Genomic DNA, 72089 nt, shown 5'->3' on the forward strand with positions numbered 1-72089 from the left:
CTTCGGAAAGAACCGGTTAAAACAGGCTTCCCTCAATAGGCAAAAACGAGCTCCGACCATGTCGGCTCCAAATCGCAAGTGCGTTGATCTACTCGACCTACGAGCTATGAACCTTACGAGGTTCTCGAAACATCGCCGACAATGACTTGAAATTGAGGTTCTTCTGAAACCGACGACGGGTCAGGCAAAAATATTCCAAAAGACCTTAATGAGCGGAAAACAAAGCCTACAAAAAATCCACAGGCAAAAACAGCGTAAGAGACATTGTCGCTAGCTAAGCAAACCTACGGGCCTCATATTGAAAGGTCTCTACAACCAAACAACGTAAGAGCCATTGTCGCCAGCTAAAAAAATTGACAACTTGAGGATTAAAATGAGCTCAAATCGTAACCCGATTCGGAGACCAGATCCAAAATAGTTAACTATGCAAGCCTCCAGGCCACATATTGAAAGGTCTCAATTACCGAAACAGCGTAAAAGGTACTATCGCCAGTCTGGAAACCAAAGGTGCTTAAGGGTCAATTAAAGCTCAAGTCGTAATGCGACTCGTAGACTGGGCCCGAAATAGCTAAACCACAGTATGCCTAAGGGCACGACATAAGATGCCACCATCGCCAATCGAGCGAGTATCCGGGACACGCGCCTGTAAGGTCATTTCGACCCAAAGCACAAAAGGCCATCATCATCCGCCCACGTAGGCAAGAAAGAACCTGAGGGTCGATTATAGCTCGAATCGCGACGCGACTTGGAGACTGGACCCAAAATAGTCAAACTGTAATATGCATAAGGGCACGGCTCAAATGATACCGTCGCCAGCCGAGTAAACCTCTGGGCCACGCACCCATAAGGTCACTATGACCCAAAGAACAAAGGGCCATCATTATCCGTCCATGCAGGCACGAAAGAGCATGAGGGTCAAATGAAGCTCGAGTCACAATGCAGCTCGGAGACTTGACCCAAAACAGTTGAAACGGAAAATGCCCAAGGGCAAGAGATAAGAACAAATGCTACCTGCCGGCATGGGCACAAAATATTCAAGGGCAAGAAGGCTCGATTCGAAGCCCGACTCGAAGACTAAACCTAAACAGCCGGGACAAGCACGGAGGCCCCAGTACCTGCTCATGCCAACGATCACGCTTAAGAGCCCCCAGATTAGTCCGATCAGTTCCGTACCTTTGGAGATCCCGCCGAACACCGAAACCAGCCTGCCCGACCGAAAGCAATGACAGAAAAAAAGGTACAAAGGAAGTAAAACTTCAAGTTTCTTCTTATATATTACATACGCGAAAAAAGCGCATTCTCCGTCTACAGGCATGCTCTACATATATCAGAAACAAAGCGACAAAGTGGCAAAATATACACTCCGCACTAAAGGACTACAGCTTGTCAAATTCGCCCTCCGCAACATCAGCGAGAAGTGACCGAGCGTCACGCTCGCCTACCCTTGCTCGTGCCAATTCCTCCAAGAGAATGAAGCCCCTTGCACCAACCTCCTCGAGTACCCCTCTTCGGGATCTGCAACGAACATATTCCTCGATCCTCTTCTCCTGATCAAGGGCTCGCTTTAGCTCAGCTTGGGCATCAGCATCATCCTTCATGCCAATCGCCATCTCCTGATCGGCCTTGGTTCGGCTTAGTGCCGCTTCAGTCCGAGCATCAATTATCTCAGCTCTGACCTTCGAAAGATCAGATTCAATTTTCCCGATCATATCCGCTAAAACTTTGGCGTTGTCACGAGTCAAGCGGAGTTGGACCTCGAAGGCAGGGACCTTGGCCGAGGCACTCATCTTCTCCAAAGCTCGAGCCTGCATTTAATCCCTTAGCTGCCCACAAGCAACTCTGACGCAATTGACGTCACCTTTGATGTACTCCAAGGCCTCCGCCTTTTTCTGCAACTGATATAACAAAAGGGGTTAGCCTTAAGGTCAAAAAGGAGCAAAGTGCGTACTACAGGAAGTTACCTGCTCCATCAAATAGCCCTCATAGTTTGAGCTCCAGTACGCCTCATATCGCCAATGCTGCAGCTCATTTTCCTTCTCTTCGCTAAGGAGCCTAAGGGACTCGCCCTCGTACAAAATTTTCTGAAGCATGGCCCATTGACGGAGCAGCTCAGATCTAAGCCTATCACAGGCCTACACAAGGAAGGTTCAATAGAGGGAGGAGGACACGGGATACGGGGAAACGATGCATAAACACAACGCAAAGTGAAGCCGATGGACTTCCTCGAAGTCGGAACACACTCCTATTGATCCTGCCTCTGCGGCCCTAGGAGAACCGACCTCGGGCATAGCATATTCACTCAGAGGAACCGTCGGCCGAAAATCAGGTACTCCGGGAGTAGCAGACTCGGGCAACATCCCATCCTCAGAAACGTGAGCCTAATCAGTGCCGCTAAAAGCTTTATGACGCCACGGGTGTTGATTCCTCCTACTGCCATCGTCCTTCGGCACGGAGGCCAACGACTCCTTTCCCTCTTCGAAAGAGCATTGCCTCATCCCACGGAACTGCCCGATATCTGCAAATGATGAATCCAGCACAAATAGAAGGGAAAATTGTTACCTCAAATATACGAAGGCAAGGCAAAGGCAGTGTACGCACGTACCTTGGTATTGCGCTCCCCATCCGGTACGAAATACAGCTCGCCACCTGCACTCGTCCTAGGACGAATGGGTCACAGCCTCCGGACCCAGCCGGGCAGGTCAAGGACTTCACCCAGTGCCCACGAAGTTGCTGCAACAAGGAAGACAACATTATTACTCAACTGATTTTCGCTATAGGTAAAATTTGAAAAAGCGCCAAACGCCTCACTCACATGCATGGTTCCACCTTTCGGGAAATGGAAAAAACTCCACAGGGATAATATCGTCCGTCCGAATTCGGATAAACCAACTGGCCCACTCTCGATCCCCGCCTTCCTTGTCATCAACGACAAAAGGTGTGGACAAACGGCACCTCAGAGTTAGCAGGCCTCGATGATGAAAGGGCCAGTATAGCCTGACGAGGTGATCGATCGTGAATTCAAGCCCAGTCTTCTCCGCAAAGAACCTCGTCATCAACAACAGATGAATCTGCACCAGGGTAACCCGATACATCAAGCAAAAATCAAGCACAACCCTATCAGACGGGCCAAATGTGAAAGGGTATAGGTATACATTCAAGAATCCATCAGTGGAGTCTGTAATACCCTCATCTGGAGAAAGCACATGTAGTGCTATCCCCTCGCTCCACCCGCAGTGCCTCCTCATCATCTCCAGGTGCTCCTCTCTTATCAAGGACGTCGTCTTCAGAGTGAACTCCCTCGGTTCATGAGCGCCAGGAGCAACACCCCCTATTCCCTGCTGGACCGGCCCCGAAGTGGTTTCCATGACTATGGTAAAAATAACAGGTCAAAGCAAGGGCGTGCACTAACACTTTTTGCGCCGAAAGGGATGAGGTACCCTGTGCCAAAGCAGAAAAGCGGCTATCAAAAAATAGTGAGGTCTTGCAAAGTAGCCGAAGCCGCCCCACATATATGCGAGAAGTAGCGACGACTCGCCTACCCGAGGCGAATCCCGGGAAGCCGACAGCTTCGATACAGATCGACGGATCGGTACCCTATCCAGATAGCATCTTTCAATGAAAAGCAAAGACTCGAGGGGTCGTTCATATTATCTCCAAACTCAAGATAGCACTCTACTTCGAGGATCCCCGACCCAAATAAGTCGGACTTCGGAAGCTTTCAACGCCAGCACTCAATGCAAGGCAAGTAACTGGTCTCATGATTCACTCTTTCTAAAAAGAGGAATAAACGCAGGAAGCTCCGATTGCGAAAGCTCCATGAAGGTCCGAGGCAGCGCCCGAGTACAGGCAAACTACTCAGCAGAAGTCTATCCTATACATTTCAAAAGGGCTATCTACATCGAGATCAATACGGACCCCCGGGTACCCAAAGCTGACCTTCATCCAGGATAACATTCCCTATGGCCCCAGAATTCGACGCATGATCTCCATACAGCTTAGAGGGCCTCGATAGCCTGGGCCTATCAGATCAATCCAAGATTGGTCCGAAGTATGACGATGTATTCGAAAGAGAGCCATGTCGATCAGCGAAGGATCGGAAAGAACGCTCGCACCCAAGTCAGATATCAGTAGTCAACAAATGAAAGAAGGCATTAAAAGGGCCTCGAAGGGTATGAGAGCACACAAACGCGAGGAAAGCAGAAGTCAGTAAAGTGCATTCTCATTCATAAAAATTTGTGTACAAGCAGCCCTCGAGGGGTCATTACATATAATTACAATAGCCGACGGAGGATCTCTACGCCTAAAGTAAGAGACAAAGGGATGCACACGCAAAATAAAAGCCCGAAGATCGGTACACCTTCGAAAGTCCACAACAGGTGCCTCCAAACGCGCATCCTTAGAAGTTTCATCCCAACCTTCCACACTGATATCCCCAAGGGACAAAGTGAGTGGCCGGGAGGGATGAAAAAATGCCATATCTCTCCAAAGCTCGAGGACCCTCTTTAGCCAAGGAAACCTCGGAGAGACAGCGGACTGAACAATCCTTGGTCCCGCTTGCATGGCTACTTTGAATCCACTTCTTGGAATGTCTAGCCGTGCAAGCCCCCAACTCAGAGCAGAGCACCACGTCGAGCTGGGGTATGAAGGTGAGCGTCGATATATAATCCGAGCCCCCTTTTGAGTAGCAGTGCATAATCCGAACGACTATATACATAAGGGAGAAACCGACTCCCCGTCTATCATCACCTCGGGCTAGCAGCAGCAGTAAGGGCCAGCGTATCGACGACTACAACAATAGCGGGACAGCACGGTTATGCTCGACAAAGGAAAGCTCCGACAGAAGGCCGCAACACAGTCTCAGGGAACTCCTCCAAACGGCCTTAAGGTCATGAGCCCCCAACTTGATGTTCAAGGGTGAAAGAAGATAATAAGAAGAAGTAGGCAAGCAAGCCAACAGAAGCACTAGGATAAGAAAAGCAAAGCCAAGGCACCCCCATTTATAGGGGGTCATGACGCAGTCATCAAGACCTTGGAAGATTAACCGACGGGTGCAGTTAATGCGTCCTTGGAAAAACGAACCAGCGGCGGTACCTTCATCTTGGGAAGCGAGAGTCAGGAGTGCAATGAATGAAGTCGAAAAGCTCGAGCCCGTGGATGCTCGATCACCGCAAAGCTCACTCCAGAAGTCGCATCATCGATATGGCATCGCAGAAAGAAGCTCGAGGAGTAAAGTGTCAAAATCATTTCTCATCACTTCGTTATGGGAAACGCGGAGACTATTTGTACGCGGCGAAATTAGAAAACTCGATTTCTCGCTGTCAAGACATTTCGGAAGCATGCCTCGGGACCCCGAGGGCGGGAGGCCACGACTGAGTTCCCGACCTCGGGGCTCGTTGAAGCCTGACTCGGAGGAAACGGAGATCGAAGCCAGGACAGAGGGGGAAGCCCCCAAGGCACGCGGCTACGTCTGACAGGGCCGGCCTATCAAGAGCCTATGCGGAGGCATCACGTCAAGCCATCTCATCTCCGTACTTTGTAATTGATCTCCACATATTTGTAACCGAGTCTCCTCTCCTATATAAAGGGGACTCACCCTACCTTGTAAAGGACGGATGTTGCTCCATTTCCCCACAGATGCAATAATATCTCTCTCTCTCCCTTTTCTTCTAATTTGTTCGTTCTCACTGGCCCGAGGCCGCTTTAATATCTATCGTCCTCTTACTTGTTCTTCATTATATTGCTCAATATCGGTAGTAAAGAGCCTTGCTTAATCTTATACTTCATTGTTATCCCACTCCTGGTTGCCCCCGATAGCTCGAGCTCGACTCGCATCTTGACACCGAGGCCCCCATCGACCGGTTCTGCACCCGGGCAACAGGCCCCTTCGGTTTGGTTACTGCTTCGTTTTAGCTCGCGCTTCATCATTAAACTTCACGTTCTTAGCATCAACTGCTTTAACAACTAGCTCGAGAATAGATCACGGATTTTTAGAATTTCGTTTACAAATTTAATTGTTGTTACCATTTCCCCGGTAAACAAATAACTACTAATATTATTCTATATAAAGAAGGAGGAGGAGATCAGCTACAGGGACCATCTTCTTTCTCTCCTAAGCTTACAGCGCAACCTTGAATCCTAATTTCATTTTTCTAAAGCACACAACACATCTTCATCAATCTTTATCTCAAAGTCATCAAGCAAAGCTGAAAATATTGTCAAACTGGCTTGGCAGAGGCGGAAGTCATACTCAACACTTCTCCTCCTCTTAGCCATTGCCGACAGCCTTCGACCTGTCAATACCCTCTTTCATCTCCTCCGACAAGCCATCACAAAAAACCTGTCGATAAAATCACGAAAATCTGCTCGAAAACAGCTCCATCGTCTCTGTCGAAACTACCCCAAACTCCAGCTCAATATAGCCCTTAAAATGCGGCAAAACCAGTTGCATCGCACTATACCATAGCCGTTTTTCCGGCGAGTCCGGAGGTCCGTTGAGTTCCGGCGAAGTTCTCCCTGCCTTGTCCGGCTTGTTCGAGTTTTTCTTGTCGAGTTTACATTTTTGTATTCAACAAATCTTCATGTATATAAAAGATACTTGTGTCCGGAGCCATATCCAGAAGCAAACATGGAGTTTTCAAAGGAAAATGATATTCGCTTGTTTCAGTTCGATATTAAGAACTGCAAAGTACGCTTTCTCATTTTATCTCATATTTTTTGCTAATGATCAATGTTGCTTTTTTCGCTTAAAATCTTAAGTGAATACTCAAATTTGAATTGATTCCGCTGATATCTGAAGTTTAATATGCGTAAACGAGGGAATTAGCTTTGCAGAAGAGGAGAAATATCAATTTCTAGTAGATAGGAACCAAAGTTTATAGGATTAAAGTTAAATGTCAATTAAAAAGAAAACCGAGGAACAGTTCTTCGTACATAAATCTTCATGTATATAAAAAAGGTTAGTTCTTTCTGTTCCTTTATTACTTTGTTCTAGTTTACACTGTGTTATCAATTCTCTATTGCTTTACCATATTTATTGTTTGAGTTAGTGTATAATCTATTCTCCAGTTTTGCATATTTGTTCCATCTTCTTCACTGATATTGCATTTCCATGCCTATATATATTGTTTAGAGGTACACGTTCGCGTGATATAATTATGATTCCTAAAATTGAGACCAAAGTACGTGTTCGCGTGACATAATTATGATTCCTAAAATTAAGATCAAAGTATGTGTTTGCGCGACTTTGGCCAAACAATCTTAATAATAAAAAATGTTATTAATTGTGTATACATTCCCGTGACACGACTACGATTTAAAAAATGAATATTCGTAGAAAATGCTTTAGGCGCGACTTAATATATCATCGTGATTGTGTACACGTTCGCTTGACATAATTACGATTTTTAAAATAAATCAAGGTACGCGTTCCCGTGACTTTGGCCAAGCTTTCTTAAATAATTAAGTGTTGTGAATTTTGTACACGTACGCGTGACATGATTCTTGACGCGCCAAACAAAATGAGTACACGTACGCGTGACTCGTTTCAAGATAATTCCTTAATCAGGAGTAATCGAGTAATTAAAAGTGGTAAAAGGTAAATTGTACATAGGTTCTAAAATACATAATTAAATTTTTTTAAATTAAGTCAGGTATGTTTAAAGCGACGGTGATAAAACCACGGAATCCGTGAGTGCCTAACACATTCTCCCGGGTTAACAGAATTTCTTACTCGGTCTTCTGATTTTGCAGACTTTAAACAGAGTCAAATTTTCTCGACTTGGGATTTAAAATAAATTGATGACTTGGGACTCCATAAATTATCCCAAGTAGCCACTCTAAATAAATAAATAATCTCATATCGAATAATGGCACTTTAATTGGAAAAACTCCCCTATCTCATCCCGTGGGAAAAAGGAGGTGTGACAGCTCTGGCGACTCTACTGGGGACAAGAACCCAGAACTTCTGGTTCAGGGTTCGGAATTCGAGCTTGTAATGTGATTTATACTTGGCTTTATTGATTTGAAGTTATTATATTTTTTGGGCCTAATGTGCTAATTGCCCTTTTTTACTGCTTTGATATTATTTGAACTGTATTAAACTGTCTTCTTACGCCTCCCTTCTGAGTGTTCTGAATTTATGGTGCACACGTGCGCGTAACCCACTTTTTTGTTAGAAGTCATACCAATTAGAACGAGGCTGGGCCAATAACTAGGCCAGGTAGACTTTCGTACTCCCGGTACATTGCCCCCACCTCGGCTCGAGCTGTCCCCTTGGGTAAGCCAGGTCTAAAACATTCCCCCTACGATTTAAACTTAGAATAACATAGTCTCATGCCGGATCCCTAGTAGGAACATTTGTTTGCATCATGTGCATTTGACTTTGGGGACTTAGCACATGAGTTGGGTCCATTTAGGACAGGTGGACCCGAGAATTGCAAGACCATCCTGATGCATCTTATGTGCTACTTGTGCATTATGTTTGATTCGGCTTGTGCATCTTGGCCGGTTTCTAAAAAAAAAAAAATTAAGGGAAAACCAGAAGGGAAAAAATAGGAGAGAGTAAATTTATCCGATTTTCAAAAAAATCTCGGTATTTACCCCAAAAAAAATTATTACAAAATAAGCCAGAATTTTTCAAAAAGTGTCATCCTATAACTGAAATATCTACCGAACTACGCCGGTCTGATTCTCACTGAATGTGAGATACGTAGGCAACCTTCATCGGGTCCGGCCCCCAATTTTCAAAATTCCACAAAATTACTTTCTTTTAATTCCTTCTTTAGAAGTCTTTCTTTAAGACGTCAAATTCAAAAATCCAAAAATATTTCCCACCATTTTTATAACTCTTTCTCCCAAAAATTCAAAAAAATAAATATAAAAAAATTGAAATCCAAAAATATTTCTCTTTCGAAAGTTACCAAAATTGAAAATCCAAAAATATTTTCTTTCTTGTTTAGAAATCTTTTCTTCGAAATTTTTTTTAAAAAAAAAAAAAAAGAGATAGAGAATTGAAAGCTCAAAAATATTTTCCTTGTTAGGAGCTCTTACGATTAGATTTTTTTTTAAGTAAAAAAAAGAGTTAGTTTATTTATTTTATTCTTGATCTTCTCGAACTACGCAAGATCTGATTCATGTCTCCACATGATACGTAGGCAACCTACATCATGTTCGATCGAATCATTTTGAAAAGAAAAAATGAGAGAATAAAGTGGTAGAAAAGAAAGAAAAAAAAGAGTGTTTATTCTGACATGCTTGTTGTTTTAAAATAAAAGATAGTTAAAGGTGGTTGGTTTGTTGGTTTGCAATGGTGAGTCACGCAAACAGTCCAAGATCCCTCGGAAGTAAGAGCATCTTCTCAACAAATAGAAAAAGCACCACTGTTATTGATCCAAAGTCACTAAAAGGCAAGTAGGCAAGTTAACGGTGAAAAATAAAAAATGAAGGCAAATATGGGATTAGCTTTACCCAAATTTGAGCAATAGGACATGGTCTGCTCGGGATGATTTGATGATGGGGAATTTTATCCAGCATTGAAAGTCATAGTAACCATTGTCGTGGCAGAAGAGAAACCAAAAAACGGGCGCCAAACCAGAAACTTTCCATATCAGACGGGAGTCTCGATAGCCGATCTTGCTATCTTTTCTGCCTTTCGAGTTATTTCATTATGTCATCCAAATGTTTTTACTTTACTGTCTTACATTCTAATGTAAACCCTTCTATCTTTTTTTTTTAAATGAAATCAATATTTCATCATCCATGAATGTAACTCTTAGATTTCAAGAGTATGTAATTTTCTTTTCATTTTGATGTAATAGTAGGAACCGCGGATCGGAACCTCGACGGAACTTCACTCGACTCTCCATCTAAGCATACTTCATCACTCTTTTTCTACTTGAACTACACGTGACTTGATTCCCTTATAACTCGGGATATGTAGGATGCCAAAAAACAAGGCTCGGTCACATCCTTTTCTTTTATCTTCTTTTTCTTTTAAATAATGGTGAGGTCAAAAATCAGTCACCTTGTTCATTTTCTTTGCCTGAAAACTTTTCATGTTTCCAAGCAAAGAGCGTCATGCTATGAATACCTAATTTTTTACCACACCCAAATTCTATATTGTTTTAGTATAAATATTTCTTTTAGGTCTAATCTTAATATTTTAAACTTTTATCCTACTCTTAATAGGTTTTATTTTAAAAAAAAAGTCACATTCGTAGAGTATAAATTTTATTTCTAAAAAAAAAGCAACAAATGTATATATATATATATATATATATATATATATATATATATATATATATATATATGATTTCTTTTAATTAGAATTTTAATAAGCTAAGTTATGGTATTTTTTTAGTATAATTTAAAGCGTGTGTGTAAATATAGTTAGTTAGTATAGAGTTAGTTAATTAATATTTTTGTCTTAATATTTAATTGAATTCTATTTATAAAAGAAATTAGCAAACAAAGAAAATAAACGAACCAGCAAGTATTCACGTGAGTTTAAAAGTTTGGTAACAAATTTAATTTCAAAAGTGATTTTAACTCATCCATGACTCCTCCACTTCACGTCACTTCCTTCCCCACTCACAGCACACACTCACGTCACACACCCATGATCTTCCCCACATCCCTACTCTTCATATTCATGAACATACACATGGTTAGGCACATAGGATTTCTATATAAATACTAAGAGCAAATATTGAAAGAAAAAGGAAGAGGGAGTTTTGGAAGTCTGCCGAGAGGGGTTCTTTTAGAGTTATCGATACAAATTGTCTTGGATCTTTTTACTCAAAATCTTAAAGGTTTAGACTTTTATAAAAAAAAAATATATAAAATATTAGAGGTTCTTTTCCTTTACTTTGATCTTTCAAAAAAGACAATACATAGCAAAGAAATGGAGCTCAGTTGATGGATTCGGACACAAATCGTCACTCTTTTGCCGTTCGAAGTTCCGGTTGTGGTTCTCTGTTGAAGTTCAAGTGTTGTTTCTACTGTACCTGATTTTTGTATTTTGCTGGATTAATTTTCAAGGAAATTTTCGCCTAAAGGTTTGTTTCTTCAATTAGTTTTGGTTTTTGAAAATTTACTCTTCATTACTTTGTGTGATTGAAGGTATAGTCTTAGTTTATTTTAGTTTAACTAAGTCTCTGTCTTCTTTGTGTTAGGATTAAAGTTTGTTTTTTTTCAAGTGTTTCTCATTGATGTGTATCCTTAATTTAAAATAAAGTATCGGCAATTAAGTTTAGTCATTTCTTTAGTTTAGATCTTTAAAATTTGAGTAGTTTTATGTCTCTTTGTGAAAGTTTTGATAACATTTCTTTATATATATAACTTTAAATATCTTTTGAATTCACTGTCTTACTTAGTCTAACTATGAATATAAGTCATAAAATTAATTTATGTGCAATACCATATCCGTGATTTTTCTCTTTTATTAGTAAAATAAATCCATTAATGTATAATGGATGGATATGAAAAGAGTAGGACCATATGAGGTTTAACTTGGGTCTAAAATGAAGGTTCGTTAATTTTTTTTTTTTTAATATTGAGTAGGTTTTTGAATTTAATTATATTGTACTGTTCTAATTCCTGCTAAGGTAGTCTAGTAATAATCACAAGAGGCCATATCATGCTTTTGAGCAAATATTTCTTTCATTCTGTTTGTTTAGCTTTAAATGTATTTACTTTAAACGTAAATTTTTTTAAGCTATATTTGTATCTTATTTGCCGAATTTTCGTTAAAGTTAAGTATGAACTTGACGGGGATGTAGATACTTATTGGATTTTTCATCGTTATAAGGCCATTAATCACTTAGTTGGATTGGATAATTCCAGCTTTACAATAAATCTCAAATTAGTTTAGGAAAAATAACTCATAAATCACTAGTATATTTTAGGCGCGTATTAATTAATCAATTATCATAATTATGTACATGTTCGCGTGACATATTTATGATTTCCCAAATTAAAGGTAAAGTATGCGTTCGCGTGACTTTGACAAAATAATTTTAATAATAATAAAGTGTTATTAGTTGTGTACACGTACGCGTGACATGACTTTGCTACACCAAACAAAATGAGTAAACGTATGCGTAACTTGTTTCAAGATAATCCCATAATGTCATAATCAAATAATTTAAAAGCGGTAAAAGGTAAAACGCACATAGGTTTTAAAATGTGTAATTAATAATTAACTAAGCCAGGTATGATTAAAGCGACCGTGCTAAAATCACGAAATCTGGGAATGCTTAACACCTTCTCCCGGATTAACAGAATTCCTTACCCGGTCTTCTGGCTTTGCAGAATTTAAAACAGAGCCATATTTCCTCGATTTGAGATTTAAAATAAACCGGTGACTTGGGACACCATAAAATTATTTCAAGTGACGACTTTGAAATTGAATAAATAATCTCATTTTGATTATCGTCACTTTAATTGAAAAAATTCTCTATCCCTTCGGGAAAAAGAAGGTGTGACAGCTCTGGCGATTCCGCTAGAAAAGATAACCCAGAACTTCTATTCAGAGTTTAGAATTCGAGCTTGTAACGTGATCTATACTTGGATTTATTAATTTGATGTTATTACTGTGTTTTTGGGCCTAATGTGCTAATTGCCGCTTATTTACCGCTTTGATATTATTTGAATTGTATTAAACTGTCTTCTTACGCCTCCCTTCTGAGTCTTCTGAATTTATGGTGCACACGTGCGTGTGGCTCACTTTTCTGTTAGAAGTCATACCAATTAGAACGAGGCTGGGTCAAGTAACTAGGGCGGGTAGACTTTCGTGCTCTTAGTACGTTGCCCCCACCTCGGCTCGAGTTGTCTTCTTTGGTAAGCCAGGTCTAAAACACTCCCCCCAGGATTTAAACCTAGAATAACATAGCATCATGCCAGATCCCTAGTAGGAACGTTTGTTTGCATCATGTGCATTTGACTTTGGAGACTCAATACAGGGACTGGGTCCGTCTAGGACAGGTGTACCCGAGAATTGCAAGACTATCCTGATGCATCTTATATGCTACTTGTGCATTATGTTTTGTTCGGCTTGTGCATGTTTACCGGTTTATAAAAAAATAATAAGATAAAAATATAAAAATTGAGGGAAAACTAGAAGGGAGAAAATAGGAGAGAGAATATTTACCGGATTTTTAAAAAATCTCGGTATTTACCCAAAAAAGATTATTACAAAATAAGCCTGAATTTTTCAAAAAGTGTCATCATATTCCTGAAACATTTACAACCTACGCGGGTCTGATTCTCACCGGATATGAGATACGGAGGCAACCTTCATCGGGTCCGGCCCCCTAATTTAAAAAAAATAAAAAAAAAATATTCTCCTTTAATTCCTTCTTTATAAGTCTTTCTTTAAGACGTCAAATTCAAAAATTCAAAAAAATATTTTTCACTTTTTTTAGAAGTCTTTCTCCCAAAAATTTAAAATTCAAAATAATATTTCTCTCTTTCGAAAATTACCAAATATGAAAATCCAAAAATATTTTCTTTCTTGTAGAAGTACTTCTTTCGAAATTTTTAAATAAAAAAAAAGAGATAGAGGTTCAAAGTTCAAAAATATGTTCCTTGTTAGGAGCTTTTATGATTAGATTTTTTTTATAAGTAAAAAAAAAATAGTTAGTTTACTCATTTTATTCTTGATCTTCCCAAACTACACAAGATCTAATTCATGTCTCCACATGATTCGTAGGCAACCCACATCAGGTTCGATCGAATCATTTTGAAAAAAAAAAAGAAAGAAAGAAAAAAAAAGAAAGAGTGTTTGTTGTAACATGCTTGTTGTTTTGAAATAAAAGCTAGTTAATGGTTGTCGGTTTGTTGGTTTGCAATGGCGAGTCACGCAAACAATCCAAGATCTCTCGGAAGTAAAAGCATCTTCTCAACAAATAGAAAAAGCACCACTGTTGTTGATCCAAAGTCACTAAAAGGCAAGTAGGCAAGTTAACGGTGAAAAATAAAAAATAAAGGCAAATATGGGATTAGCTTTACCCAAATTTGAGCAATAGGATATGGTCTGCTCGGGATGATTTGATGATGGGGAATTTTATTCAGCATTGAAAGTCATAGTAACCATTGTCGTGGCAGAAGAGAAACCAAAAAACGGGCGCCAAACCAGAAACTTTCCCTATCAGACGAGAGTCTCGGTAGTCGGTCTTGCTATCTTCTATGCCTTTCGAGTTATTTCAGTGTGTCATCCAAATGTTTTTACTTTACTGTCTTACATTTTGATGTAAACTATTTTATTTTTTTTATTATAAAAAAAATCCAAATAAATGAAATCAATAGTTCATCATCCAAAATGTCTCTTTTCTTAATCTTGTCACCTTTTTTGTTCTCTTTTTAGTTCTGTATATACAAATTTTAATAACATGAATGCTTGTGGACTTCATTCCCAGATCCTAAAACGCTGTCAGATTTCGAAATAATGAACCAAGAAGCATAATGTGTTGAAGATAAGACTTGTAAGAAAATAAACAAAGAATTGAAACGAAAATGAGATTTCATCTCTTCGGATCATTGTTGAAGTCGAGATCGATGATGAAGATTGAGTCAAGACCTGATTGAAACATTGTCTTTGATTGATGGAAAGTGATTGGTCGGAGGCTACCATGGACAGTTGTACAACAATGTGACGACTCAAAGGGTCATCACCGGTTTCTAATTGAATTCTGTGTCCCCGAGGCCTTGAAAACCTCATTTAGGGTTACCTCGATTTGTGTGCTCAATCCGTGCGCGTAGCCGGAAAGCTTATATATGAAATTCTGTGGAAAAAAAAAATTCTACATTTTGATATTAAAATGAATAAATTTGACTTCGGTCATATTTTGGGTAAACGAACCCGGAACCCTTGATTTGACGGTCTCGGATGGTCCGTAGGAAAATATGGGACTTGGGCGTATGCCCGGAATCGGATTCTGAGGTCCCAAGCCCGAGAAATGAATTTTTGAGTGAAATTATTTTCTTGAAATAATTAAGGAAATTAGAAATGAAATTTGATTAGAAGACTATGGTATCAGGGCCGTATTTTGGTTCCGGCGCCCGGTACAAGTCTTATATATGTTTTGAATTACTCCTGTAAAGTTTGGTTAAAAACGGACGTCGTTTGACGTGATCCGAACCCTAATTGGGAAATTGATGTTTAAAAGAAAATCTGAGAAATTTCATCGATCTTGAGGCTTAATTTGATGCTCATGATGTTATATTGATGATTTGATCCCACGAATTTGTTCGTAGAGTATTTTTGAGGTAGTGTGCATACTTGGGTTAGAGCTTCGAGGGCTCGGGTGAGTTCCGAGTAGGTTCCGGGATACTGTAGGCTTAAAAGATCAGATGTTGCAGGTTCAGGAAAATATTGCAGGCCTCTGAACCCTTTTGCGCGGCCCGTGAGGAATCGTGTGCAGCCGCGGAGGGGCCAGTGCGGCCGCGGTCGCCTTTGCGCGGTCCACGGTGGGTGCTGTGCGGCCGCGGTCTGCTTTACGCAGTCCGCGCGGGGCAAAGATCCGCAAGTCTTCAGGAGGGGCCAGCGCGGCCATGGTCGCCTTTTCGCGATCCGCGGTGGGGGCTTCAGAGGGGTATAAATTCACGTGAATTTAAGTTATTTTTACACTTTTCAAAACCCCAAAACATAAGAGGCGATTTTCTAAACAACTTATCTTCTCCAAAACGATTGGTAAGTGATTTCTAACTCATTTTCTTCACTGCTTAACATCTTTTAACATGATTTCAACTTCAATCAATGATTTTCATGGGGGAAAATGAGTGTTTTGGGTAGAACCTAGGTCTTTCTAAAATTGTGGATTTGGACCTCAATTTGGGGTCCGATTTCAAAACAAATTATACATTTGGATTCGTGGGGGATGAGTAAACGGGTTTTGGTCTGAACCTCGGGTTTCGATCACGTGGGCTAGGGGGTGATTTTGACTTTTTGAGTAAAACTTTGGGAAAACTCATTTTTCATGCATTGGGGTTATTCATTTAGCACTTATTGATATAATTAAGTAACTTGTGACTAGATTCGAGCGGATTGGTGGTGGAATCAAGGGGTAAAGCTATAATTGAGGCTTGAGTGGTGTTCAAAGCTTCGAGGTAAGTGTTTGGTTTAACCTTAGCTTGAGGGATTAAGAGTTTAGTCTTATTTGCTACGTACTAATTGTCGAGTACGACGTATAGGCATGGTGACGAGAAACTATACATTGGTGTCTAGCATGACCGTGAGTCTTTATATTGCGGATATCCTGATTTTGTTGTATCTTTCATGCCTTAATGATGATTTCTGTATGTTATAAAGAGCATGTGAAAGAAATTGTGATCTTTGAACTTCGAGGAGCATTGGCTCGAGTTATAATATGAATTGTGAAAGTATGCGAGGTAATTGAACCCTTTGGAGCATTGGCTCAAGTGGTAAAGTGAGTTATAAAGTAAGAGGTGAAAGAAAGAGAAAGAGTTATTGAATTGTTCCCTTGCCGAGATATTTGTTGCTTTGTTGATTATCTCCCTTGATGGGATGTTGAGATATATTGATCTTGTTCCCTTGCCGGGATTTTGAGATTTATTGATGTTGTTCCCTTGCCGGGATTTAGCTGTTAAATTGTATTCCCTTGCTGGTATTTCTACCATTATTTCTCTACTCCCTTGCCTCCTTTCTTTGTGATTGTTGTTTGGGTGAGGAAGAGCGTTAAAGCACGAAGGTTGATGCCGTGCATTGTTTGCTATTGTGAGGAAAGAGTGTAAAGCACGAAGGGTGATACTGTGTCGTACGATGTACCATTCCGTACCGATATTCATTATTTGATATTGTGAGGAAAGAGTGTAAAGCACGAAGGGTGATGTCGTGCAGCACGATGTACCATTCCGTACCGATTTTATTGGTTATATGGTGAGGAAAGAGAGTAAAAGCACGAAAGGTGATGCCTTTCATATTTTTATTATATAATTGTTTTGGTGAGGACGAGAGTAAAAGCACGAAGGGTGATGCCGTGCATTTGTTGATTTCTGATTCTTTGTTGATATCTGAGTTATGTTATTTCTTTCATTACTTGTTGTTATTTGATTTACTTCGAGGTTATAGATTCCATTACCCTAGTTGCGTTGTGATTGTTGTTTGGGTGAGGAAGAGCATAAAGTACGAAGGGTGATGTCGTTTATTGTTTTGGTGAGAATGAGAGTAAAAGCACGAAGGGTAATGCCGTGCAAATTGTTGACTTTTGATTCTTGTTGATATTCTGGCTTTGCTGCTTCTTCTGTTATTGAGGATTTCTATTTGAAACTGTTATCTTCCCACAGCATGTTTCCCCGTCCCACATTGGCTGGTTATTTCTGTATCTCTTTTTCGCTGTATATATATGTATATGAACTGCATAGGTCTATTTGAAGTCTGGTCCTAGCCTCGTCACTACTTCGCCGAGGTTAGGCTAGACACTTACCAGCACATGGGGTCGGTTGTGCTGATACTACACTCTATGCTTTTTTGCACAGATCCAGGTCTTGGACAGCAGCAGTAGCGTGGGAGCCAGCCTTCAGTCCAGTGAGACACCGAGGTATCCTTGCAGGCGTCCGCATGCCCGGCGTTTCCTCTATCTTTTATTCTAGTCTGTTATTTCCTGTATTTCGAGATAAACAGCTTATATGTTTCTTTCAAATGGTTGTATTTAGTACTCTTATAAGTTCGTGAGTAATGTGACACCAGTTCTTGGGTAGAGGCATATGTTGATTCTCGCATTATTGTTTCGTTTTCTTTAATTTAAGTCTTCCGCATAATTATTTAATTTTGTTGCTTTCCTGTTATCACTGATAATTGTTAAAAGAAGTAATTGTTAATGAAGTAAGCAGTTAAGGATTGGCTTGCCTAGCTCACATTAGTAGGCGCCATCACGACTCCCGAGGGTGGGAAATCCGGATCGTGACAAGTTGGTATCAGAGCTATAGGTTACATAGGTCTCACAACTCACAAACAAGCTTAGTAGAGTCTGAGGGATCAGTACGGAGACATCTGTATTTATCCCCCAGAGGCTACAGAGTTAGGAAAATTTCACATTTGTTCTTTCTTGTCGTGCGAATCTGTTCCTCAAATGCTAATTGAATTTCTACTCTGTTCTTTTGTAGATGGCGAGAACACGTGCTTCCTCATCTACCGCTCAGCAGCCCGAGCTCCCTGCAGCAGCTCCCACTAGGGGCAGAGGGCGAGGCCATGCTAGAGGCCGAGGTAGGGGCAGAGCTCAGCCCCGAGCAGCAGCACCAGTGGCAGAGCCTCAGGTTGATTTTAAGGAAGAGGTTCCGGCCCTAGTAGTTCCAGTGGGCCCAGCTCAGGTCCCAGAGGGGTTCATTGCCACCCTAGTTCTTCAGGACGCTCTGGTTCGATTGGTGGGCCTCATGGAAAGTGTCACCCGAGCGGGTTTGCTTCCAGTAGCACTAGCCACTTCTCAGGCTAGAAAAGGGGCTCAGACTCCTGCTACGCGCACTCCGGAGCAGGTAGCACCCCAGGTTCAGGTTCCAGCGGTTCAACCAGCTGTGGCAGTTCAGTTGGGTGTAGTGGCTCAGACCAACGATGGAGCGGCTATGTCCGCCGATGCTTTATAGATGCTGGATAGGTTCACCAAGCTCTTCACTTCTACATTCAATGATGCATCTACTGAGTATCCCCATGATTATCTGGATAGTTGTCACGAGGTTCTTCGAAACATGGGGATCGTTGAGACCAAGGGAGTTGATTTTGCTACCTTTCGACTGTCTGGATCCGCCAAGACTTGGTGGAGGGATTATTACTTAGCTAGACTAGCCGGTTCGCCATCTTTGACTTGTGAGTAGTTCACAGCGTTGTTTTTGGAGAGGTTTCTCCCCGTTACTCAGCGAGAGGCCTTTCAGAGCAGTTTGAGCGCCTTCAGCAGGATTCCATGACGGTCACTTATATGAGACCAGGTTCATTGACCTAGCTCACCATGCTCTTGTCATACTTCCCACCGAGAGAGAGGGTAAGGAGGTTTATTGACGTACTTATTCAGCCGATTCGTCTTCAGATGGCCAAGGAGTCCGGGAGTGAGATCACCTATCAGAAGGCGGCCAATGTGGCCCGTAGAGTTGAGATGGTTCTGTCACAGGGAGGCGGTCATGGGTCGGATAAAAAACCCCGTCATTTAGGCAGATTCAGTGGTACCTCGTCGAAAGGTAGAGATTTATATGGTAGAGGCCACCCTCCTAGGCCCTTTCAGTCAGCTCTCCAGGTCTCCCATGATATTTTAGGTGGTCGTGGTTCTCAAACACATTATTCTGATCAGCAGTCTTACAGTGCACCACCAGCTCCCATCAGTGCACCGCCGCTTCAGAGTTTCCGAGGTGGTCATTCAGGTCGACAGGGCTAGCAGTTTCAGCAGCCTAGGGCTTGTTACACTTGTGGTGATCCGGGTCACATTTCCAGGTTTTGCCCTCGAGCACCACGTAGCTCTCAGCATCAGGGTTCTCGTGTTATGGTTCAGTCACCAGGTGTTCCACAGCCCGCCCAGCCAGTTAGAGGTGGGGGTAGAGGTGCTAGAGGTGGAGGTAAAGGTCCTAGAGGTGGAGCTCAGGCCGCCAGAGGTGGAGGCCAGCCAGCAGCACGCCATCCCAGAGAGGTAGTTCAGCGTGGTGGGGCCCAGCCCCGATGTTACGCCCTTCTAGATAGGCCCGAGGCTGAGGCTTCAGATGCAGTTATTACAGGTACTATTCTGGTTTGTGATATAGATGTTTCAGTGTTATTTGATCCGGGGTATACGTATTCATATGTGTCATCTTATTTTGCGCCGTACCTGGTCATGCCTAGTGATTCATTAAGTATTCTTGTTTATGTGTCTACGGTGGATGATTCTATCGTGGTCGATCGAGTTCATCATTCTTGTATTGTGGTGATTGGAGGTCTTGAGACTCGTGTTGATTTGTTGCTTTTAGATATGGTCGATTTCGAGGTTATATTGGAGATGGACTGGTTATCCTCGTACCACGCTATCTTGGATTGCCATGCCAATACTGTGACCCTAGCACTGCCGGATTTGCCCCGTTTAGAGTGGAGTGGGACTCCTGGTCATTCTACCCGCAGTGTTATTTCATACGTGAAGGCTCGGCGTATGGTCGAGAAGGGGTGTTTGGCTTATTTGGCTTATGTTCGTGATTCCAGTGTTGAGGTTCCCTCTATTGATTATGTGCCTGTGGTTCGTGAGTTTCCTGAGGTTTCCCCTTTAGACCTGCCGGGTATGCCACCCGACTAGGATATTTATTTCTGTATTGATCTGGCTCCGGGCACTCAGCCCATTTCTATTTTGCCATATCGCATGGCCCCGCCAGAGTTGAAAGAGTTGAAGGAGCAGTTGCAAGACTTGCTTGAGAAGGGTTTCATTAGACCCAGCGTTTCGCCTTGGGGTGCGCCGGTATTGTTTGTGAAGAAAAAGTATGGTTCGATGAGGATGTGCATTGATTACCGGCAGTTGATCATGGTCACCATCAAGAATAAGTATCCACTGCCGAGGATTGATGATTTGTTCGATCAGCTTCAGGGTGACAAGGTATTTTCAAAGTTAGACCTAAGATATAGCTACCACCAGTTGAAGATTAGAGCATCCGATGTCCCTAAGACAGCATTCTGCATTCGGTACAGGCATTATGAGTTCTTGGTTATGTCATTCGAGTTGCCAAATGCCCCAGCAGCTTTTATGGATTTGATGAACTGAGTGTTCAAGCCTTTTTTGGATTCGTTCGTGATCGTCTTCATTGATGATATTTTGATATATTCCCGCAGCCGGGAGGAGCACGAGCAGCATCTCAAAGTGGTTCTTCAGACTTTGAAGGATAGTCAGCTATATGCGAAGTTCTCGAAGTGTGAGTTCTGGCTGAGTTCAGTTGCATTCCTGGGTCATGTCGTATCAGCAGAGGGTATTCAGGTTGATCCAAAGAAGATTAAGGCAGTCAAGAACTGGCTAGACCAGCATCAGCTACAGAGATTCGGAGTTTCTTGGGATTGGCAGGCTACTATCGTCGGTTTGTGGAGGGGTTTTCATCTATTGCAGCCCCGATGACCAGGTTGACCCAGAAGGGTGCCCAGTTCATATGGTCAGACGAGTGTGAGGCGAGCTTTCAGAAGCTCAAGACAGCTCTGACTACGGCAGTGGTGTTAGTTTTGCCCACAAGTTCAGGGTCTTATACAGTCTATTGTGATGCTTCCCGTATTGGGCTTGGTGCAGTGTTGATGCAGAATGGCAAGGTCATTGCCTATGCTTCGAGGCAGTTGAAGATTCATGAGAAGAACTATCCATTGCATGATTTAGAGTTGGCAGCCATTATTCACACATTGATGATTTGGAGGCATTATCTGTATGGCGTGACATGTGAGGTGTTCACTGATCACAAGAGTCTTCAGTATTTGTTCAAGCAAAAGGAGTTGAATTTGAGGCAAAGGAGGTGGTTGGAGTTGTTGAAGGATTATGATATCAGTATATTATACCACCCGGGAAAGGCCAACATGGTGGCCGATGCTTTGAGTAGAAAGTCAGCCAGTATGGGCAGTCTTGCTTATATTCTAGTCGGTGAGAAGCCACTTGCTTTGGATGTTCAGGCTTTGTCCAATCGATTTGTGAGGTTGGATATTTCTGAGCCTAGTCAAGTATTAGCTTGCACGGTCGCTCATTCTTCGTTATTGGAGCGTATCCGTGATCGGCAATTTGATGATCCCCATTTGTGTTTCCTTAGAGACACGGTGCAATGTGGAGGTGCCAAGCAGGTTACCTTAGGTGATGATGGAGTTCTGAGATTGCAGGGTCGAGTTTGTGTGCCTAATGTGGATGGGCTTCGAGAATTGATTTTAGAGGAGGCTTATAGTTCCCGGTACTCTATCCATCCGGGCGCCGTGAAGATGTATTAGGATTTGCGGCAGCATTATTGGTGGCGTAGAATGAAGAAAGATATTGTGGCATATGTGGCATGCTGTTTGAATTGTCAGCAGGTTAAGTACGAGCATCAGAGGCCTGGTGGTTTATTTCAGAGGATTGAGCTTCCCGAGTGGAAATGGGAACGGATCACTATGGATTTCGTTGTTGGGCTTCCGTTGACTCGGAGGAAGTTCGACGCAGTTTGGGTCATTGTTGATAGGCTGACCAAGTCAGTGCATTTCATTCATGTGGCAGTCTCCTATTCGTCCGAGAGGTTAGTTGAGATCTATATACGGGAGATTATTTGCCTTCATTGTGTGCCGGTATCTATCATTTCAGATCGAGGTACGCAGTTCACCTCGCATTTCTGGAGAGCAGTTCAGCGAGAGTTAGGCACCCAGGTTGAGTTGAGTACAACATTTCATCCTCAGACGGATGGACAGTTCGAGCGGACTATTCAGATATTGGAGGATATGCTCCGGGCTTGTGTTATTGACTTCGGAGGTTCGTGGGATCAGTTTTTGCCTTTAGCAGAGTTTGCCTACAACAACAGCTACCGGTCGAGTATCCAGATGGCTCCTTACGAGGCCTTGTATGGTAGGCGGTGTCGATCTCCGGTTGGATGGTTTGAGCCGGGAGAGGCTCGGTTGTTGGATACGGATCTGGTTCAGGAGGCCTTGGACAAGGTCAGGATCATTCAGGATAGGCTTCATACAGTTCAGTCCAGGCAAAAGAGCTATGCAGATCGCAAGGTTCGAGACGTGGCTTTTATTGTTGGTGAGCAGGTGTTGCTCCGAGTGTCGCCTATGAAGGGCGTGATGAGATTTGGGAAGAAGGGCAAGCTTAGCCCTAGATTCATTGGCCCGTATGAGATTCTTGAGCGAGTGGGAGAGGTTGCTTATCGACTTGCATTTCCGCCTAGCTTATTAGCCTTACATCCAATTTTTCATGTGTCTATGCTCCGGAAATATCACGGCGATCAATCCCATGTCTTAGATTTCATCTGTCTAGTTGGACAAAGACTTGTCTTATGAGGAGGAGCCGGTGGCTATTCTAGACCGGCAGGTTCGTCAATTGAGATCCAAGAGTTTCCCTTCTGTTCGTATTCAGTGGAGAGGTCAGCCTCCTGAGGCATCGACCTGGGAGTCCGAGTCTGATATGTGGAGCCGTTATCCTCATCTATTTCCCAACTCAGGTACTTCCTTCTTTTGTCCGTTCGAGGATGAACGGTTGTTTTAGAGGTGGAGAATGTGACGACCCAAAGGGTCATCACCGGTTTCTAATTGAATTTTGTGTCTCTGAGGCCTTGAAAACCTCATTTAAGGTTGCCTCGATTTGCGTGCACAGTCCGGGTGCATAGCCGGAAAGCTTATATATGAAATTCTATGAAACAAATGCTAAGTTTTGATATTAAAATGAATAAATTTGACTTCAGTCAACATTTTGAGTAAACGGACCTGGACCCTTGATTTGACGGTCTTGGAGGGTCCGTAGGAAAATATGGGACTTGGGTGTATGCTCGGAATCGGATTCCGAGGTCCCAAGCCCGAGAAATGAATTTTTGAGTGAAATTGTTTTCTTGAAATAATTAAGGAAATTGGAAATGAAATTTGATTAGACGACTATGGTATCGGGCCCGTATTTTGGTTCCGGTGCCTGGTACAAGTCTTATATATGTTATGAATTACTCCTGTAAAGTTTGGTTAAAAACGAACGTCGTTTGACGTGATCCGGACCCTAATTGGGAAATTGATGTTTAAAAGGAAATTTGAGAAATTTCATTGATCTTGAGGCTTAATTCGATGCACATGATGTTATATTGATGATTTGATCACACGAATATGTTTGTAGAGTGTTTTTGAGGTAGTGCGCATACTTGGGTTAGAGCTTCGAGGGCTCGGGTGAGTTCCGAGTAGGTTCCGGGATGTTGTAGGCTCAAAAGATCAGATGTTGCAGGTTCAGGAAAATATTGCATGCTTCTGAACCCTTTTGCGCACCCCGCGAGGAATCGTGTGCGGCCGCGGAGGGGCCAGTGCAGCCGCGGTCGCCTTTGCGCGGTCCGCGGTGGGTGCTATGCGGCTGCGGTCGGCTTTTTGCGGTCCACACGGGGCAAAGATCCTTAGGTCTTCGGGAGGGGACAGTGCGGTCGCCTTAGCACGGTCTGCGGTGGGGGCTTCAGAGGGGTATAAATTCACGTGAATTTCAGTTATTTTTACACTTTTCAAAACCTCAAAACATAAGAGGCGATTTTCTAAACAACTTATCTTCTCCAAAATGATTGGTAAGTGATTTCTAACTCATTTTCTTCACTCCTTAGCATCTATTAACATGATTTCAACTTCAATCAATGATTTTCATGGGGGAAAATGGGTGTTTTGGGTAGAACCTAGGTTTTTCTAAAATTAGGGATTTTGACCTCAATTTGGGGTTCGATTTCAATACAAAATATACATTTGGATTCGTGGGGGGATGGATAAATGGGTTTTGGTCTGAACCTCGGGTTTCGACCACGTGGGCCCGGGGGTGATTTTGACAGTTTTAGTAAAACTTTGGGAAAACTCATTTTTCATGCATTGGGGTTGATTCATTTAGCACTTATTGATGTAATTAAGTAACTTGTGACTAGATTCGAGCAGATTGGTGGTAGAATCAAGGGGTAAAGCTATAATTGAGGCTTGAGTGGTGTTCAAAGCTTCGAGGTAAGTGTTTGGTCTAACCTTAACTTGAGGGATTAGGAGTTGAGTCTTATTTGCTACGTGCTAATTGTCGAGTACGACGTATAGGCATGGTGACGAGTATCTATACGTTGGTGTCTAGCATGACCGTGAGTCTTTATATTGCGGATATCTTGATTTTGTTGTATCTTTCATGCCTTAATGATGATTTCTATATGTTGTAAAGAGCATGTGAAAGAAATTGTGATCTTTGAACTTCGAGGAGCATTGGCTCGAGTTATAATACGAATTGTGAAAGTATGCGAGATAATTGAACCCTTTGGAGCATTGGCTCAAGTGGTAAAGTGAGTTATAAAGTAAGAGGTGAAAGAAAAAGAAAGAGTTATTGAATTATTCCCTAGCCAGGATGTTTGTTGCTTTGTTGATTATCTCCCTTGCTGGGATGTTGAGATTTATTGATGTTGTTCCCTTGCCGAGATTTAGCTGTTAAATTGTATTCCCTTGCTAGGATTTCTACCATTATTTCTCTACTCCCTTGCCCCCTTTGTTTGTGATTGTTGTTTGGGTGAGGAAGAGTGTTAAAGCACGAAGGGTGATGTCGTGCATTGTTTGCTATTGTGAGGAAAGAGTGTAAAGCACGAAGGGTGATGCCGTGTCGTACGATGTACCATTTCGTACTGATATTCATTGTTTGCTATTGTGAGGAAAGGGTGTAAAGCACGAAGGGTGATGTCGTGCTGCACGATGTACCATTCCATGCCGATTTTATTGGTTATATGGTGAGGAAAGAGAGTAAAAGCACGAAGATTGATGTGGTGCATATTTTTATTATATGATTGTTTTGGTGAGGACGAGAGTAAAAGCACAAAGGGTAATGCCGTGCATTTGTTGATTTCTGATTCTTTGTTGATATTCGAGTTATGTTGTTTCTTTCATTACTTGTTGTTATTTGATTAACTTCGAGGTTATAGATTCCCATTGTTGTTTGGGTGAGGAAGAGCGTAAAGCACGAAGGGTGATGCCGTGTATTGTTTTGGTGAGAATGAGAGTAAAAGCACGAAGGGTGATGCCGTGCAAATTGTTGACTTTTGATTCTTGTTGATATTCTGGCTTTGCTGCTTCTTCTGTTATTGAGGATTTCTATTTAAAACTGTTATCTCCCCAAAGCATGTTTCCCTGTCCCACATTAACTGGTTATTTCTATATCTCTTTTTCGTTGTATATATATGTATATGAACTACATAGGTCTATTTGGAGTCTGGTCCTAGCCTCGTCACTACTTCGCCGAGGTTAGGCTGGACACTTACCAGCACATGGGGTCGGTTATGCTGATACTACACTCTGTGCTCTTTTGCACAGATCCAGGTCTTGGACAGCAGCAGTAGCGCGGGAGCCAACCGTCAGTCCAGTGAGACACCGAGGTAGCCTTGCAGGCGTTTGCAGGCGTCTTCTCTATCTTTTATTCCAGTCTGTTATCTCCTGTATTTCGAGACAAACAACTTATAATTTTCTTTCAAACGATTGTATTTAGTACTCTTAGAAGTTCGTGAGTAATGTGACACTAGTTCTTGGGTAGAGGCATATGTTAATTCTCGCATTATTGTTTCGTTTTCTTTAATTTAAGTATTCCGCATAATTATTTAATTCTGTTGCTTTCATGTTATCACTGATAATTGTTAAAAGAAGTAATTGTTAATGAAGTAAGCAGTTAAGGATTGGCTTGCCTAGCTCACATTAGTAGGCGCCATCACGACTTCCGAGGGTGGCAAATCTGGGTCGTGACAAATAATGGCCCATGCTTACAATAAGAAAGTACGTCCCAAGAAATTTGAAGTGGGGCAACTCATCCTGAGACATATTCTCCCGCACCATGAAGAAGCTAAGGAAAAATTTTCTCCAAATTAGAAAGGTCCATACATTGTAACAAGAGTATTTCCAAATGGAGCATTGTATTTGGGAGACATCGAAGGGAATGTCCCCGAGACAACAGTCAACGCAGATGCAGTCAAAAGGTACTATCATTGACTCACTACTTGATGTTATTATTCTCTGATTAGGATGACGAAGGCTTTCATTCTCGCTACCCAAACGCTATCAACCCATTGCAAACCCTTTGAGCTGGATACTTTTTCCTTGATCACCCTCTTTGGAACCTTGTATGTAAAAAGAAAGAAAAGAAAAAGAAGAAGAAAAATAGACAAAAAAAGAGAGAAGAAAAATATAAAATAAAAGAAAAAGAAAAAAAGACAAACAAAAATTAAAACAAGTTCATGTAATTGAACTACATCCGACCTGATTCCGAAAGGATACGTAGACAACCTCAATCTAGGGTCGGTCACACCAAAAAAAAATTCACATTCCCCAAAGGTGAAACTGGGGCAGATGTTATAATGATTTGGCGATGGTTTCTCTGAAAGGTTCCAAAGTTGTAATTCAATCCAAATTCTTTTTACCCAAATCCTTTCAAGTCCTTCCGATCAATCAGTGAGAATGTTCAAGAATTGGAGTATATGTTACTTGGATCAGATGCAACCATATGAGAGAAATAAAATAAGAGAGACCTATTGGTGAAAACCCTCATGGGCAATTTAGGGCGATGGTGATTAAAGAAAATAAAAATGAGAGTCTTATTAGTGAAAACTCGTAAAGGGCACTATAAGACGATGGCGAGAAGAGAAATGAGAGAGATCAGCCAGTGAAAACCCGCAAAGGGCACTGTTGATCGAAAAGAGGATCCACATAACCATGGCATCAACACAATCATGAGCAAGGTTTCCCATTTTCAAGTCAAAAATTGTGATGTGTTTTTTAGAATCAGGCGGTTTATAAAAATCAGGTATCTAGTCCAAAAGGCATGTCACGTTCATTGAAGTCTCCATGTACTCCTAGATAAGTCCATATTTTTGTTCCCCGAAAGGGACACCTCTTGTTTTAAACTCATTCTCTATTCCATTTGTTTGTTTTTCTTTCTTTGAATCCCTTTCGGTGTAACTTTGTTCCAAAAATAAGGCAAAGAAAAGATGGAAAGACCGATTTACAGAGTTCTCGTTTGAAGCGAGCTGATATATTCAAAAGGCTCCCAACCTCGACAAGGGCATCAAGTCAACCCCGACTGGCCATGATTGGCCGATGATTTGAAATGGAAAACTTTGAAATAAGTCAAAAGCGAAATGCTAACAATGGCAACATAAAGTTGAAAAAGGTTAAGTACCTTCATGGCAAAGTTTGGAAAAGCTAAAGGTTCTCTAGAGTCAGAAATGCAGTTGGTATTCAGGAAATAATCAGTTGCAATTGAAATCATTAAAGAAGATGAGCCGAGATCAAAAGATTGAAATAATCAAGGTCACAAACCAACCTCCATTTTAAAACTAACAATTTTTTCTTTGTTCAGAACAGGAACAAAACAATATTAAGAAACAGTTTGTTAAAAGACGAACACCACCAAGTGAAGTTCTCAAATCCTTTATTTTTTCCCCAATATAGATGTAAACATGTTAGTCTTAGTTTCATTCTATGGAATCAATACTCTATCTTCAATATAGGGTACTACATCCCCTGGCTATATTTTTCTGCCAACATAGGATACGACATTCTCTAGTAGTATCTCAGAGTGCCACGAACCTCATTTTATTGCCGAAATAGGGTACAACATTTCCTAGTAGCATTTTAGAGCACCACAAGCCTCATTTTATTGCAAACACAGGGTACTACATCCCCTGGCTGCATTACTTTTTGCCAACATAGGATACGACATTCCCTAGTAGCATCTTAGAGTGTCACAAGCCTCGTCTTATTGCCAACACATGGTACTACATCCCCTGACTGCATTATTTTCTGCCAACATAGGGTACAACATTCTCTGGTAGCATATCAGAGTGCTACAAGCCTCATTTTATTGCCAACATAGGGTACAACATTCCCTGGTTGCATCTCAGAGTGCCACGAGCCTCATTTTATTTCCAACATAGGGTACGACATCCCCTAGTAGCATTTCAGAGCGCCACGAGCCTCATTTTATTGAAAACATAGGGTACGATATTCCCTAGTAGTATTCCGAGTGCCAAGAGCCTTACCTTATTGCCAACACAGGGTACTTGATCACGCCCAACTCTAGTCCTAAAAAGAATAAGTGGTCGCTGCAAATATAATCCGGTCTAAAAGTCCGGAGTCGAATCCCACAGAGAACTAAGACTTAGCCCTATATCTGTTTAATATCACTAAAAAGACAAGTTTGAACAATTTTCTAAATTATAAAGATTGAGATTTATATTTTTAACTAATTAACTAGCAAATACTAGAAAGCGGTAAAATTATCAACTAACGAGACAAAGGGTTGGAGACTAAATTAAGGAAATCTAGAGTTATGATTTCCCCAATTATCAGAATCCTTCTAGATATGTTCCCTACAATTTTGTCAATGTATTCTCTACTGATCGTGAGCACTTTAGATGTCGGAATTCTCTATCGAGCAACTACAATAATTTACTAGACATATTCTCTCGAACTACGCTAGTTGGTTTTATCTAACTGCTCATTATGACCACGTCAAGGCTTTGTTATTTCTAAACCTGCCTTTAAACCCAGTGTATTGATTTCTCACATACGTTAAGAGTGACGTTATTCAATAACTACCTAAATATGTACTCTCTCTCGAGCACTACACACTAAATAGGCACAGTCAATTGATGGTCATCCAATCAACAACAACAAACACGTAATTGAACAAGTAGAGAAATCCAACGGCTCAATTATATAAAAACATAACAAAAAATTTATCCTACAAAAGGTTCTATCAAAACCCTAGATAACAAATTAGCTATTCATAATAGTATGTATAAGTACAATGCTAAAAGTCATAACCAACAATGAAAAAATAGGAAGAGGAAGGAAAAACTCGTAGAAGAATTCTCCGCCTTACTCCTATTGTGTCTCTGCCTCCTTAGGTCGAATCTGTGTCAAAAATTGGTCTCCTCCCTTAAAATACTATTTTTCCATGTATATATACCAATTAGGGTTGGGAACAAACAATTATAGCTTCTCCTACACGAAAAAGGACAATTTGTTCAGGTCTGGACGTCGTGGTCGCAGTCCAGGCGCGGTATTTACCCAGTGTACTGCCTCAGTCCGCGTCCAGGTATGCTGTCGCGGTTTCGAATGCATTTTTCATCCTGTTTTGTTTAGAATTTGGAAACATGTAAAACATAAAAGTTGTAGCCCTTTGAGTTAGCTTTCCAACCATAAATTGTGGAGCATAAATGGAGTAATGAGCAAAAGGTTATGTATATTTTACTAGATAGTGCGCAATATGCCTACTCGATTCTTTGTTTTGTTGCTCTATCATTCGTTGATCCCTAAATACGATCCCGGCTTAATTCCTTGGGCTGTTACTCAGACTGCAAAGCTCAAAATCACTTTAATTCATTCCATAACATCTATATAGGTCGGAATCACTCCTACAAGGCATAAAACACACAATTAGTGCAAAACACTAACGATTAAAACACAAACTCAACTAAAGTGCAATAAATTTGAGTGTAATAAGCGACTAAAATACGTAATTATAGCCTATCATCAGTACTACATCCCCTGGCTGCATTACTTATTTCCAACACAGGGTACAATATTCCCTAGTAGCATCTCAGAGCGGCACAAGCCTCATTTTATGCAACATAGGGTACGACATTCCCTATTAACCTCCCAGAGTGCCACGAGCCTCATCTTATTGCCAACACAGGGTACTACATCCCCTGACTGCATTACTTTCTGCTAACATAGGGTACGACATTCCCTAGTAGCATCCTAGAGTGCCACGAGCCTCTTCTTATCGTCAACACAGGGTACTATATCCCCTGGTTGACTTCCTTCTTGTTAACACAGGGTACGCCAACTCTATTATTTATAAACAAAACACATGTTTTTTAATTCTTTATTCTGCAAAAGCAAAGATATTTTAATGTGTTTTGAATAACTCACAAAAATTTCCTAGTGCAAACTGGGGCGGAAAATATTTGTTCGTTTTGTTTGTTTGTGTTGGCTTGTAGGCTTTTCTACAAAGCACGATTTGATGTGCAAAAATAAGATTTCAGTTCTTTCCAGAGAAAGTGGAACGTTTGATCTCAATACCAGCCGTAACCAGCTTTGGCGTAATGCATGCAGAGACATATGGTCAAGATCCATCTTCCCAACATCTGATCAAGAAACAAGCCTGCGAGAATATTTCATAGTCTGTTGCATCGAGAGTATCAAGTTTCATTCTAAAGTCAATGGGAGAAGCAAGTCAAGAATCAAGACAAGACTCCAGATGGCATTTAGATAGGAATTTTGTAACACTTAGATTTCAAGAGTATGTCATTTTCTTTTCATTTTGATGTAATAGTAGGAACCGCGGATCGGAACCTCGGCGGAACTTCACTCGACTCTCCATCTAAGCATACTCCATCACTTTTTTTTCTACTTGAACTACACGTGACCTGATTCCTTTATAACACGGGATATGTAGGCTGCCAAAAACCAAGGCTCGGTCACATCCTTTTCTCTTATCTTCCTTTTCTTTTAAATAATGGTGAGGTCAAAAATCAGTCACCTTGTTCATTTTCTTTGCCTGAAAACTTTTCATGTTTCCAAGCAAAGAGCGGCATGCTGTGAACACCTAATTTTTTACCACACCCAAATTCTATATTGTTTTAATATAAATATTTCTTTTAGGTCTAATCTTAATATTTTAAACTTTTATCCTACTCTTAATAGGTTTTATTTTTTTTAAAAAAAGTCACATTCGTAGAGTATAAATTTTATTTCCAAAAACAAATCAAATGTATATATATACATATATGATTTCTTTTAATTAGAATTTTAATAAGCAAGTTATGGCATTTTTCTTAGTATAATTTAAAGCGTGTGTACAAATATAGTTAGTTAGTATAGAGTTAGTTAATTAATATTTTTGTCTTAATATTTTATTCAATTCTATTTATAAAAGAAATTAGCAGACAAAGAAAATAAAAGAAGCAGCAAGTATTCACGTGAGTTTAAAAGTTTGGTAACAAATTGGCAGAATACATAGGTGGGCCCTTAAACTTGGCCTTTTTCTTCACTTGGACACCTAAAGATAGAGTTGTTCCTATCAAACCCTTCAACTAAATCTTTTATGAGCCAATTAAACACTTTGTAGTGACATGGCAGACTGTGTGGGGAAATGTGCGTGAGCGTGAGTAAAACTTGCTGATTGTTATTTTTATATTTATTATTATCATTATTCCTAGGTAGAATACATAAGTAGGCCTTTAAATTTGGCCTTTTTTGTCACTTGGACACCTAAACATAGATTTGTTCCTATCAGACACTTCAATTAAACCCTTTATGTGCCAATTAAACACTTTCTAGACCATCTGAGAAAAACTTTTAGAAAAATTATATGCGTGTGTTACACTTGCCTCTAACACCTTAAATTTAACCCCTAAATTTTTCCACATAATTAAATTGTCCGCCTTATAAAATTAAACCCCAAAACAAATTGAAACTCATTTTCAAAAAATGAAATACCTGACCTTCGGCTCTGGCGACTTTGTGCCCTAAAAAGCTCACTGAAAATTTCCTCCGTTCAATTTCATTTCACTTCTTCTTGTTTTGATTTAACTGTAATATCAAGTTATTCTCTCTATTCCTTGTCTAAGTTGGTGCTTTTCATGTTGATTCTCGTGGGTTTCTATTAAGTTTTCACTATCGAATTGTGGTGGTGCCGACAAATTAGTGACAATATTTTTTATCCCAACTTTCGAGGTATTGTTTCTCCTCTAACTTACTTTGTTTTGCTGTATTCAAGGGTTTTTCTTATTAATAGAGAAAGTTCGGATTTTTTTTAATTATGTGTGTGAATATTCTCTTATGTAATTGTGTCCCTTTTTTGGCTTTTCGTTCAGGGTAATTTCTATGTCTGATTTCATAGTAACTTTTCTTCACTATGAGGGGCATTAATCAATGACCCTATACCTGCATATGTTGGTGAAAAAGGTGTGGAAAATTTTTCAATTGACAAAGACCATTTCTCACTGTGTGAATTATCTTACTACACACAAAAAATTGGTTATGATACTATTGGAGGGCTATATTGTAAAAACTCAAAAAGCAATAACTTTGAGTCGATGGATTCTGATTTAAAAATATTAGACCTAGTTAAGGACCTAGAACATGGTGACCTATTGGACTTATATGTGTCACATGTTGTTATTGAGGCTATAGTTGTGGACAGTGTGGCCCCAACTATTTATTTTAGTGGACCAGAAGTTGGTGAGGGTGATAATATCTTTATTGAAGATTCACATAGGGGGCAAGCTGATTTTACAGAAGGGGTGCAGGTTGGTGTAGCTGATTTGTCTGATCTAGAAGGTCTTGAAGATGAACTAGACAATAGCGACAGTGACTCAGAGTTGGATGCTATTCCAGTAGAAGATGATTCTGATGTAGATGAAGAACTGAGATTTTCCAGGCAAGAGAGGAGAACCAAAAGGCTGAGGAGGGATAAGTTGAGGCATGAAATCAAAACTAACAAACAGAGGAAGAAACCAATTGTAAATGAAGATATACCTCTGGGAGAAACTGGTGTAGATAGAGGCTATGAAGATTATGGAAAGGACAAAGCAAACAAATATGCAGGAAAGTTAGGAGGGGACGAGAAATATATTGGTAGTTCAGATCTGGATAGTGATGATAGTGGAGATGAGTTAGATGTTGATGCTGTTAGGGGTGTTTATCTGCCACATAGAAGACAAAACAAAAAAGTAAGGTATGATGGTAATTGTGAGGTATCTATTTTTGAACTTGGTATGATTTTTGAAAATGCTAGTCAATTTAGAAAGGCTGTAGCAAAATATGCTATTGAATATAAAGTGCATTTAAAGTTAAAGCCTAATGAAATGCACTTTATATTAGGCTTTAACTTTAAATGCATTTTATATTCAATAGCATATTTTGCTACAGCCTTTCTAAATTAACTAGCATTTTTAAAAGTCATACCAAGTTCAAAAATAGATACCTCACAATTACCATCATACCTTACTTTTTTGCTTTGTCTTCTATGTGGCAGATCAACACCCCTAACAACATCAATATCTAACTCATCTCCACTATCATCACTATCCAGATCTGAACTATCAATATATTTCTTGTCCCCTCCTAACTTTCCTACATATTTGTTTGTTTTGTCCTTTCCATAATCTTCAAAGCCTCTATCTACACCAGCTTCTTCCAGAGGTATATCTTCATTTACAACTGGTTTCTTCCTCTGTTTGTCAGTTTTGATTTCATGCCTCAACTTATCCCTCCTCAGTTTTTTGGTTCTCCTCTCTTGCCTGAAAAATCTCAGTTCTTCGTCTACATCAGAATCATCTTCCACTAGAATAGCATCCAACTCTGAGTCATTGTCGCTACTGTCTAGTTCATCTTCAAGACCTTCTAGATCAGACAAATCAGCTACACCAACCTGTACCTCTTCTGTAAAATCAGCTTGCCCCCCATGTGAATTTTGAATAAAAATATTATCACCCTCACCAACTTCTGGTCCACTAAAATAAATAGTTGGGGCCATACTGTCCACAACTACAGCCTCATTAACAACATGTGACACATATAAGTCCAATAGGTCACCATGTTCTAGGTCCTTAACTAGGTCTAATACTTTTAAATCAGAATCCACCAACTCAAAGTTATTGCTTTTTGAGTTTTTACAATATAGCCCTCCAACAGTATCATAACCAATTTTTTGTGTGTAGTAAGACAATTCACACAGTGAGAAATGGTCTTTGCAAATTGAAAAAATTTTCACACCTTTTTCACCAACATATGTAGGTACAGGGTCATTGATTAATGCTCCCCATAGTGAAAACAAGTTACTATGAAATCAGACATAGAAATTACCCTGAACGAAAAGCCAAAAAAGGGACAAAGTTACCTAAGAGAATATTCACACACATAATTAAAAAAAAATTACTGACTTTCTCTATTAATAAGAAAAACCCTTGAATACAGCAAAACAAAGTAAGTTAGATGAGAAACAATACCTCGAAAGTTGGGAAAAAAAATATTGTCACTAATTTGTCGGCACCACCACGAGTCGATAGTGAAAACTTAATAGAAACCCATGAGAATCAACATGAAAAGCACTAACTTAGACGAGGAATAGAGAGAATAACTTGATATTACAGTGAAATCAAAACAAGAAGAAGTGAGATAAAATTGAACAGAGGAAATATTCAGTGAGCTTTTTAGGGCACAAAGTCGCCAGAGCCGAAGGTCAGGTTTTTCATTTTTTGAAAATGAGTTTCAATTTGTTTTTGAGTTTAATTTTATAAAGTGGACAATTTAATTACGTGGAAAAAGTTTAGTAGTTAAATTTAAGGTGTTAGAGGCAAGTGTAACACACGCATATAATTTTTCTAAAAGTTTTTCTCAGATGGTCTAGAAAGTGTCTAATTGGCACATAAAGAGTTTAGTTGAAGTGTCTGATAGGAACAAATCTATGTTTAGGTATTCTAGTGACAAAAAAGACCAAATTTAAGGGCCCTAACAAATTTAATTTCAAAAGTGATTTAACTCATCCATGACTCCTCCACTTCACATCACTTCCTTCCCCACTCACAGCACACACTCACGTCACACACCCATGATCTTCCCCACATCCCCACTCTTCATATTCATGAACATACACATGGTTAGGCACATAGGATTTCTATATAAATACTAGCAAATATTGAAAGAAAAAGGAAGAGGGAGTTTTGGAAGTCTGCCGAGAGGGGTTCTTTTAGAGTTATCGATACAAATTGTCTTGGATCTTTTTACTCAAAATCTTAAAGGTTTAGACTCTTATAAAAAAAAATATAAAATATTAGAGGTGCTTTTCCTTTACTTTGATCTTTCAATAAAGACAATACATAGCAAAGAAATGGAGCTCAGTTGATGGATTCGGACACAAATCGTCACTCTTTTGCTGTTCGAAGTTCCGGTTGTGGTTCTCTGTTGAAGTTCAAGTGTTGTTTCTACTGTACCTGATTTTTGTATTTTGCTGGATTAATTTTCAAGGAAATTTTCGCCTAAAGGTTTGTTTCTTCAATTAGTTTTGGTTTTTGAATGCTTGGGTTATTTACTCTACATTACTTTGTGTGATTGAAGGTATAGTCTTAGTTTATTTTAGTTTAACCAAGTCTCTGTCTTCTTTGTGTTAGGATTAAAGTTTGTTTTTTTCCAAGTGTTTCTCATTGATGTTTATCCTTAATTTAAAATAAAGTATCGGCAATTAAGTTTAGTCATTTCTTTAGTTTATGAGTAATTTATGTCTCTTTGTGAAAGTTTTGATAACATTTCTTTATATGTATAACTTTAAATATCTTTTGAATTCACTGTCTTTCTTAGTTTAACTAGGAATATAAGTCATATAATTAATTTATGTGCGATACCATATCCGTGATTTTTCTCTTTTATTAGTAAAATAAATCCATTGATGTATAATGGATGGATATGAAGAGAGTAGGACCATATGAGGTTTAACTTGGGATGAAGGTTCGTTATTATTTTATTTTTTTTAATATTGAGTAGGTTTTTGAATTTAATTATATTGTACTGTTCTAATTCCTGCTAAGGTAGTCTAGTAATAATCACAAGAGGCCATATCATGCTTTTGAGCAAATATTTCTTACATTCTGTTTGTTTAGCTTTAAATGTATTTACTTTAAACGTAAATTTTTTTTAGCTATATTTGTATCTTTACTTGCCGAATTTTCGTTAAAGTTAAAGTATGAACTTGACGGGGATGTAGATACTTATTGGATTTTTCATCGTTATAAGGCCATTAATCACTTAGTTGAATTGGATAATTCCAACTTTACAATAAATCTCAAATTAGTTTAGGAAAAATAACTCATAAATCACTAGTATGCTTTAGGCGCGTATTAATTAATCAATTATTATAATTATGTACATGTTCGCGTGACATATTTATGATTTCCCAAATTAAAGGCAAAGTATGCGTTCACGTGACTTTGACAAAATAATTTTAATAATAATAAAGTGTTATTAGTTGTGTACACGTACGCGTGAAATGACTTTGACACACCAAACAAAACGAGCAAATGTATGCGTAACTCGTTTCAAGATAATCCCATAATGTCATAATCAAATAATTTAAAAGCGGTAAAAGGTAAAATGCATATAGGTTTTAAAATGTGTAATTAACAATTAACTAAGTCAGGTATGATTAAAGCGACCATGCTAAAATCACGGAATTCGGGAATGCCTAACACCTTTTCCCGGGTTAACAGAATTCCTTACCCGGTCTTCTGGCTTCGCAGACTTTAAAACAGAGTCATATTTCCTCGATTTGGGATTTAAAATAAACCGGTGACTTGGGACACCATAAAATTATTCCAAGTGGCGACTCTGAAATTGAATAAATAATCTCATTTTGATTAATGTCACTTTAATTGGAAAAATTTCCTATCCTTTCGGGAAAAAAGAGGTGTGACAATGAATGTCTCATTTCTTAATCTTGTCACATTTTTTATTCTCTTTTCAGTTATGTAAATGCAGATTTTAATAACATGACATGCTTGCAGACTTTATGCCCAGATCCTAAAACATTGTTAGATTTAAAAATAATGAACCAAAAAACATAATGTGATGAAGTAAGGCTTGTAAGAAAATAAACAAAGAATTGGAACGAAAATGAGATTCCTTCTTTTTGGATCATTGTTGAAGCCGAGATCCATGATGAAGATTGTCTTTGATTGATGGAAAGTGATTGGCCGGATGTAACGACCCGGCCAGTCGTTTTGAGAATCTAAGCTTTGTTCGGCGGTGCACGGTCTTTAACAGCTTCACAATATGAGTATCGACTTGCGTGCATGGTTGAATTTAGTTAATGGATGATTCAGAGTCAAATTGGAAGAAAGAATCTAGTTTTGCAAGTTTGAACGGTGAGGATTTGACCGGAATTGAACTTTTGAGTAAACGGCCCCGGAATAAATTTTGATGATTCCAACAGCTTCGTATGGTGATTTTTGACTTAGGTGCGCGTCCGGATTCAGATTTGAAGGTCCGTGGGTAAATTGAGGCATTTCAGCAAAAGTTGGAAAAGTTGAAGTTTGGAAAATGGAGAAGTTTGACTCATAGTTTACTTTTGTGGTATTGGAGTCGGAATGTGATTCCGAGAGTTGGAGCAGCTCTATTATGTCAATTTGGACTTGTCTGCAAAATTTGGTGTCATTTTGGATTGATTTGATCGGTTTCGACACAAGTTTTTAAATTTGGAAGATTTGGAAGTTCATAGTTCGATTCATGGTGTGATTCGTCATTTCAGCGTTGTTTGATGTGAATTGAGACCTCGAGCGAGTGCGTGTTAGGTTATGTGACTTGTTTGTGTGATTAGACGGGGTCCCGGGAGCCTCGAGTGTGTTTCGGATGGGCTACGAGTCATATTTCCCTATGTTTTAACTGTTGTTCTGTTATCTGGTATTTCCTTCTATGCGATCGCATAGGCGTAGCCACGATCGCGTAGTACAATGTTAACCTGCCATATTTTCCTTCTATGCGATCGCGTTGATTCGTTCGAGATCGCATAGCACAAATTTGGACAACAGTATTTTCCTTCTATGCGATTCCATTGATTTGTCCGCGATAGCATAGCACAAATTTGGACAGCAATATTTTCCTTCTATGCGATTGCATTAATTTGTCCGAGATTGCATTGATTTGTCCGCAATAGCATAACACAAATTTGGACAACAGCATTTTCCTTCTATGCGATTGCACTGATTTGTTCGCGATAGCATAGCACAAATTTGGATATCAGCATTTTCCTTTTATGCGATTGCATTGATTTGCCCGCGATAGCATAGAACATTTTGGGCCAGTAGCTTTTGTCTTCTACGCGATCGCATCACTTCTCTCGCGATCGCAATGAACAAACATCTGGGCAGACAGAATATATTCCAAAATCGAGGGTTTCACCGTTTTCATCATATTTTGATTTCTAAAGCTCGGTTCTTGGCGATATTTGGTGGGTTTTTCATGAAATTCGATTGGGTAAGCTAGAATTAAATATATTTCATGAATTTGTCGTTATTTTTATCATTTAAATTATGTTTTTGGTTGGGAAAAGAGTTGGTTTTTGAAGAAAATTTTCAAAATGAAAAATCATGATTTGAGGGACCAAATGGTATCGGAATTGGATAAATTTTATATGGTTGAACTCATTTTGGAATGGGTGATCGGATTTTGTAAAATTTGACGGGTTCCGAAGTGTGGGCCCGGGGGTTGACTTTTGGGTCGATTTGTGTATTTTTGTAAAGATTGAAACTTTATTATTCGAAATAGTTCCTTATTCGATGTATGTCTGTTTTGGAGTTGTTATAGTTGGATTTGAGATGTACGGAGGTCTTTTCGCCGGAGAAGTCCATTTTAGAGTACCGAGTTGTCGTCTTTGAGGTAAGTATCTTTTCTAACCTTGTGTGGGGGACTTCCCCGTAGGATTGAGTCTTCTATGTTGATTGTAATCCGTGTACGCGAGGTGACGAGTGCCTACTCGGACTTAATTGTGGATAGTTGGCCTTTTAGTGTTCTTAGGTTCTTATGTTCGCTATGTATGGAGTTATTCTTGATATGACTGAGTTCCTGCTTATTAGTTTCATCTCTACATGCTTAGTTGGAATTGTTTGCTTCATGATTTACTCTTATTGCCTAATTATCATCCTGTTTGATTTAACTGAAGAACTGCGTCTCTCTTATCATTATGCTACCTTTTCATAACTGCTTGTGTTGCTAAGAGCTATTGTCATCCCTCCTATAATCGCCTAGTCTTAAGTGCAGCTAAGATCACCTTCCCTTAATTGAAATTATCGAATATTCTCGTAACTTCCCAACCTTAAACGGAGTTTAGATGACCTATATCTTTGTCGACTTGCCTTTATTTGGGACTACTAGACTTATGTTGTCTTCCTTGTAGTGAATTGTTTATTTGGGATTGTCACTACATGTTAATTTCCCTTTTCGTTAAATTGTTCCCTTTATGCCTTTCATTTATCTTACTATAGCTATTCTTGTGAACTTGCTATACCGATTCCTTGTGATTTGAAATTTTGGAGTGGATTCACTCGCTATAGTTTGTATTACTATCACTGTTGTTGTGTTGGTGCATGAGGTCTCCATCGTGCAATTGTTGTTGTGTTGGTACACGAGGTCTCTGCCGTGCGGTTGTGGTTGTGTTGCGCACGAGGTCTCTATCATGCGGTTGTTGTTGAGGGGTTGCACGAGGTCTTTGCCATGCTATTGTTACTATTGATATATTACACATGTGGCGTGACAAGGCGGGATATGTTTATATGCATATATGTGGGTTGCGCATGTGGCGAGACAAGGTGGAAACATTATGATGCACATGTGGCGAAACAAGGCGGGCACTTATTATGTTATTATTTGCACACGTGGCGGGACAAGGTGGGCTATGTCAGGTGTTGATTGTGAGAATTTGTGATGGCCTGGGGCATTCCTATTTTGTTTAATATTGTGATTGTGGTTCGCTTACCTGATGAGATTTATCTCGTGGAAGTTGTGAGGAAACATCGTACGTGCTGCCCGTTCTTCTTCTTACGTTTATTAGCTGGTAGGAATCTTGTTAAAGCAGTTGCACAAGCAGACACGTAGTTGCACACTCTAATTGGATTTAAAGTCCTCCTGATTTTGCTAAGTATAGATGTACACCCTCGTTTACTTATTATATATGTGAGAGTGGCCCTAGTTAGCAAGTGAGTTGTCAGTATGACCGTGAGGCTAATAGGGGCACAGGATGCTAGGTGTTAGATTTCAGGTACTGGGACTCGTGAGTTGTAATTTATCCGAGATTCGGTATTTCATGGAAATTGTTGGATAAGACCTGATGTGAACACTATCGTAGGATCTGAGTTATTGTTTTCCTTTACTGTATTGTGACTTTAGGATTTGGGTTGTGTTTTTGCTCGCTTTTATGTGTCATTATTCTTAGTATTTTTGTTGTTACTTGCTGTTTTCTTCCCTTATTGTGCTTGTAGTATTATTAGCCATTTCGTGTAGCCTTTATATATATATATATCATGTCCCGTTGTTCCTATATTTGTGCTATTTTATTAGACCGGTAGGTGTCTTGACTGTTCCTTGTTACTACTCCATCGAGGTTAGTCTTGATACTTACTGGGCACCGCTATAGTGTGCTCATGCTACTCTTCTGCACATTTTTGTTGCAGATCCAGGTACTTCCACTCAGTTCTATCATCCTTGGGAGGAGATGTTTCTGTAGAGACTTCGAGGTATATCTGCCGTGTCCGCAGACCGAGGAGTCCCTTTCTATCTTTCTGTAATAAGTATAGCCCTTCAGTATTTTCCCTTGTTTAGACATTTCTAGGGTTAGAGCTTCTTATGTATATCTTAGCTTGTGATTCGTGAGATTCCGGGTTTTGGGAATTGTTGTTATTGTATGTGCCGAGCGGCACCTTAAACATTGCTTCATTTTACTATTTCGGCTTTTAATTAATTCTTCTGCAATTATTGTTTATATTCCGCATTGTTAGGCTTACCTAGTTGTAGAGACTAGGTGCCGTCACGATAGTTCACGGAGGGCGAACCAAGGTCGTGACACCGGAGTCTTCCATGGGTCGTTGTACAACAAAGAATGGCCCATGCTTACCACAAGAAAGTATGTCCCAAGAAATTTGAAGTGGGGCAACTCGTCCTGAGACATATTGTCCCGCACCATGAAGAAGCTAAAGAAAAATTTGCTCCAAGTTGCAAAGTTCCATACATTGTAACAAGAGTATTGCCAAATAGAGCGTTGTATTTGGGAGACATAGAAGGAAATGTCCCTGAGACAACAGTCAACGTAGATGCAGTCAAAAGTTACTATGTTTAACTCATTACTTGGTTTAACATTCTCTTATTGGCATGACGGAGGCTTTCTTTCTTGCTACCCAAACACTATTAATCCTTTTGCAAACGCTTTGTGTCGGTTCCCTCTCTTTGATTACCCTCTTAGGAATCTGGAAGTTATTATTAAGACAAATGACAAGAAAAAAAAGAAAAAGAGAAAACATAGAAAAAAAAAGTAAAAAGAAAAAAAAGGAAAAAAAAAAGAAAGAAAAGAAGCAAAAGAAAACAAAACAAAATGAAAACAAGTTCAAGTTAATTGAACTACGTCCGACCTGATTCCAAAAGGATACTTAGGCAGCCTCACTCTGGGGTTCGGTCACACCAAAAAAAAGAATCAACATTCCCCAAAAGAGAAAACTGGGACAGATGTTACAATGATTCGGCGATGGTTTCTCTGAAAGAGTTCCAAAGCTGTAGTTCAATCCAATTTTTTTTTACCCAAATCCTTTCAAGTCCTTCCGATCAATCGACGAGAATGTTCAAGAATTGGAGGATATGTTACTTGGATCAGATGCAACCAAATGAGAGAAATAAAATAAGAGAATCCTATTGGTGAAAACCCTCATGGGCACTGTAGGGCGATAGTGAGTAGAGAAAATAAAAATGAGAGAGTCTTATTAGTGAAAACCCGCAAAGGGCACTATAAGATGATGGCAAGAAGAGAAATGAGAGAGATCAGCTAGTGAAAACCCGCAAAAGGCACTGTTGATCGAAAAGAGGATCCACACAACCATGGCATCAACACAATCATGAGCAAGGTTTCTCGCTTTCAAGTCAAATATTGTGATGAGTTTTTGAGAATCGGACGGTTTATAGAAATCAGGCATCTAATCCAAAAGGCATGTCATGTTCATTGAAGTCTGCATGTACTCCTAGATAAGTTCGTATTTCTGTTCCCCGAAAGGGACACCTCTTGTTTTGAACTCATTCTCTATTCCATTGTTTTGTTTTTTTTCTTTGAATCCATTTTGTTGTAACTTTGTTCAAAAAATAAGGAAAAGAAAAGATGGCAAAACCGATTTACAGGGTTCTCGTTTGAAGCGAGCTGATATATTCAAAAGGCGCCCATCCATGACAAGGGCATCAAGTCAACCCGACTGGCCATGATTGGCCGATGCTTTGAAATGAAAAACTTTGAAAGAAGTCAAAAGCTAAATGCTCACAAAGGCAACATAAAGTTGAAAAAGGTTAAGTACCTTCATGGCAATGTTTGGAAAAACTAAAGGTTCTCAAGAGTCAGAAATGCATTTGGTATTTAGGAAATAATCAGTTGCAGTTGAAATCATTAAAGAAGATGAGCCGAGATCAAGAGATTGAAATAATCAAGGCCACAAATTGACCTCCATTTTAAAACTAACAAATCTTTCTTTGTTCGAAGCAGGAACAGAATAATTTTAAGAAACAATTTGTGAAAAGACGAACACCACCAAGTGAAGTTCTCAAATCCTTGATTTTTTTCTCCAATATACATGTAAACATGTTATTTTTAGTTTCATGATATGGAATCAATAACCTATCAATACAGGGTACTACATCCCCTCACTGCATTACTTTCTGTATACATAGGGTACGATATTCCCTAGTAGAATCCAGAGTGCCACGATCCTCATCTTATTGCCAACACAAAGTACTACATACCCTGGTTTCATTACTTTCTGCCAACATAGGGTACGACATTCCCTAGTTGCATGTCAGAGTGCCACGAGCCTTATCTTATTAGCAACATAGGGTACTACAACCCCTGACTGCATTACTTTCTACCAACATAGGGTACGACATTCCCTAGTAGCATCCCAGAGTGCCACGAGCCTCATCTTATTGCCAACATAGGGTACTACATCCCCTAGCTACATTACTTTACACCAACATAGGGTACGACATTCCCTAGTAGAATCTCAGAGCGCCACGAGGCTCATTTTATTGCCAATATACGGTGCGACATTCCCTAGTAGCATTTCAGAGTGTCACAAGCCTTATTTTATTGCCAACATAGGGTACAACAACCCCTAGTAGCATTTCAGAGTGCCACGAGCCTCATTTTATTGCAAATATAGGGTATAACATTCACTAGTAGCATTCCGAGTGCCACGAGCCTTACCTTATTACCAACACAGGGTACTACATCCCCTGGCTTTAAACATTTTGCCAACATAGGATACGACATTCCCTAGCAGCATCTCAGAGTGTCACGAGCCTCATTTTATTTTCAACATAGGGTACGACATCCTTTAATAGCATTTCAGAGTGCCACGAGCCTCATTTTATTGCAAACATAGGGTACGATATTCCCTAGTAGCATTCCAAGTGCCACGAATCTTACCTTATTTCCAAGACAAGGTACTACATCCCCTGACTGCATTACTTATTGCTAACATAGGGTACAGCATTCTCTACTAGCATCTCAGAGCGCCACAAGCCTCATTTTATGCAACATAGGGTACGACATTCCCTATTAACCTCCCAGAGTACCATGAGCCTCATCTTATCACCAACATAGGGTACTACATCCCCTGGTTGCATTACTTTCTGCCAACATAGGGTACGACATTACCTAGTAGCATTTCAGAGCGCCACAAGCCTCATTTTATTGCAAACATAGGGTATGACATTCCCTAGTAGCATCTTAGAGCGCCAGGAGCCTCATTTTATTGCCAACATAGGGTACGACATTCCCTAGTAGCATCTTAGAACGTTGCAAGCCTTATTTTATTGCCAACACGGGGTATTATATCCCCTGGTTGTATTTCTCATTGCTAACATAGGGTACGACATTCCCTAGTAGCATCTTAGATTGCCATGAGCCTCATCTTATTGCCAACACAGGGTACTACATCCCCTGGCTGCATTACTTTTTGCTAATATAGGGTATGGCATTCCCTAGTAGCATCTCAGAGTGCCTCGAGCATCATGTTACTGCCAACATAGGGTACTACATCCCCTAGTTGTCTTCCTTCTTGTTAACACAGGGTACAATATTCCCCATTATTTATAAAAAAATATCTTTTCAATTCTTGATTCTACAATAGCAAAGATAGTTTGATGTGTTTTCAATAACTCACAAAACTTTCCTAGTACAAACTGGGACAGAAATTTTTTGTTCGTTTTATTTTTTTGTGATAGCTTGTAGGTTTTTCTGTAAAGCACGGATTGGATGTGCAAAAATAATATTTCAGTTCTTTCCAGAGAAAGTGGAACGTTTGATCTCAATACCATCCACGACAAGCTTTGACGTAATGCATGTGGAGACATAGGGTCAAGATCCATCTTCCCATCATTTGATCAAGGAACAAGCCTGCGAGAATATTTCATAGTCCGTTGCATCGAGAGCATCAAGTTTCAGTCTAAAGTCAATAGGAGAAGCAGGTCAAGAATCAAGACAAGACTCCAGATGACATTTAGATAGGAATTTTGTAACTCTTAGATTTCAAGAGTATGTCATTTCCTTTTCATTTTGTTGTAATAGTAGGAACCGCGGATCGGAACCTCAACGGAACCTTAGTGGATTCTCCATCTAAGAGTACTCCATCACTCCTCTTTCACTCGAACTACACGTGACCTGATTCCCTTATAACCCGGGATAAGTAGGCTGCCTAAAATCAAGGCTCGGTCGCAACCTCTTCTTTTCTCTTCTTTTCCTTTTTAAATAATAGTGAGGTCAAAAATCAGTCACCTTGTTCATTTTTCTTTGCCTGAAAACTCTTCATGTTTCCAATCAAAGATGGGCATGCTGTGAACAACTAATTTTTGACCACACTCAAATTTTATACTATTTTAGTGTAAATATTCCTTTTAGGTCTAATCTTGATGTTTTAAAACTTTTATCTTACTTTTTGTAGAATTTATTTAAGAAAATTAAAAAAACTACAAAATAAATATTAACATTCGTAGAATACATGTTTTATTTCTATTTATATAAATTAAAAAAAGAAGAAGAAAATTTACAAATAATATTTGGTTTCTTTTAATTAGAATTATAATAAGTTATGGTATTTTTCTTAGTATCATTTAAAGTACACGTAAATATTTAGTTTTCCTATATTGTAAGAAATGTTGGTTAATCTTCGTATCTCTATATTTAATTTATCTTCTAAAATAAAAATAAAAAAAGAAGAAGAAATGAAGTTAACGTCAAAAGATACAAAAATCTGTTTTTTTTTTAGCTAACTTCCCCAATTTTGCTAAACTCCCCACTTTTCTCAAACACTCCTCACGTCCTTTCCCCCTCAAACCCCACGTCCCCCACTCACAATAGGAGGAACAAGATAAAATTACTACTAATACTACCTATCTATAATTAAAAAGAAAAGAAGAACCATCCTCATTAAGCCAAGTGACATCATCATAATAAGCCACTTGGCACTTTAGGACAATCCTCCAAAAAAATAGGAGCTGAAAGGTTATTTTGAAAATTCCTTCAAAATTTCAGAATTTTTTATTTTTAAAATATTAAAGATTTTTTCTTTTTAACAATTTAACTGATTCTAAAGCATACATTTATTAATCTTTAAAATTAAAAAGGAAATCTGATTTAGATTATTATTTAAAAATTAAACATTGATTGCACATTTTAAAACATATGTTTTTGACTCCTTAACGTTGAACCACAAAGAACAAACTTTCTATTTTAAAGAGCTTTATTTAAGTCAAAATTTCAGATTTATTTATTTTTAATAAAATAACTAACTTTAAAGCATACATCTTAAAAATTTAACTGATTTTAACATATATTGTTTACTCTTTACTTTTAAAAAAGAAAACTGATTTAGATTTTTATTTAAGAATTAAATTGCACATTTAGAACCTACTTTTCCTAATCTTTTAGTTTAAAATATTAAAGATTTCTTTATTTTTAAAAAATTAACTGATTTTAAAGCAGATGTTTATTAATCTTTAAATTTAAAAAGAAAATGTGATTTTAGATTATTATTTAAAAATTACACATTTACTTTTGATTCATCTACTTTTGAACCATGAAGACCGTAAATTTTTCTTCCAAGAAAAGATCTTTATTTAATTCAAAATTTCAGATTTCTTTATTTTTAAAAAGTTAATTGATTTTAAAACATATATGTTTTTTACTCTTTAACTTTAAAAAAGAAACCTAATTTATAACCCACTTTTCCCTAAATGTAGAACCCACTTTCCTCTGCAAAACCTCCAAACAATATTGAAACTTACAAACATGCGCACGATTGAAAAGGAACTTTTCCAAACTGGCGATGCCTAACTTGTATTAATTAAAAACCTTTTAACTTCCACTTGCCCTAAATTATCTCTGCAAAATAATATAGTGTCCTCAACTATCTCAACCACGATTGAAACTAATGACTCAAACCCACTGCTCGGTAACTACTGCACAAATTGCAAACTTATATTTCATGCCAGTAACTTACACGGTACTTCAATTCTACTTCCTATTGCTATCAAGAATTAAAGAAAACCTACGGTTGATGCAAAGAATGGCTACTCACAGTGATTTCATCAAGGATATAACTATTTCAAAAATGCAATGGAAGTTGAAAGTTCGGGTTGTTCGTTTGTGGGAAGTACCAGATCGTTATAATTCAGACACTGCATTCTCGATTGAATTGGTTCTACAAGATGAAAAGATCTTCAAAATTTGTTATTTTCTTACTAATTTGTTTTGCTCTTTCTTTCGTAAGTCGCAAATTTCAATTTGTTGCTTTGTGTTTTTGAGTTGTTAATTCGTTCAACTCTACAGGATAAAAGTACTATTAAGTTTCAATTTTAAAATAGTTCCTCTGTTTATGAGACTAACTAATTCATTCAACTCTACTATTGAAACGTAAAAATTTGGAGTTTTTGCTATGTTTTTCTGGGGACGTGTTTCTTTATTTTCTCCCTTTCTCTTTAAGAGGCACTTCACACATTCATCCAAACTTTTTTTTTGGATGTGATTAAGTTGCAAGATTTGTACAAGTTAATCTGGATTTTTTAGGCAATACAGTAAATAGTGTAATTCGTCAAACATTATATTAGATTTTTTTATTTAATTCGTCAGACTTTATACAGTAAACTTATATTGGATTTTTTGTGTGGCTAATTCGTCAGAACTTCTCTATTTTTTTTGTGATTAAGTTGCAAGATTTGTACGAGTTAATCTGGAATTATTGTGTTACTAATTAATTCAAACATTTTCTTTTATTTAATGTAATTTTTTGTAGGGCGATCAGATACATGCTTCTATTGGAAAGTCGGTTTTGCCTCTTTTCAAAACACAAATTAATGAGCTTGGTTTATATCTTATGGCAAACTTTATCGTTTGTCAAAATAAGGAGAGATTCAACACCACAAAACATAGGTTCAGACTGCATTTACTCAACGAACAACAGTGACTGAAACAACTGATCCATTTTTCCCTATGAATATCTTTGATCTACGACCATATGATCAATTGATAAATAACGTTGATGTGAATGAGACTGAATTATTCAGTAATAATAACTTTTACCTTAAATTTTTAATTATGAATTTTCCTGTAATTTCTTTTAACATCTTCTTTTTCTTTAGATGTTATCGGAGAAATCGTCAGTTTTAGTGAGGTAAAAACGCACAAACAAGGTGGAATTTCGAGGAAGTTTATGGATATCGAACTAGAAGATGATGAGTAAGAATAAATAGTCATCTACTGATTTGAAGATGGATTTGATGATTACATTTGCTTACAATTATATATCTATTTCTATTTGGCAGGAAGAAGAAACTGTCTGCTACATTCTGGGGTGAATTTATTGATGAAATTGTACCTCACCTGCTAAGTTCTAACAACCAGCCTATTATCGTTGTTATGCAACTCATAAAAGCCCATAAATTTCAAGGTAAAATACAATTATTCAATTTGACATTATTTTGTGAAAGCTATTCATTACATCTTAAATGTATGTTGTTTTGCAGATTCATATTCTGTGTGCAATACTTGGAATGCATCAAAGCTGTGGATTAATCCAAATTTTCCTCAATCTGACGAATTTAAAACACAGTTCAATAGATTTTTTTTTCATTGCATTTATCCTCAAATATATAAACCAACATAGACATCTAACTGTTTTACTCATTTATAAATACAGATTACTTTCTATTCGGGATAATTACACTGAGAGGCTGACTCAAACCATTTCTCAACAAAGTTACTCTGTCTCGGATGAGTTAGAGAAGGGCATTGTTCAAGTTAAAACAATTGTCCAATTAGTGGAATCCATGCAAGTGAGTAAACTATCTTGTGTAGTATTAATTCATTCGGTCTTTAATGTTAATAGTTGTTCTATGCACAACCTTTACAATGTATCCTGTAAGTCGTTGTTTGATAAAATTAAATCAAGGAGCATAAACATTACAGTCTTATGTTAATCTTCTTGCTTTGATATTCTTAAAGACCATCTTTTACAATTAATAATACAGTCGTCACCAGAAAAGTTCTCCTTTTTTATTAATTTTGCAGCTTATTGTTGTTTCGCATGTTTGAAGTAAGAGTTGTTGTTTGTTTTTTAACTTTCTGCTGTTCACATATTCTATAGGGTGTAGCCTTACCATGTAAATTGAGCGACATAGATAGGTGTAGGCTTAAATAAATAGTGATGTAATTTTTGGTGATATAAAAGTGTCTTAAGTACGATATTGAGGTCTCAAGTTTACTGTTTGTTCGCCTATTTTATGGTTTTAAAACTGATTCAACATTTGATAAGTTTTTTTATTACATTGACTCAATTTGCATATAAATCTTTAGTTTGACTAATATAATTTGGTATTAATGATGGATGGAGAGCAATTACCCATTTTTGATAATTTATCTAGGTCAACCGCCTGAAGTGGTTAACCCCTTGCTCATTTTCTGAGCTGGAGTGACAGCCTTTCATGGCTGAAACGGGCTGGTCGTTTTTGAAAGGGGAAGCTCGGCGATGTTTAATTTTTTTTTTTAGAGAAAGAAGGGGAAAGGGATGGAGGGGTCTAGTTATTTTTTAGATGATCATGAAGAAGGGGAAAATGGGTGCCGCTGTTTCTTTGAAGGAGAAGGTCCGGAGATGAACCATGAAATAGGAGCAACAGTCGTTTTTCTTAGGAAAAGAGGTCCCCCAAATCTTATATTGTCTAGGTTTTTTTTTCTAAAAGGGGAAGGTCCGTTAGGTATATAGAATTAGGGAATGGGCTAGACCAGATTATAATGGACCTGGGATGGGGTTTAAATTAATTTGGGTTATTTTAGGAATTGATCCAATTTTAAAAAAAATAATATCAAAAAATATATTCTTCTTATTTTTCTTTTCTTTGTTTTTTTCTTTTTCATTTCTTTAATTAATTAAAATCCTAAATCAATCTATTTTTGTAGAAATTTAAAATTATTGATCTATTTTTAACATTAAAATAACTAATTAACTTAAAACTAAAGAAAAATGTTAATTTTAAAGGTTAAAATCTAAATATGTAAAAATGATCATTTTTGTGATTTTTTGCTTAATAAAATTAATTCCTACATGCAAATTGAACCTAAGATGACATGAAATTAAAACGTGACAAATTTTATGATTTTTTTATGATTTTAAAAACATTAAACATGCATGAAATGCAACTAAATAAAGAAAAAATTCCTAAAAATCAATTAAAATTACTTTTGGTCTATTTTTAGGAGTTATTTTCATGTAGGTCAAAATTAGGTGCTCACAGTGAGGAGATTGTTTGGATGATTTTCCGTGGTATCCTAGGTTAGTTGTAGTACTCTTTCTTAGTGCAGCAGTTTTTATGAAAGAAAAAATAATTTTTGAAAAAAAAAACGAAAATTGGAAGAAACAAAAAGCAGAAAATTTGGACTTTTCCCAACGATAGATTTATTGGATAATTTTCTTGAGGGATTAAAAGTTTGATTAAAATACCAAAAAGATTTTCTTTTTTAGGATAGTTAGGTAGTATCCCTTGGTTTTTCTTTGGACGCCGGTTCTTTTCCAAGGGTGTAGCTTGAGCCGTGTGTTTTGTTTTATTTTTTTTAGAATAGGATAAGGGAAAAAACTAAGGTGCTCGGAGATACCTTTTGACATGTTTGGTGTTGGCAAGTAAGTTATGGCATGCGCTCTGTCTTTCTGCATATTTGATTTGAATTGTAATGCTCAAGGAGAGTAAGTAGCCTACTATGTGACGCCTTTTTGTCAGTAGATTGACTTGTATGCCACCTAGTGCATTGTTGCTTAAAAATTCTCAACTTGCTATGCTTTCTTGACTTGAGAGTCGCACAGAACCATCTTGAGTGAGTCAAGTGTCGTGTGTGTGTAAGGACTATTGATATTCTGTGCTATCCTATGTAGTCTAGAACTTGCCCCGCATGTTAATCAACGTGAAATCATTAAGTTATGCTAGTCTAGGAGATGACGTAGGCATTTCTTGCTTGACCATAAAGGTGCTTGGCACTGACAAATAAAGTCTTCCCATTGCTAGCCCCTTTGAGCCTATAGGCCGTTTCCTTGGTACCTACATTACAAGGCGTACTCCTACTTTGTTCTTAATTCAATATTGTTAGAACATTTACCTCCTAAGGCATTTAGTTGCTAAAAGATGTAAGGGGAGAGATTGGAAAGTTACTTTTGAGTGGAACCATGGAAGGGCCCTTACGGTGCACTAAAATTGTGAATAAAGGTCACTAGCTTATGAACTTCAATGCATGGAGTGTGTGAAGAAAAAGAAAAAGAGAGGAAAAAAAGGAAATTTTTTGCAAGAAAAAGCAGAATAAAAGTTGACACACACCTCCTAATCCTTCTAATTCATGCTAGTGAAACCATAACAGTGCTTAATAGAAAAGAGGGTTATGCTATATATGGTGTATGACAAGTGAATCAGTTGAAAAGAAAATGCGCTTGAATTGCGAGTGTAGTGTATTAAAGTGCTTAGGAGGGTTAGTTGTCGCGCCCCCTTTTTCTCGCAAAAATCGGGCTTTTGACATTTGGAAAGACAACTCGTTCCCTTTTGGGAATTGGGTTTTGGAATTGAAGAGTCGCCACCTAATGATTAAGTGCATTAGGACACTAAGAAGGGTTTGAGTTTGAAGAACCAGAGTTTGGGTAAGGGCTAGAAATTATCTCGAGGGGAAGGTGTTAGGCACCCTTCAAGATCTACTAGTGTGGTTCCCGGCCATGTTACAATTGTGACTTCACATAATCAAACAAGCAATTAAGGGCCCCAAATAGAATGGGATTTTCACATATTATTGCAAGCAAATTGAAAGTTTGAAGAGAATAAAGAAAGCAGAAATTTTAAGGAAATAGTTCGGACAATAAAACAAGTTAAAGAAAGGGGGTCCTAGGTTTACAAACAATATGGATCACATCAATGCAATACCCGGTTATCACTCCTCAAAAGAGGGGTTACACGTGGTATTAGGGCACCGGACACCATATCCATATCTACCCTTCCCACCCCGTTAAGGTAGTAAAGCGCAGAATGGTGTCGTTACTTTGCATGCTAGTACCCGCCCTAATCCTATCAGTCCCGGGGGCATTTGGGACTACTAGTCCTAAAAGGAAGGGAAATTTGGCTTTTCAAAGTTTTAAAAGGATAAAATTCTAGGGCGATAATCAAAACATATAAGGCAAGTATGGGGGGAACACATAACAGTTTAAAGGGCTCAAACAGGCCTCCTCATTTAAAGAAACAACTTGGCTAGCATGACTTACAAGTACTGGATATGGTCTGAAATCAAATTAAAGCGTAGGATAGGCTGATTCATCACATATTTCTCAGATGAGGAGTCCGAATTAGCCTTCTCTGGTTGTAGTTTATCAAAGACTGATGCAGTTAATTAATTACCTAATGGTTTGCCTAAGTGAGACCTATAGGAATGATATTTAACAATGCTTACTCTGATTTTAAAGAAGGCTTACTGATTGTAGAAAACACATAAGTTCTGCAGATGTTAGACGACATTACTACTGATTTTAGACTTGTAGATGAAATAAACGAATCAAATTCAACTGGTTACTCTTATAGGCATGATTTCTAGGCGTTGTTGGTTCTAGGATGATTATAAAAGTGCAGGAGTCCTATAGACATGGTATCTAGAATGAAACTGATTATTACTTAACCTGTAAATGTTTGCCTAAAGATAAAGATAAAATGCAGAAGTGCGGAAAAACCTACAGACAGGATTTCTATATGATATGCGAAAGTGCAGAAAATCTATAGACAGGATTTCTATATGGTATGTGAAAATGCAGAAAACCTATAGATATGATCCCTATATGCAGAGGTACAGAAAAACCTACAGACAGGATTATGATATGCAGAAATGCAGAACTTGTGAATAGTAACGCCTATGAGCATGCTGTCTATCCTTTGCATACATAAGTGACCCTCCCCTTTTCGATCGAACCCCATGAGTTATTACAACATATTACAGACCAGAATGAATTAAGAAAGGTAAATTTACATCAGAAATTAAGCTATAACCAAGGAGCCTAATTCAGACTCAAAGTCCAACAATATGAGGTGAACCAACTTCCAGGATCAGGTTTCCAAACCCTTCTCTTATTTGGGATGTGTCGAAGTTCCTCAAGAGCCTCAAATGGACTCCGGACAGTGCTTACAACCCAAATATATTGCAGAATTAAGAGCATATTGTAGCGTGGAAATGCCAGCCCTCAGATGTCCAAGTTCAGAGGGAACTCAAGGTCCCAAAGCAAGGCTCATAAGAGGGGGGCAGAACTTAGAATCTAAGAGTAAGGGTAAGTGTAAGTATATAGAGGGGATCTGGGAAGAAAGGCCATGACAGGCTGGTGGTCATGCCTAGCAATTAGGAATGCTGGCACACCCTTGACCAGCCTGTTAGCCACATTTTTGAAAGTTGGGATCCATTGAGTATCAGGTTCAGACCTAAGTAGCAATTTGAATGCTGTCAGGCCATGAACCTTAACTCAAACACATAGAAGGGAGTGGGGGTATAGGGAATTCATAACAAACAACAGATGCAAAGAGAGAGTAGCATATTCAATACAGAACATGAACAACAAAGTAGACAGGAGTGTAGCAACTGTAAAGTAAACACATAGGGATGGTGCTGACATCAAAATTAAGGCATACCAGTTTCAGGGAAACAAATAAGTGAAAGCTGAAGTCTTGTAAACCAAATTGCAAGCAGATAGTACAAAAGATCTCAAAAGAGACTAGAGTATTGAAAGAGTATTGTAATTGAGAGGTGTGTGTGTAAAGTATTGAATTCGAAGTGTTGAACTGAAGGTTCAATATGTCTAAGTGCAGAAGGGTCGTGCCCTTTTTTATAGTGCAGAGGAGAAAGTAAGAAAGGCAAAGAAAAATCATTGAAATCAGCCTCCCTTTGGTTAAGGGATTTTGATTCCAACGGGTAAAAATTAATTAAGGAAAGAAATTTCTAATTAAAACCTTTCAAAGTAGCACAAAAGGGGTAAATACATAGAAGTTATTTAAGGGAAATAGTCAATGGTACATGGCTTGAAAAAAATAAGGAAAGGGAATCAATCAAACAGCCAATAAAATCAAAATTAAGAGCTCAATTCGAATGAACCAAGTCAGGAAAAGGTAAAGGAGGTTCAATCAAAGAAAATCAGTAACAATCAATCAAATCCCCATTAGAGGATTTCAGAATCAATCAATTAGTTGGTAAAAACCTTTTGAAATCAGAGTCCTCATATATAAAGCACACAAATATGTGAATCAAGAAGGAACTGTCATGTTACTTAGAAAAGAGTCTAACATAGAAAGGTTCATAATCATAAGCAAAGGGATACAAGTTCAGTTTGTAGAATCATAATGAGTCTAAGAGTCCAGGGTCCCAAAGTAGAACCCTAACTCGAACACAAAATCAAACTTGCCAAAGAAAACCCCAAATCCTAGGGTTTCAAATTGAGTCGGACAATAGGGATGTGGAGGCGAGACACTCGATAGAGGCTCAAGAGTCTTTTCCAAAGTCTTATGAGAAACAAACAGACATGATACACAGTCAAGAGCATAGAGAAAACGTTTTGAGAAAAACTCAGAACTTAAACAAGTTCAAAAGAAAAAGTGATACAAACTTAAGAAGCGGTAGATGAAACACATTTAGCAAGAACACGAACCAAGTCCAGTAAAGCAAACAAAATCGAAGAACTTAACAGTAAACACATATAGTAGAAGAGCAATGAAAACGTAACAGGGATAATCACGTGAGCACATGAGTAACATGTATAGAAGAAAAGTAGAAGGACAGTAAATGCGTAGTAAAAGAAGTCACACGAGCATGATATATACAAACACACATAAAGAAAAGAAGAAGAAGAATCAGAAAGATGTTTTTTTTAAAAACCTTTCAGAAACCCTAAATCGAAGACAAACAATTTTTAAAAGAAAATTTGGGAAAACACTTTAAATGTCAAGTAAAGCATAGATACAGCATAGATCTAAGCAAACAAACAGAGAAGAACCTCGAATAGCTTAGGGTTTCAAAGAAACCCTAGAAATGAGAAAGGCTTGGAAGAAGGTTCGATCTTGAGTCGGATGAGTGAGAATCAGGTTCCTGAGGCCTGAATATGCCAGAGCATAGGTCGGAGAAGCCATAGAACCCAAGATCTGAGATGCTCTGAAAGAGAACCATCGAGGTCAAACTTCGAAACCTCGAACACCCAAGGTCTAATGGTGGAGAGGGATGAGTATAGACCATACATGGTTTGAGAAGCCATGGATTCTGGTGGAAACATGGTAGAATAAGGTGGGAGATGGCTAGGGTTTCGGAGAGCTTGAGAGTGTTTTGAGAGACGAATGGTTTCAAGGCGACGGGTCAGGTGAGAATAAGGGAGGTTAGGGTACTCGTTTAGGTTTAATTAGGAAAGGGCGAGTCTTGGCCGTTGATCTTGAGTGATCAACGGTCCAGATTTAAGTGGTAGGTGGGGAACGGGTTGGGTCGTTTGTAATTGGGTCGTGGGTTGATCAAATTAAAACTGGGCTGGTCCAGTTGGGGGTTAGGACTGGGTCCATTTAAGGGCTAAAATTGAAATGAAAATGAGGCTACAATTGAAACAAATTGGGGCTATATATTAAATAGCCAATTTTTCCCTTTTATTTCATAAAAAATAGTAAAAATGATTTTGAAAGCAAATTAAAAGTACTGGGTAAGTTAATAATACATCAATATTAATTTAAAAATACTGGAACTAATTTTATAATTATAAAAATATTATTAATCATAAACTAGGCTAAAATTGCAATTATATGCAATTTATTCTTTTAAATACCAAATAAATTTGTAAAAATATACAAAAATTATCTTAGCTATATTTTGCTATAAATATAGGAATAAAATAAATTATTCACCAAAATTGATGATTTTGGAAATAATTATGGATTTTGTACTGCTAAAATAGATAATAAATTGATTTTAAAAACTCTTCAAAAGATTGGAAAAATACTAAAACACTTGGATATGATTATGTACGTATATATATATATACTATTTTGAAAGTATTTTGTATATAAAAATACATAGGAAAAATTGGGTATCTACAACTGCCCCTCTTTACCCGGAAAGGATGAAAGAGTTGCCGGGTAAAGATATGATGGCCAATTTTGACCGAATGAAACGATTTGAAGAATTTTGACCGAGTTCTGGTTCCTGAGCTACCTACATATCCCTGGTCTTACAGGAATCATGCCATATGTAGTTCAGGATCCATTGGCAGAATATGCTGATGGAGATTTCGAAGAGCGGACGCGATGTTCGGGTTGAGAAGGATGGTTAGAGTCTGATAGGCTGCGGGAACTGGAGCGAGATCACCCCTACTGAGATGGCCATTGCTAGCCAACTTACCTGCAAGTGAGCATACATTAGGAATAAATTTAAACGTGATGCAAGTTCCCATTGGACCATGAATGCTATCTTCGGACGGTTAGGATGACGTCCTCGGACTATGACGTCATGGGCCATAAAGCATATGATAAAGGATTCGTAGGCTATGAAATGATGTTCTCGGTCTATGAGAATGATGCCTCCGAACTATGATGCATTAGAATAATGATATGCAAGAGATAAAATGTGGTCCTCAGGCCATGGCATGGCGTTCTCGGGCTATGCAAATTATGCCTCCGAACAATGATGCCTTTGGACAATTTGGCGATCTTTCAGCCCATGAAATGCAGAAGGTGGCGATTTTTTCAGCCGATGCAAGACGTAAATAAAAGGTGGCGATATTTCAGCCGATGCAAGAGGTAAATAAAAGGTGGCGATATTTCAGCCATCCAGGATGGAGACAATGCTTAGTCTCGGAAGGCAGAAAGGTAGCCTTATGCAATGTAGGGAGATGCAGATGGAGGTAGAGCCTAACCTCAAAGGGCAGAAAGGTAGCCTTATGCAATGCAGGAAATGCGGATGGAGGTAGAGCTTAACCTCGGAAGGTAGAGAGGTAGCCTTATGCAATGTAGGAAATGCAGATGGAGGTAGAGCTTGACCACGGAAGGCAGAAAGGTAGCCTTATGCAATGCATGAAAAGGCAGATGGAGGTAGAGCTTAACCTCGGAAGGCATAAAGGTAGCCTTATGCAATGTAGGAAATACAGATGGAGGTAGAGCTTAACCTCGGAAGGCAGAAAGGTAGTCTTATGCAATGTAGTAAATGCAGATGGAGGTAGAGCTTAACCTTGAAAGGCAGAAAGGTAGCCTTATGCAATGCAGGAAAAGGCAGATAGAGGTAGAGCTTAACCTCGGAAGGCAGAAAGGTAGCCTTATGCAATGTAGAAAATGCAGATGGAGACAATGCTTAGTCTCAGAAGGCAGAAAGGTAGCCTTATGCAATGCAAGAAATGCAGATGGAGACAGATCTTAGTCTCGGAAGGAAGAAAGGTAGAAAGGTAGCCTTATGCAATGCAAGAAATGCAGATGGAGACAGAGCTTAGTCTCGGAAGGCATAAAGGTAGCCTTATGCAAGGAGTAAAAGGGCAAAATGATGATAGAATTTTTCTTAGCTGATAGCGGATCGAAATATTGCGACTGTTGGTGATACTGTATCTGCTGGGAGCACTGCGTGCGGATAGTAGTTGTGAGTAAGTACAATGGTTCTAAGAGTTATATTCCTGAGCAATGTGAGTCTCGTGAGTGTATAGTATATTTGATGATTTTGCAACTCAAGGGCCTGCATTCAAAGAAAAATCGTGAGTTTTGTAAAGAGGGGAGGTCAGTTCGTATTCCCGCTGGCTTTGCTTGACCTGCTCGGATCCATTCCGATGATATTGGGCGTATCATTGGGGTAGTGTTTCTAAACAAAGCAACTTTGGTAACAGACATGCATGATTTAGTAAAGAAATGTGACAATAAATACATAATTAAGAATAGTTTTCTTTAGATGAACTGACGACTGCGACGTGGTCCAAGATACTGCAACTTCTCTCGCACCGGAATTTTGAGGGTCCTCCTCAAAATTTTGCCCCAGTTTACCAAGCTGCTGCTTCCGATGGCTGCTTGCGTCGAATGGCTGAAATCACTTCGAAATTTTGAGGGTCCTCCTCAAAATTCTGCCTCAGTTTCCAATAGCGGGGGGAGATGAAATTTTTATTGAATTATGATAGAACCCATAGGACTGCTTATGTATCCCCTCTTAAACAGGAATCAGGTCAGGCGTAGTTCAAATAACATCATATGTGGAAAGCATAAAAAGTCACACATAGTATCGCTTCACTGCATCTGAATTGAACGGCGTCGGCCAAACTTCACCGTCCATTTCTGCAAGTATGAGGGCTCCTCCAGTGAGGACCCAATGAACCATGTATGGACCCTGCCAGTTGGGAGAGAACATCCCTTTGGCCTCCTCTTGATGTGGGAAAACTTATTTAACACCAGCTGCCCCGGTGTAAACTGTCTCGGCTTGACTCTTTTGTTGAAGGCTCTAGACATTCTGTTCTAATAGAGCTGACCGTGGCAAACTGCATTCATTCTCTTTCCGTATATAAGAGCTAGCTGCTCGTAGCGATTCTCTACCCACTCTGCATCGTCAAGTTCGGCTTCCTGTATGATTCTTAAGGAGGGAATTTCTACCTCGGCGGGAATGACTGCTTCTGTACCATAAACCAACATATAGGGAGTTGCCCCGGTTGATGTGCGGACTGTGGTGCGGTATCCCAACAAGGCAAATGATAACTTTTCATGCCACTGCTTATGCTTTTCTATCATCTTCCTCAGTATCTTCTTGATATTCTTATTGGCGGCTTCTACAACTTCGTTCATCTGAGGTCTGTAAGCTGTAGAATTCTTGTGTTTGATCTTGAAGGTTTCACACATGGCTTTCATCAGGTCGCTGTTGAGATTGGAACCATTATTAGTGATGATTGACTCCGAAATTTTGAACCGACAAACAATACATTTGCGGACAAAATTTGCTACCACTTTCTTAGTCACTACTTTGTACGATGCTGCTTCAACCTATTTGGTGAAATAATCAATTGCCACTAGAATGAACTTGTGCCCGTTTGATGCGGCAGGCTCGATAGGTCCAATAACATCCATTCCCCAAGCAGCGAACGGCCATGACGAGCTTGTTGCAGTAAGCTCGTTTGGAGGCACCTTTATCATATTTGCATGTATCTGACAGCGATGGCATTTTTGGACATACTGTATGCAGTCCGTTTCCATAGTCATCCAAAAATAACTAGCTCGGAGTATTTTTCTTGGCTAAGACAAAGCCGTTCATATGCGGACCGCAGGTCCCTGCATGAATTTCCTCTAATAGCCTGGATGCTTCCTTTGCGTCGACACACCTCAATAGTCCCAAATCAGGAGTCCTCCCATACAGGATTGCTCCGCTATGAAAGAAGTTGTTAGATAATCTCCAAAGTGTGCATTTCTGATTAGGATTTGCGAGTTCTAGATATTCTCCTTTCGTCAAATATTCCTTGATATCATGAAACCAAGGTCTTCGGTCCGCTTCTTCTTCTACCTGAGTGCAGTAAGCTGGCTGATCATAGATCTTTACCGGAATAGGATTAATGAAGTTCTTATCGGGGTGCTGTATCATGGACGATAGGGTAGCCAATGCATCAGCAAACTCATTCTGAACTCTAGGAACATGTTGGAACTCTGTCTTTATGAACCTCTTCCTCAATTCCTGTACATGATACAGATAAGGGAGTATCTTGGAGTTCTTGGTTGCCCATTCTTCTCGGACCTGATGTATAAGCAGGTATGAATCTCCGATCACTAGCAATTCCTGAATGTTCATGTCAATGGACATCTTGAGCCCTAAGATGCAGGCTTCGTACTCGGCCATGTTGTTGGTGCACGGGAACCTGAGCTTGGCAGACACAGGATAATGCTGGGCGGTTTCTGATACTAGGACCGTTCCTATGCCAATTCCTTTGAAGTTTGCTGCTCCGTCGAAAAACATACTCCAACCATTATAGGGTTCTGCAATACCTTCCCCTATGAAAGATACCTCTTCATCAGGAAAATACGTCTTTAGAGGCTCGTATTCTCCATCCACGGGATTTTCAGCAAGATGATCGGCTAGTGCTTGTCCTTTGATCGCCTTCTGAGTTACGTAAACAATGTCGAATTCACTCAGCAAGATCTGCCACTTGGCTATCTTGCCAGTGGGCATGAGCTTCTGAAAGATGTACTTCAAAGGATCCATTCTTGATATGAGATAAGTAGTATAGGCACAGAAATAGTGCCTCAACTTCTAAGCTACCCAAGTCAGGGCATAATAGGTGCGTTCCAATAGAGAATATCGAGCTTCGTACAGGGTGAACTTCTTACTGAGGTAATAGATGGCATGCTCCTTTCTTTTTGTTTCATCATGCTGCCCCAGGACACAACCGAAAGCTCCATCCAATAGTGCGAGGTAGAGTAATAGGGGTCTACCTGGCTCGGGCGGGACCAAAACTGGCGGCGTTGACAAGTATTCCTTGATTCTGTCGAAGGCTTTCTGACAATCATCAGTCCATTTGGTAGCGGCATCCTTCTTCAACGTCTTAAAGATTGGCTCACAAATGACAGTGGATTGAGCTATGAACCGACTGATGTAGTTAAGCCTTCCCAAGAAACTCATAACCTCTTTCTTGTTCTTCGGTGGTGGCAATTATTGGATGGCTTTGACCTTTGACAGATCCAGTTCTATTCCTCGACGACTCACAATGAACCCAAGTAGTTTTCTGGCAGGAACCCCGAATGTATACTTGGCGGGATTCAATTTCAAGTTGTACCTTCTTAGTCTATTGAAGAACTTCCTCAAATCTTCCATGTGGTCATTGACTCTCTTGGATTTGATGATGACATCGTCTACATACACCTCGATCTCTTTGTGTATCATGTTATGGAAAATAGTAGTCATGGCCCTCATGTAGGTGGCCCCAGCGTTCTTTAACCTGAATGACATCATCTTGTAACAATACATCCGCCACGGCGTAATGAAAGTCGTCTTCTCCGCGTCTTCCTCATCCATCCATATTTGATGATACCCAGCAAAACAATCAACAAACGACTGCAGTTCATGCTTGGCGCAGTTGTCAATTAGAATGTGTATGTTCAGCAAGGGGAAGTCGTCTTTCGAACTGGCCCGGTTGAGATCCCGATAGTCGACACAGACTCTAACCTTCCCGTCCTTCTTCGGCACTGGAACAATATAGGCTAACCATGTTGGATACTCCACTACCCTGAGAACCTTGGCTTTGACTTGCTTGGTGACTTCTTCCTTAATTTTCAAACTCATGTCAGGTTTGAACTTCCTAAGCTTCTATTTTACTGGTGTACATGTCAGATCGGTTGGCAGTTTATGAGATACAATAGATGTACTGAGACCAGTCATGTTATCATAAAACTAGGCGAATATGTCCTCATATTCCCTTAGAAATTCCGTGTACTCTTTCTTTTCTGATGGTGACAGATGAACGCTGATTCGTGTTTCTTTGACATTTTCTGCATCTCCCAGGTTGACAATCTCAGTTTCGTCCAGGTTAGACTTAGGTCTGTTCTCAAAATCCTCAATCTTTTTAACAACCTCTTCTGGTATATCATCTTCTTCTGAGTCCATATCCGTTTGTTGTGTTGCCTCATCGCACGTCACAATCATCGGTTCATCAAGATAAGTAATAATAATGCTGTGTAAATAAAGTAAACGATAAAAAGTAATAAGAGCAAGATTTATAAGAAACTGAAATGCTTTGATAAATATCATAATTGTTTTGAACATTGGAGCTCTTATTTTAATGTTAAAAATGCGGAAAGAAAGTCAATTAGCGAAAAAATAAAGGTAATGCATGGTGCTTTGTTCAGCCTTGCTACCCCGAAGCTTTGTTGAGGCGTGCTCCTCAGCTCATAGCTTGTATAGAAGGGCTTTCCTCCCCCTCCTCCTCGAAAATGACACAACAGTCCATATTATCATCTTCCAAAAACAAATTCCTCATCGCCGCCAGTGCTTCCTCTTCTCCCGACCCATATATGAATTGGCGGGCTGGAAAGTCTGTTCCAAGCGAGGTATTGGATGCTCCAATGGGTAGTAGGGCTACGCCATGGTGGATACCAGTGGTTTAATTCCTCCCAAGTGTATTCATATCCCCAATCGAAAGTGGTACCGTGTTTCTTCAACTTGATAGGCTTAGCGATTCCTTGGAGATTCTTGCCAAGTACCTTGCCGGGTTCGTATCCACACCAATTCAATATACTTTCAATTTTGCTATCCCACCATTTATCCTTGTCCACGGTGTTGACTCGCTCAATGTGATGGTAGGTTTCTATGCCTATCTTCCTTCTTCCTCCGATTGCTGGGATGGTCTGGCGATTGTATATGGGATTGCTACCATCACCGTGAATAATTACCTCTTGGTGATTCCACTCGAATTTCACTGCTTGATGTAGGGTTGATGCTATGGCCCCAGCGGCATGGATCCAGGGCCGTCCCAATAGTAAGTTGTAAGATGCTGGGATGTCTATCACTTGAAAATCAATGTCAAACCAAGTCGGTCCCATTTGCAGACACAAACTGATTTCCCCAATAGTGGACCTTTGGGATCCATCGAAAGCTTTGACATTGATGGCTCCATCCTTGATCTCATGCAGGCTCTTTCCCAATGTTCTGAGAGTCACCAATGGACAAATATTGAGGCTGGACCCTCCGTCAATCAGGACTCTGGTGATGAAATGATCTTCGCACTGCACGGTGATGTGTGTCACACCTCCTTTTTCCGCACCCGAGAGGGTACAAGGGAGTTTTTCCAATTAAAGGACAATCGAAACGGGACGAGTTTATTTATTTCAGAGTCGCCACTTGGGAGATTTAGGGTGTCCCAAGTCACCCATTTTAATCCCGAATCGAGGAAAAGAATGACTCTATATTACAGTCTGCGTACCAGAAATCCGGATAAGGAATTCTGTTAACCCGGGAGAAGGTGTTAGGCATTCCCGAATTCCGTGGTTCTAGCACGGTCGCTCAACTGTTATATTCGGCTTGATTATCTGATTTTAAATACAATACGAACTTATGTGCAAATTTTATCTTTCAACCGTTTTTATCATTTACCGTTATTTTTATCAAGAATTGCAACGTTATAAAATGTATCTCGAACCACGTTACAATCAATGTACCCGTGGTCATCGACACGCTTTGACTCCGTTGAGATTCGGATTTGGGTCACATCAATGTGCACCCGAGTTTAAGGAAATTAAATTATTAAAGGCGCGCCTAAAGCGACTAGCGTATTTATTTTGGGTAGGACCGTGAAATTTTACTAAACGGTCCATCCCGAAGTCTAAACAATTTTTTAAAGCAAATATTTATTGAGGGCCCCGCAATTTGTATTTTATTTGGCGAGGCTCATCTCGTTCTTTATTTTTAATGAATTTGCAACGTCATGGACATGCATCTCGAACCACGTCACAGTCAATGTACCCGTGATTAGAAAGGCATTTCGAATCCGTCGAGATTTGGATTTGGGTCACATAAATGTGCACCCGAGTTTAAGAAGGTAAAGTTTATTAAAGCGTATCCTAAAGAGACTAACGTGTTGTCATTTCAGGAAGGTTGCGAGATTTGCTAAGCAACCCGTCCTGGAAACTAAATGCTTCAATAATATACATTTAACAAGGGCCCCGCATCTGCGCGTTTTGTTTATTTCATCGAGGCTCATCTCGTTCTTATTTTAAAGGGATATCTTATAGCAACTACGTTTCTTGTCGTGTTTGTCTCTATCAATTGAAAACAGTAGAAAGTCCTAATTAATTACATGTTTGAAGATGTTGTAACAACATTCAGAAAGGCTTAAAAATCCGAAACGGGGCTGCATACACAGTCAGCCGATCCAGTAACCACGGGCCCAAATCCAGCCCAAGCATGATTGGCCAGACCCGGGCCACTGCTTGTTCGATGCGAGCCTGCCGGGTCTGTTTTGACCCGGGCTCGACCTCTCGTGGGGTTGAGATTGTAAACCGTGTTCTTTATCTAAAAAAAAGGTTTTAGCAGTTATATATGGAACATGTATTGGAAAGGAAAGAAATTAATTTATAGTGTACGATTTTCATGCTTTGCATACATTACTTGTTTATACTACACTATTGCATTAAATCTGAGATACAACCCACTGCCTTGGGCATACTCTTATCACCATCCTATATACACAATCTAACATTCAACTACCATTCATTGACAGTTTACTAGGACTGTAAGCTAACTTCAGTATCCAAAACAAGAAGGTAAACTATTATACATTATATGAGGTCTAACATAATATTCTATGTATATATAGACATCTGCAGATCTTCTCCATTCATGCTCAAACTTTTCAAGTTACATTGGTAATATATTTGTGTACCTGGTATAGAGGACAACAGGAGGGAGAAAATGATCAGCTGAGTGGTATGCAACAAACACAGCAACAACAACCAAACAGTAACAACTCAACAACAAACCAACAGCCACAAATGCTCTCCACAGTCCAACAGACAAATAGCAACAGTTTCCAGAACAACAGAAACCACAGATGGTCGAGGCCCAAACAAACAATCCCAGAAAAAGAGTAATGAACCAGTAGAAAATCCAAGATACCAAATGTGACAGCAACAGAAAACCCAATAACCCCAAAGCTCAGCTAATACCCGATACAGTTCCAGCAATCAGGAAGACTAAGACTCGAACCCACAGCTCACAGAAAACTCAGTATAGTAACAATCACAGCAGAAAACACACAGCCTTCTCTTAACGGAACAGTGATGACCCTAGTTAGAATAACTGACTTGGCCAGAACAGCTCAACCAACTTAGTTCCTTGTGCAGTTTTGGGCAATGTTTTAGTCAAAGTATTCTGAAAATTTTCACTTTGTTTTTCTCTTTTCTCCAGACTAAAATCTCTACCCCTGTTTAAGTTATCAAATGGCCTATTTATAGGCCAAATGAACCAGTACAGCTGAGCTGCCTGCCCTGCCAATTGGCAGAATGCCCATACCCTTTAAGCCCATGCCTAAGCATCTTTGGTGCCAGCCCCTTTGTTCCCCACGCCTGGTCTTTGTTTAATCAAGAGTTATGGGCTCGTTTTATTTATCCATTTTAAGCCCCATACTCTTATGTCTTGTCCCCCCATTGGCATTAGTTTAATCCTAATTTAGTACCCCATTTGTCAGCTCACTTAAACTAATTACTTCTGTTCTTTTTAACACCCCAGAATACCCCTGTCAACCTTGATTATTACTGCCCCTGCCTATTGCAGCATCAGGGCATTTTTTATCTGATGAAAGTTCGAACTTAAGACTGCCTGGGCTGTACCTTTTCAGTCAGTTTTACAGTGCAAACGACCCATTTCAAACAATCCTGGGTCATACAGTCAGTGGCAAAGCTCAATTAGTCATGCGACATTATTAGCTCATTCGGTTTATTAGTTATAGAAAACTAATCGACGACATTTATCGAGTCGACTATACTAATTATAGCAAGGTAATAATCAATCGCTCACATAAACAATACATTTAGGGACCTAAAGGGCATCAGACAATTTTTGTTCAATTACTGGGGGCCTATATGAGTTAACTTATCTGACGATTAAACTAATCGACGATCATGTTTATCACAGAGTACATTCAGAATCATACACAGAACACAATCGACCAAATAAAAAGGTCTTTACAGAGAAGAAAGAAATCCGGATGAAAAATAACAAAAATAACAAACAAACACAACGAAACATGCTGACCACTTAATCAAAATTAACACAAAAGAAAGGAAAACTTACCGAAAATGTTTAAATCAAACAGACCCAAATCTGATTCATCTTTGACCTTCTGAGGTCGAACAAACTTTAATCAGGGTGTTCTCACATGAGAACACCTTGATTAAGGTCTATTAGACCTCAAACCCATGTCAAAACTGGCCGGGTTCCCCAGGTGCATGTGTTTCAAAAGTCTGGATTTCCAGATCTGGATTTTTGGGAGTTGTGGGTAGATTCGGACCAAACCAAGTTTGGTTTGGTCACGAGGAAGGTCAGGGGAGTGTCTGGTATGAAGATGGGATGGTTTGGCATAGATCCGGGTTCGACTCAAATCTTCAAATGAAGATTCGAGACGAACGAAAGTGATTCGAGGCTCGTGGTTAGTGGATTCGTGTTCAGGACAGTGAGGTGGTCCTAGGGTGTTCAGGAGGCGGTCATCGGCGTTCATGCCGCCGGCTTTAGTGAAAGGGAAGCTAGGGCGGCTGCTAGGGTTTGGGGGGGCTTCAGTGTTTGGATGAAGACGATGAGTGGGGGGTTAGAATAGGGGGCGTGGGGTGTGATAGGAGGCTTATATACGGGGAGGCTGATTCAATCCTGGCCGTTGGATTGATTAAAATTGATGGCCAGGATTGGGTAGGCTAGACCATACGGTGCCGTTTGGTTAATCAAGGGGTCGGTCAAAAACGGGAATGGGTCGGGTCATGAGGGCTAATAAGGGCCATCGGATCAATGGAAATGAACGGCCCAGATTAACCGTCCCTGAAACGACGTCGTTTCAGGAGGTGCCTGGGCAGGCCTGGTCTGGACCGGACTTGTGCTGGTTTGGGCCCATTTTTTGTTTTATTTCCTTGGCCCAAACCGCTTCCTTCATTCTTTTCTTCCTTTCTTTTTTTTCTAATTTTAAAACTAAGAAAAAATGAAATTCAAACAAACATAATTATCAAAATATTTAAATAGGTTAAATCGTACCCTAGAATATTTTTGTGAATTTTTCTTTTACTGAATGAATTATGGTCTAATTACCAGGACATACACATTTTGTATTTTGTTTAATAATGTAAAAATGGACAAAATGGACAGAACCACACATGACTAACAGCACATGTTACGGAAACTTGAAAATTGTACAGCGAGGTCCTTTGTTACTATTTCTTTTGGAGTGATTGTCCGTGAAGCAAAAATCACGTGCTTACAGCTGCCCCTCTTTGCACGAAGACACGAAGGGTTTTCGCGCAAAGATAAAGCGAGCGATTTTTGCCCGTCCGAATACTCCGTGTGAAGCATTTTTTGAAAAAGATTTGACCGAACCTTTGCTTCAGAGGTTTCCTACATATCCTGGGCTGAACAGGAATCAGGTCAATGTAGTTCGGGAAATTTTGGTAGCTGGGACTACCGTGTGACTGTAGTGTTTGCTGTTGTTGTGCGCTGTTGTATGCTGCTGTAGGATGCTACTGCTCAACCGATCTCCCTATTACATTGCTCTAAAAGGAAAACAAGAAGCTAAGCTAAACTGAGGATCCTGAAATCTCATCCATCTTCAACTTGTTCTTGCTGCCTTGCTTTCTTGTCGGCTAACGCTTTCCTCTGACGCCTTTATTTTGTGAACTTGGAGATGATGCTGGTCCTTCACCTTTTTTGAATGTCAGTTCTCATCACTCTGTTTGATTTGCTGGGGATACGGCTTTCTTCTTTAAATTTTCCAATGGTTTCTTCAGTGGTATGTTTCTTCATCAACCGTCATACTGGGCATGCTACAACGCTCCCAAACTGCTTCTTTTGAGATGCGTTCCTTTTTCCTTTTGAATTGCGCGCTTGCCTCTGCAGTTGTCTGCTTCTTGGTGCTGGGGATTTTATGGTTTCCTGCTTGGGGATCTTTCTGTTGTACCCCTCCGTCTTCAGGTGGGGTGACTGATTCCAAAATCTAGAGCTGAATGTATTCCCGCATTATACTGGTGGGCGACCTAGAACTTAAAAGTATTCCCGCATTATACTGGTGGGCGACCTAGAACTTAAAAGTATTCCCGCATTATACTGGTGGGCGACCTAGAACTTAAATGTATTCCCGCATTATACTGGTGGGCGACCTAGAACTTAAAAGTATTCCCGCATTATACTGGTGGGCGACCTAGAACTTAAAAGTATTCCCGCATTATACTGGTGGGCGACCTAGAACTTAAAAGTATTCCCGCATTATACTGGTGGGCGACCTAGAACTTAAAAGTATTCCCGCATTATAACTGGTGGGCGACCTAGAACTTAAAAGTATTCCCGCATTATACTGGTGGGCGACCTAGAACTTAAATGTATTCCCGCATTATACTGGTGGGCGACCTAGAACTTAAAAGTATTCCCGCATTATACTGGTGGGCGACCTAGAACTTAAATGTATTCCCGCATTATACTGGTGGGCGACCTAGAACTTAAATGTATTCCCGCATTATACTGGTGGGCGACCTAGAACTTAAAAGTATTCCCGCATTATACTGGTGGGCGACCTAGAACTTAAAAGTATTCCCGCATTATACTGGTGGGCGACCTAGAACTTAAATGTATTCCCGCATTATACTGGTGGGCGACCTAGAACTTAAATGTATTCCCGCATTATACTGGTGGGCGACCTAGAACTTAAAAGTATTCCCGCATTATACTGGTGGGCGACCTAGAACTTAAAAGTATTCCCGCATTATACTGGTGGGCAACCTAGAACTTAAAAGTATTCCCGCATTATACTGGTGGGCGACCTAGAACTTAAATGTATTCCCGCATTATACTGGTGGGCGACCTAGAACTTAAATGTATTCCCGCATTATACTGGTGGGCGACCTAGAACTTAAATGTATTCCCGCATTATACTGGTGGGCAACCTAGAACTTAAAAGTATTCCCGCATTATACTGGTGGGCGACCTAGAACTTAAATGTATTGAAATTGCTTTCCCGTTCTTCCAGAAAATTTTCGACAATCGGCAGAAAATTTTCTGCCCTGGTTTTTGGTGACTTCCATGGCGTTGCATCTTGCTGCCATCATCAATTCTTTGATCTCCTGCAAAAGACAAAAGGATTTAGTCAGTTTTAATCGTGGTGGTGCCTTTCTGGCAAGCCATTTTTCTCTCTTCCCCTTTTCTTGCTCTTTGTCCCCATAATTGGTTGGCGGGCAAAGTTGCCTGTTGGGGGTCTCTAGCCTGCTGGGGATCGGTTTTCAATTTATCCCCTTTTCTTCTTTCTCTTTAAACACATGATGTGGGAGTCTGCTTCTAACTCCCGAAACCACTCCCTTTTGGAGCTTACTTCTTCCAAAATTTCCGGGCACAATCCCTGCATTGCCTGGGACCGGCCTGTTTGTATCATCCTGCATTGGATGAATTCCCCTTTGGTTTCTGGTAGTAAGCTTTGAAAAATCCTTTAAAGACACATTTTAGGAAAAGAAATAAAGATATGGGAAAAGAGAAAAACTTTCTGAACCAATATTTTGTGGGAGGAGACAATCCAAAGAACTTATCTGGAGGACGCAACTGGTCCCCATGATCATGACGTGCACCATAGATTCCCGACCCAGTCTATTTGTATCAATCGATTTGTCCGACGGTCTGACTTGCTGGGGATGATAAATGGATGTTCATCTTGTTGCGAATGTGGTAGCTTTTGCTGCTCTATCTTGTCGCCTCATAGTGCCCTTCGAGGGGTTTTCACTAATGAGACTCTCTCTTTTCTCTCATCTCCCGGCGCCTTATGGTGCCTGTGAGGGTTTTCACCAATAAAGACTCTCTCATTTCACATCCCTCATCTTACATCGCCTCTCGGTGCCTGTGAAGGTTTTCACCGATAAGACTCTCTCATTTTATTTCTTTCGAGAATCCGGTGTGTTGTAGATACGACCCTCTCTTCCGGGGATTCTTTTGACTATCAACTCATTCCCAGTCTTACGATCCTTTTCTTTGCTGGGGATCAGTGTATTATTCTCGGCCTTATTTGCCGGATTTGGCATCTCTCGAACATTGATCGGGAGGTCTTTTGGATGTCGATGTTGGTTTTGGTGTGGGATTGAAGAAAGGCTATAAAATGAAAACAACTTGAAGGGTGATGTGCTACAACTTTTGGAATCAAACCTTTGTTGGAACTTAAAACATAACCTCTGCCCCAGTTTTCTTGCTTGGGGGAATTTATTTTTTATGCTTATGCTGAGCTATGTGCGTTTACGCACATTGTGCCTATTATGCACACTATGTACATTATGCATCCTATATTTACTATGATGCATACTATGACCGAGCCGTGAGGCGCCTACGTATCCTCTTCGAGGAATCAGGTCAAACGTAGTTCCCACGGTTTTATATTCCTTGATTTTTCTTTTCTTTCTTTTCATTTTCTTTTCCTTTTCTTTTTCTTTTTCTTTTCTTTTCCTTTCGTTTCTTTTCCCTTTTTTTTCGTATCTTTCCCATTAGTGATTCCAAAAGAGGGGTATTGAAAGAATTTGCTCAAGGCTCAAAGAGGGAAGCGAAGGTTAAAAGTGTTTGGATAGAAGAAAGAATTGCCTCCGTCATCTCATTATCCAATAAATGCCAAATACAAACAAATAAACCAAAATTGCCATAATTTAAAGAAATTACGCATAATATCTCTTGACTGCATCTGAATTGATAGCCATGTCGACACATCTACCTTCGACATCTGTCAAACACAAAGCACCGTTGGACAATATTCTGGTCACGATATAAGGCCCTTGCCAATTTGGGGCGAATTTGCCTTTTGCCTCGACCTGATGTGGGAGGATCTTCTTTAACACCTGCTGCCCTACCTCAAACTTCCTGGGGCGCACCTTCTTGTTATATGCTCTTGCCATTCTCTTCTGATACAGTTGACCATGGCACACTGCTGCCAATCTTTTCTCATCTATCAGGCTCAACTGTTCCAAGCGAGCTTTGATCCATTCATCATCATCAATTCCGGCTTCAGCGACAATTCGGAGGGACGGAATTTCGACCTCCGCTGGTATCACGGCCTCAGTTCCATACACCAACAAATAAGGAGTTGTGCCTATGGAAGTCCGGACGGTAGTGCGGTAACCCAACAAAGCAAAGGGCAATTTCTCGTGCCACTGTCTGGACCCTTCCACCATTTTTCGCAGTATCTTCTTGATATTCTTATTGGCTGCTTCGACTGCTCCATTTGCCTTAGGACGATATGGGGTGGAATTGCGGTGTGTAATCTTGAATTGTTGGCATACCTCTTTCATCAGGCTGCTATTAAGATTCGCACCGTTATCCGTGATGATCACTTTTGGGATCCCAAATCTGCAGATGATATGGGAGTGAACAAAGTCCACCACTGCCTTCTTGGTTACCGACTTGAAGGTTTTAGCCTCAACCCATTTGGTGAAGTAATCAATGGTCACTAGAATGAACCTGTGACCGTTGGACGCTGCTGGCTCGATGGGCCCAATGACATCCATGCCCCAGGCCACAAACGGCCAAGGTGCTGACATCGTATGTAACTCTGTTGGCGGAGAATGAATCAAATCTCCATGTATCTGGCACTGATGGCATTTCCTCACAAAAGTGATACAGTCGCGTTCCATGGTGAGCCAATAACACCCTGTTCGAAGGATCTTTCTTGCCAATACATATCCGCTCATGTGTGGTCCGCAAACTCCCGCATGTACCTCTTCCATAACCGTCATTGCTTGACTGGCATCTATGCATCTCAACAATCCCAAATCCGGGGTTCTTTTGTACAATACTCCTCCACTGAGGAAGAAACCATTCGACAAACGCCGAAGGGCTCTTTTTTGGTCTCCAGAGGCATGTTCTGGATATATCCCCATTCTGAGGTATTCCTTGATATCATGAAACCAGGGTTCGCCATCTGCTTCTTCTTCTATGGTATTGCAGTAGGCGTGCTGATCACGGACTTGGATATGCAGAGGATCAACATACATTTTGTCAGGGTGGTGCAGCATTGATGCTAAGGTGGCTAAGGCATCTGCAACCTCATTGTGAACTCTCGGGATGTGTTTGAACTTCACCGATCGAAATTGCTTGCTCAGATCATGCAAGCATTGTCGGTATGGTATGAGCTTTAGATCTCGTGTTTCCCATTCACCCTGAATTTGATGTACCAAGAGGTCCGAGTCTCCCAAGACCAAGACGTCTTGGACATCCATGTCGGCAGCCAGGCGCAGACCCAAAATGCAAGCCTCATACTCGGCCATATTGTTGGTGCAATAGAAGCGTAGTTGAGCCGTGACAGGATAATGGCGCCCTGTTTCAGAAATGAGTACTGCTCCTATTCCAACCCCTTTTGCGTTTGCAGCTCCATCGAAGAAAAGCTTCCAACCCGGTTCCTCAGGTAATTCCAAATCAGTCGTGTGCATCACCTCTTCGTCAGGAAAATACGTTCTT

General features: G+C 39.7%; 1 protein-coding gene and 1 long non-coding RNA gene across 2 annotated transcripts; both read left to right on the forward strand.

Annotated features, from left to right (window-relative positions):
* The first annotated feature begins 35336 nt into the window (after positions 1 to 35336).
* LOC138875276 (uncharacterized) lies at positions 35337 to 41129 on the forward strand. Its single transcript, XR_011401668.1, has 2 exons — positions 35337 to 35670; positions 40843 to 41129. It is a non-coding gene; the product is annotated as an uncharacterized lncRNA (long non-coding RNA).
* Positions 41130 to 46980: 5851 nt separating this feature from the next.
* LOC138875484 (uncharacterized) lies at positions 46981 to 48834 on the forward strand. Its single transcript, XM_070154315.1, has 6 exons — positions 46981 to 47179; positions 48053 to 48149; positions 48236 to 48360; positions 48437 to 48521; positions 48610 to 48745; positions 48799 to 48834. Exons 1-6 carry the CDS (start codon positions 46981 to 46983, stop codon positions 48832 to 48834), a joined length of 678 nt encoding a protein of 225 aa, XP_070010416.1.
* Positions 48835 to 72089: the final 23255 nt, after the last annotated feature.

The sequence above is a fragment of the Nicotiana sylvestris genome, chromosome 8 (genome assembly GCF_000393655.2).
Source record: "Nicotiana sylvestris chromosome 8, ASM39365v2, whole genome shotgun sequence".
In the NCBI taxonomy this organism is placed as follows: Eukaryota; Viridiplantae; Streptophyta; class Magnoliopsida; order Solanales; family Solanaceae; genus Nicotiana; species Nicotiana sylvestris.

Bases quoted from the DNA above. Each gene is read 5' to 3' on its own strand.
- LOC138875484 (XM_070154315.1), top strand. From the start codon at position 46,981: ATGGCTACTCACAGTGATTTCATCAAGGATATAACTATTTCAAAAATG. The intron at 48,361-48,436 runs GTAAAATACAAT...GTTGTTTTGCAG, and splicing joins AAAAGCCCATAAATTTCAAG to ATTCATATTCTGTGTGCAAT. The intron at 48,746-48,798 runs GTGAGTAAACTA...TAATGTTAATAG, and splicing joins AATTAGTGGAATCCATGCAA to TTGTTCTATGCACAACCTTT.